The sequence below is a fragment of the Chenopodium album genome, chromosome 3 (genome assembly GCF_948465745.1).
Source record: "Chenopodium album chromosome 3, dcCheAlbu1.1, whole genome shotgun sequence".
Taxonomy (NCBI): Eukaryota; Viridiplantae; Streptophyta; class Magnoliopsida; order Caryophyllales; family Amaranthaceae; genus Chenopodium; species Chenopodium album.
This window is the reverse complement of record NC_137836.1, coordinates 77,052,947-77,124,520: the sequence shown is the minus strand read 5'-3', so window position 1 is coordinate 77,124,520 and position 71,574 is coordinate 77,052,947. Positions and strand designations below refer to the sequence as shown.

Genomic DNA, 71,574 nt, shown 5'->3' with positions numbered 1-71,574 from the left:
ACAAAAAAAAAAAAAAAAAAAAAAAAAAAAAACTCATAAATTCATTTGCCATGAATTTGTATTTCCCCATTACAAGAGTACAACCAAACAAGGCCTAAATAAATTGACAGTATGATTGACAAACGACAATACAAAGTTACCATGAAGATAAAACCCAATTAGCCTGATGGATCGGGCGCTTTAGGCGGAATTGGATGTCCTTTTCGTCGGCAAATGTCAGCCCATCTGTCAATAATAAAATCATCCGATTGGATAAGAAAGGGAATTAAATGTGATTATTCCATTTCAATGTGGTTATGTTAAACATATTATCATTCATTTTATACTTTTACAAATCGATAGTTAAAGATATTTATGTTATTAATAAATAAGTTTATCACTATTTTGTAATAATTGACAAACTTTGATTTATCTTGATGTACATCATTGAAACTCAAGTTCTATAATTTTTATTTATACATAATTAAAGATATTAATGATTAAAATCGTGATAAAAACTAGAGCATATCAATTATATTATGGAACGAAGAGAATATAAAAGTTGAATTTTTCGAAACTATTTATTAATTCAGACAATCTCGCACATAATTATTTCAGCTATTGACTTAGAGGGGCATTTGTTGTTTTGAACAAGAGGTTTAGGTTTAACCGTTTAAAGAAGGACGTTGGACATAGAACTGATACACAACCCATTATATATTCTTCAACGGAAATTTCACCAAATACTACTGAGTTTAAGTTTAATTCAACGTATACCACCAAAAACTTTGTAATACACCATGTACCACTGAGTTTAACATAAATGTCACAACATGCCCTTTTTCTTAACCCCGTTAGTCATGAAGAGTTAAATGTGACACGTGGCAGCCTCTAATTAGCTCTTATTTAAACTATTTAATTAAATAATTAATCAATTAAATAATTAAAAAACTTTAATAAAAATAATTGAAAAAAAAAAATTAAAACCACCACCAACTGTCAGCCATATCCCCTCCCCACAATCGCCACCTAGCAGCCCAGCCCCTCGCCGCCCGCTCCCAACCTTGAACCACCACCGGGTCGTCGCCAACTTTCACCCAGCTTTACGTCGGTGCACGGATCTCTCCCTTGATCCACCATACCCAACCCAAATTTTCCCTCCTTCCCCGCCGAAAATGCCTCCCCCCGTAGCCCTTCCACCTAAGCCGAAAACCACCATGTCGAAACCTAGTGCCGACGGCCCAGGCCCCCCTCCCTCGCGTCACCCCCGTTTAATTTAGCTGCAAACAACCAACCCAAAATCCCAAAACTCAAAATTGAAACCTTAGATTTTGATTTTGGGGTTATAGGGTTTTGGAATGGTGGTTCAGAAGGGGGAAAGGGGTGGAGTTCAGAGATTGAGCGGTGACTAAGGTTCGCCGGCGCGGGAAGGTTGGTTTGGGCGCCGATAAGTGGGTTTGGTCGCTGGAGAGAGGGTTTTTAGAGTTTTAGGGTGGGACTTGAGAGGATGGTGGTTTAGGGGAAAGGGATGGGCGAGTTCAGGTGGATCGTCGTGCAGTGAGTTATGGTGGTTGCCGATGGGGAGGTGGCGCCGGTGTAGACATGATAGCGCCGGTGGGGGCAAGGCTGTTGGCTGGGCTAAGGGGCAGCGGTGGCTAGGTTGGTGGTGGTTTATTTATTTATTTATTTTAAAAGTTTTTTAATTTTTTTATTTAAGTAATTAAATAAATAATATTAATAAGAGCCAATCAGTGATAGCCACGTGGCACAATTAACCTTAATGATTAATGACTAACACTGACGGATCTACGTTGTGACCCGGGGGGACACGTGCTACCCCCGTAAAAAAAATAAAAAATAAATAAAAAATAAAATCATAATTAAAATACAATATAAAGATTAAACAATCAACTTATGCTATGATATTTACCTTTGCTTCAGCGGTAACATGGTATTTGAATAGAGTTATCCTTAATGCCTGGGGGTCAGCGGTTCGAATCCCTTCGCATGCACTTTCTTTTTAGTTCATTTCTTTATTTCTTTTTTATTTATTTTTATTTTTTTTTGCTGTTTTGAGGAAATTTTGCTTCATTTCGTCTTTATTTTTTGGTTTTGTTATTATTTTTTTTCTGAAAAATTTCAATGGTTTATTATTTTTTTTTCCCCAAAATAATTTCCTCTTTCTTGACATTAATATTCAAACATATTAGATAAAATGGCCTCCATCAAAAATTGATTCTTCCTCAAATTACTTTCCACTTTTTTAACTTTATGTTCAAACATTAGATAAAAGTAACTCCCATAAAAAATTGGTTAACAATAGTAATAGTGTTTCGATAACTAGTATGATGCACATAATTTTATGATTTTATTCCTGCTAATGACTCATTGCAAAATCTATAGATGTTTAAAATTTGATGATAAATTTTTTTTATACAAAATCACAATATATTATTCAAAAATTTATCTTGATGTGTTATTACTAATTAATATTTAGTTTGAGTTTCAAGTTAGTAAGTGTATTTTGGGACTTTTTGTTGTTGTTTTTCTTCTAGCGGTTAGTGCTACCCCTAGTCTAAAATCCTGGATCCGCCACTAATGACTAATGGAGTTAACGACGTTAGTCATTAAGGGCATGTTGTGACATTTATGTTTAACTCAGTGTTACATGGTGTATTAGAAAGTTTTTGGTGGTATATGGTGAATTAAGCTTTAACTCATTGGTATATGGTGAAAAATCCGTTCTTTATATATCCAGGTTGTATAGGCCAATTAGTGATACACAATCCATAAGATCTTCTTTATCCAGGTTCTGTTGGCCCATTAGTGAAGTGCAACATCATATACAAAAATGGGTTTTGTCTGAAGCTTAATCAAGTAATTGACTACTTGACTGAAGCCCAAGACTAGACGAAGAGTTCATCAAATGTTTCATGTCAAATTGTCAATGACTCAAAGCGGGTGGCAAATATATCGCTTGGATTAAGTATATTCGATTTAGGTCATATTCTAATGAATGGTCATTTAAGTTTGGGCTGGTTCAAATCGGGTCGAGTCTAGTAGTCATTTTTTCAGCGTAATTATGTTGAAATTTTAATTATTAATCAATTTTGATCATGTATACTTTGTGATTATGAGGATCTCATGAGATGACAATTCCTTTATAAGTGATATTGTTGTTCCCACAATTTTTTTCCTCATAATCTCATTGATTAATAAATGCTACCCAACCCCATTTAACTATCAATGAAATTTAATACTGTAAGGTATGCCATTTATATTATGGGTAATGCTATATGTAGCCCTAAGGGCTATATATAAGCATTAAATATATTCTTGAAAATGATATAAAATTAGGAATTCACAGTGGCAAATTAGTGTAATTAGTGTTTATATTTTTTTTATTTCCTAAATTTCCACGATTTTCTAGTGTAAATTTAATGCTTATATGTAGCCCTAAGGTATATGTATAACATTTTCCATTTTTTATTTGTAGGAAAATAAAATTTAAGAATGCATGCAAACTTGAGTACTTGACTAAACAAAACAAGTAAATAATGTACATTTTATACAAGTATTTATATATTGAATTAATTTTTTTTTTTTTTTTTTTTTTGGTGAGAAGAATCTGTTATTTAAAATAGTTCAATATTATTTCTTATTTAATGTCATTAATTACGTAGCATGATAACTTATGTGGTGGATCGTCAACCAGAATTATGATAAAAAATAAAATATATTTTAGCATCTAATATTCTAAAACCTTGACTAATCCACACCCTGAACTAAAGGTAGCTTTCCAGGATCTAGCTTCAACATGAAAATCATAATTAAAAATTTAATGTAGAAAGCACTTTCCCATCCATTTTATAAACAATGACAGCCGCCCAACCACCGTCCAAATGTCCAATACCACCACGCACCACCGCCCGACCACCCCCACCCCATCCTTTTCGAAATATAATAAACCCTAGCATATACGAAGTATATATATTTATTTATATAAAAAGTAAAAAAGGAAATAAATCAATTTCATACATACTGAGTAGCACATAAAATTACCTTAGCTTCCACATACACGTGTTTGACAAAGTTAGCTAGGCCCCTATTTGACTTGCTACACAGGGCGACTAATATATAAGTTTCACCATTAATTAATACACCGTACTCACTCTGTCCCATGATGTAGTTCATGTTTGTGTTTTTTCACGATTTAAGATTTAGGAGGAGAAAGTGGATGAAATACATTAATACAAGTGAAAAGTAAAATTATAAACAAAAGTTAGAGAGAGAATGTGGAAGAAAGTACAAGACATGTGTAAAATCCAAGGATAATGTAGGAAATACAATAAATATAGTTATTAAAATGATGGTCTTTACATATTATCCAAAAATTGAAACAAAATCAACATTTTGAATTTCCAAAATAGGAAAACAAGAACTATATTATGGGACGGATGGAGTATATGAAAACACATATAAATTAAAAGTCCTAATAACAAAAATTATATTATGAAGTGTATATATAATATATATATATATATATATCTTAACTACACTTATTTTTTTTTTATATTAGTATAAACATATATTCAAAGTTAATAAATAAATAGTGTAAAATGTTAAAGTGTGTCTATTATTTTGAAATCAAGGTAGTTAATAAGTAGCGTCAGCCAAATGATGTGATCAGTAACTCTTTAACAAATACCTAAGATTGAGACCGTTAAGATGACTTGCATTCACCTGATTTTCACTTATTTGAGTACAACTTAATAAAATTTATTAAAACTTATTATACTTGTAACTTAATCTAAAATTGAATAGCCTTTATTAATATTATTTTTTCCTAAACTAAATTCATTTAAACTTATTAAACCTGAAATAAGTGAAAATAACATTAAAAGGAACATGTCATTAGTGAATGTTGGTAAAAGTAAAAACACCGTAACTGAAAAACTTGAATGTTGTTGAAAGTTGATAAAGTTAGTTTGAAAGGTGGTTGGTGGTTAAATGTCGACATATATTAGACTAGGAAAATATTCCTTAATATACGCAAACTCTCTTATCCTAAACACTAGATCTTCAAACATATTACGTATCAATTGGGTGCAAGACGTTGATTCTTCACAAATGAAAGTCAATCAAAATTAATTTGATGTAATTTTAACTTTGAATAGTCATGACTTCTTATTTATATAATCTATTTCCAAGTTGAAATATACAAGTACAAGTTATAGGATTAAGGACTACCTTGACGTACAACTAATGGCTCTTGTTAATCGTAGAAATGTCATAAAAACCTTCCTAATTATATCATAATTTGTAGGCTAATACTAACCCTGTCAAAGCAAATAATCAAATTAGTCAGACCAGTGCACCTAATAATATTCTAGAATCATGAGTTTGGTAGGATGAAATAAATGTAATGTGAGGGTCCATATATATTTGGCTAGGCTAATTTATGTACGTGCACAACGTGCTCTATCTTTTTCAGCATTCAGTAGTGCTCAACTGCTCATTTAGAAAGCTAATTTTCCTACTTCATTCCGAGTAATATTAACCTTACAACTCTTGCTGGAGTTGCATCTCCATAACTCCATAAGCCAATTTGGTAGCTAAGTACTCAGTTAATTTTAGGGAAAAAAAAAGTTCATGATAAGAGTCGAGGTTAAGTTATCAACTTGTTCTTAATACCCCTTGTTTTAAAATAAATACCCCAATTATGTATGTTTTTATTATAGATGTCTAGTCATTTTAAGGTTCTATTTTATTGGTTCATCTGAATAATTCTATTTTACATGAATTTATTTTATTTTTCTGGACTTATTTATCGTTGTTTGAATTTTTAATTTCTGAATTTATTTTTTTTTTTTTTAAAAATAAATAAATAATTTCCAAACTTATGTTATATGAACATATTTTATAAGTAATTATAATTACATAACTTATTTTATTGAAATAATCTAAACTTATCAATAGAAGAAAGCGAGGGTACTAAGGACCTGTTCTCTTCGGCTTAATCTCAGTTCAGTTCAATTCCTAATTTCCTTCTCTCATAAACAATTTGTCACAATTCATTTCAGCTCTATTCAGTTAGTTCGGTTCAGTTCGGCTCTAATCACTTCAATTCAGTTTAGTTTAGTTGTTTTCAGTAAATCAGAATAGGCCCTAAGACAAATGATTTCTAATATACGATGAAAAAATAGACCTTGAATTTCTTTAATTTTAATTTACATATTAATTTTCTGATTAGCTAGGTAATTATACGAATAATTAAGTTTTATTAGGTGGCTTGGATTAAAATGAATAGAATGCAACGCATGTTGAAATGTTAAGAATTCACAATCTTATAGTGCACATAGTTGCGATTTTATACCTCTATTTTACACTCATTCATCACTCACTACGTAAAAATGGCTTGTGATCTATAATAGGATGCTAGAATCCCAACGTTTTTTTAGAGGCTCAATTCTTGACTAATTGTAATTGACCTTTGGATAATTTGAAGACACAAACTAAAAGTTTTAATATACATTTTTATTCTTAACTTCTTGTTATAATCAATCTAGACAATCAAAAATACAGTCATAGTCACCTAGTCTTACATTGTATAATGATTCCTTCAATTCATGCAAAGTTTATCCAAGAAAATTAGTGTATAATTATTAATTAATTACGTAGTGCTCTCATGCTTTGTCATGTAAGTTAGCCAAAAGTTTAGCAAAGAGACTTTTTTAAGTAACTTTATCTTCTTAAATTAAAGAAAAGTATTAGAATTACTAAGTATTACATCAAATGTTAATTTTGCACCCACAAAAGAAACGAAAAGAATTAGACAGCAACCAAACAACTTGGGACTTTTCTTATTACTTAATGTATATATTGATCTTAGCCAAATTGTTGACGATGGTGCACTTTTCCACCTAACATAATTAACATTAAATTAAGCTTACTAATTGTAATTATCTATTGTTAATGATGCACTTTTCCACCATCACATTACACTAGGCTACTATAATATGTAGAGTGATGAGCAATGTTTAGGTATCTTATCCAAAACTATACTTCTTATTGGATATTTGATATTCCAAATTCACTATTCCAATATTAGATTCCATTAATCTTATGTTAGTGGATCTTCGTATACTCTAAGATATATATTTTAATTGATTTTGGAATTGACTGCATTATACAACGAGTGTTCAAACTTTATACATTTTTGTTTAAATACAGGCTGATTCATTTTTTTTTTTTTTTTTTTTTTAATGAGCTTATTTCAATTCAATTGTTCAAACGTGAAATTATTTGAGCTTATTAGACCTTATTAATTTTTTTTAGTCTTACTGAACTTAGATAATTATTATTAGCTTATAAGCTTTTAGCTTGGTATTATTATTAGCTTATAAAACTTATTTTCTTAAAATAAGTGAAAATAATAAGGTGAATTGATAATAATTTCAGTGATCGTTAACCAAACAAGATGTACTCAAAGTTGTTGTCAAATTTATAATACTCTATGATTCATATTACTACGCCACATGGCATTTGCCACTTGACTACATATATTACACAATTAATGGTTACTTGCTAACCTACAAGTTTATTTTAATTAAAGTAGCATCTTAGCATATATACAAATATAATATTCCATGTGATATATATACTATGATATGCAATATATGAATTGAACTAATAATGCTACAAATTCTGCAATTCTAGCAACATCATGATATTGGTGTTCCTTGTAAAAGATCATAGGGTCCCAATGCCAACTAATTATAAATATATTCAGCAAAAAAGTGGGCAAAATATACTCCATATTCTTTTGGCTAATAAGAAAAGGGGCCAATTTTGGTTAAGAATGTTTTTTTGTTCCTTCATAACTTGGCCTTACCACTAAAGCTAGGGTTGTATATTATTGTATTATCAATGGATTTGCAAAATGGATTGTGTCTAGGAAAGACCTCAACAGTACAATAATGGTTTGGGCTTCCACTATGCACATGCCTAAATGTCTTAAAACTTAACAAGCATCATCTAAAAATCTTATATTGTCTTGTTTATTTGTTACATATTAATTATAAATCTTACTATATACTTGTATTTAATATTTAATAATCCGTAATAAGAATTGAAATTGTAACTTGAGATCAACTAGTTGGAGTATTAGCTTGTCTAAAAATCTTATATTGTGATAGATACTCAAATTTTAACTTATTTTCTTTGCATTATTGCTTTTGTAATCGGCTTTTTCACCAAAACATACTGATATTTTAAAAGACGTAGAGATTGTGGATGTACTAAGACTTAAGTTACCCGAGTTCACCTGTAATACATACGATATAATCTGAGTAATTCAAATTGGATGAATTTAAAATAATAGTGACATAGTGTATGTAGAGAGATAATTTAAAACCTTTTGCTCAAATTTATGATCTGAATTATATTTATTTATTTCTATAATGAAATATATGAAAATTGTTCCTCACTTCTTATTGCTTGGTTGCACACTTGCACTATAGTATTACTCCATAGTATATATTATAGCTACAAAAGAAATTTGGTAGCACTAAATAAATTGCAACCGCAAAAAAATTAAAAATTAAAAGAAACAACATCCAAACGACTAGACACTTTCTTACCAATTACTTAATTAATTATAGAGAAGTTGCTATTACTATATTGCGGATTCTAATGCATCCGTAGCTCGATCTTAACTGAAAGGTCGAAGATGCTACACTTTTCAAACATGACATTAAACTATCGAAAGAAATAGGAAAAGTATTAGTAAATTATTGACAATGCTTTGCACTTTCCACCAAAACAAATAAAAAGCAAACTAAAATAGGAATTGATTAAACAAATAGTAAAAAAAAAAATAAAAAATTACTTCGTATATATAATACATATAAAAATAATACGGGTCGCGGCGGATCGTCATGGGTCGAATCTAATACTCCGTAGATGCTTGTGTCAAAAATATATAGATTCAGTCCTTATAAAGTATCAATGGACCACTTGCAACTATTCTACGTATTGATCTGAAGTCATATACTCGTACAACATATTTCTTTTTTTTTTTTTTAATTGCAATACTTCTTTTTTATGCTTGTCGATGCATGATTTTATTCGTTAATATCTTTAATTATCAATATGTAAAAAATATAATATTAAAATAGTATAAATCGAGACGAACCTAACAAGATTTTACATAACTATATTTTTTACTTAAGTATAAATCATCAAAACTAATCAAAGTGAAACACATAAATAGTGTAACAGTCAAACTGCTGCAACTTAAAAAAAAACCGGAGAAAGTTATCAATAACGACAACATAAGAATATAAGACTCAAATGCCAACAGTTCTATAGCAATATTGACCTCAATTCATTTTATAAGGAGTACTAGTTTGTAATTCTTCTTCTAGTACTAGTTTGTAATCTTCTTTTAACCTTTGTCGGAAAAAAAAAAAAAAGTCAAATTGATTTGTTTTTATTACAGTCTACGGAGTATACATATTATGTACACTAAAAAAAAGGATGGAAGAATTTTATAAACAAACTATATTAAAAAAAAAAAAAAAAAAAGCAAAACTTAATGATGAATATATATATAGTGAATAAAATCATGGAATGATAAAAATTAAAATAAAATAATAACAAGGGTTGTAGTTAGATGAGATGATAAGTGGAATTTGATACGGAGTAAGATTGGATGGAAAGACAAAGATCTAAGTTATGTCGAACAAAAAATAAAACTTGTTAATTTATATTATACTTCGTATGACTTTATTAGTTTGTCTTGAATTTTACGTAGCACTCAAAACTTTATGTAACTAATTATAAGCTAGCTATATGATCATCTAATCATCTATTATGTATGTCGGCATGTTTATAGATTTTTTTAGAAAAGAGGATCAAAGATTCAAAGATCTGATCTTAATATAAATCTAATCTTGTAAATCATCAAACAGTATCGTACTATTCCATACTTGTTTGCATTGGGAGCTTGGGACAGTATCCATAAACATGTTAAGATACATTATAAACAAATTCTAACATACGAAAAACACATAATACATTAAATAATATTATTATGAAGATACTATCAATAAAGATAATAACAACAAGATACTAAATAACATGTTATAAATATCTTTGGAAATCAAAATAATTGACTATATATATGAACTATAAATATCACAAAAGTGTTTTGGGCAGAAATATCTTAAAACATGAAGGTGTAACGTGGCAATCTTGTATCTACGGGTACTTGCTTGATACGTATGGTTTAGTGTAAGCTGTATACTGTATAAATAATGTGTTTTTATGGAAAAAGTTAGAATAGAAGAGAAAAAAGTGTTTAAACTTTAATTTAATTTTGTAGTCGGCAGTTAGTTGTTCACACAATTACACATGAATCAAGTTCATCAATACTATAAACAACTAAAAGGTTCAATATGACATATATTATTACTACAATTAAAATCTACGTAGAAATGTAGAATATAAGTAGTATTTATTTATGGTATGCCAAAGATTTCACACTTTGTTAGAAGGCTTTTTAAGTCAATTAAATAAATAAATTAACCTTAATTGGATTCTAATAATTTATACCAATGCTTAGAATGACCAAATTCTTTTCCGGGGCCTAGCCCCTCGTGTGCACCAAAAAAAAAAAAAAAAAAAGTGTAAAATGACTAATTATTAAACTTATGTTAAACTAATGAAGAGGGTGATGTATGTGGTTAAAGGGTTTATCTTTATATTGCCAAGTTAAGAAAAAAATTTGTGTGTATTTTGGTTAGTCTTGTACGTCTTTTTAAGTGTTACAATTCTTAAAAAAATATTATAATAGCTTTTCTTTTAATATTTTAACTATGAATTACATTAAATTGAAATATTAAATCATGATATGATAAGTACAATCAAAATAATGCTTTTCTATATTATTGTGATCGAATTTGTGATTGATAAATGCAATAACAATTGGACGTACGAAAATTTACTGCCGGTGAAATATGGCGGATGTTTGTGGAGGACCTGTGATGATTGAAAAGGACGATATGGAAGATGAGAAAAGAAATTTCCATGACGAATTATTATTATTATTATTATTATTATTATTATTATTATTATTATTATTTTGGTTCTAAGGAAATTAGAATGAATCAATTGATTTGATCCATTCATCCATATGATGTATATCATTATTAGTAAAGAAAATTTGTTACTCCTAGTAATTAATTTAAGGAAAGCTTGCAAACATTTTGAATATTACTATTACTACCTCCAATTGTTTTTTTTTTAGTTGCAACTTTAAAATATTTTATATCTTGCAAATAATACCCCAAAGTTGTAACTAAAAAAAAAATCAGAGGTAGTATTAATATTAATCCTACATGGAAAAAGGTGCAAACTTTAGTTAGTATCTTAATTACTAGAGTAAATATTAAAAATTTGTAGTCACATAATATATTTAATTAAAATTTACTAATAATTATTATTAGCAATACTTTTTGATATAAATAAAGTTAAAATATATGAGTTCAAAAAAAATTATTATACTACATCCATTTCAAATTACGTGCAAAAATTGAATTTTTTATATTACTCAAATGTTGCACATCATAATGTGAAATGAAGATAGTATAATATTTAAAATTTCCTCATTTTTTTAATCGCAAAAAAAAAAAAAAAAAAAAAAATTACATTATTCACACGCACACTCCTTTAATAATCTTTTGTGATTTATACGTTTAGAAAAAAAATATAATCATGTTCATGTGAGATCTTCTTATATTGGTCTCGATAAACACTTAATTAATACCAACTAAAAGTGAATGGATAAAACATATTTTAAGGTAAAGAGTATACGCTCTAACTTTTGTAATTTATAGTTATGATAAAACATAATCATGTGCCTAGAAATCTTGTTCAATTCAAATTTGTTAAAGAAGCGTGTCAACTAAAAACACCCGAAAGATGTACTGCACTTTCATAGTTTCATCTTCACAATACTCATATTATTTATCCACCAATCCTATCCTCTATAATTATTCTATTAGTTGAATGATAGATAATAATTTGAGAAACATTGAATGACATAAATTTAAGTTATATTTTTGCTTGACATTATAAGTAGTTGCCACGTGTAATTACTATTTGAGAGGTTTATCCAAAACAGAAAATGTATGTGGCTGTCCATGTGTAAAAGGATTAGCTTGAAATTGACACGTAGGATGGGCTTTTTGCTTTTGGGCGTTTCATTAGCCCAAGAGCCGGATTTTTCCCCCTTCTTCAGTCTTCAACGTTGCTAAAAAGAAAAATATCTGACCCTTCAAAAAAAAAGAAAAATAAAAAAAAATTTATGCTTTTTCCACGTCAATCTCCTAAGTAAAAAAATATCCTAGGTTTAGACATGTCATAAATCAATCATAAGAGTTCCATATTTGGTTGTCCACCCACGTTTATTAGTCATTGCTTTCTTGATTAGGTTTTGTAAGAATTTGCATAGTTAATAAAAACACGAAAATTTCATTTGGTTGAACATAATAAGGGTATGTTCACATTTGCTAAACTGAACTGATTGGAGCTGAGTTGAACTGAATTGAAATAAAATGAATATTTTATAAGAGAAGAAAATTAGGAGTTAAACTGAATTGAAATTAAGATGAAGTGAATAGATCATAAATTCTACTACTAATAATATGGATTTATGAGAAATCCACATAACTTCCGTAGTTCCATCATTTTTAGAAAGAAAAACATCTTAAAAGTTGGTGAATAAAACAATTACATGCAAAATACGTTTTGTATATGTTTACTTCTAGAAAAATCCATTTCCATTTATAAGTTAATCAAACAACTACTCTACAATGTTGAACATTGTCTAATCAAGCCAATTTAGGTCTAAAGGTAGGAGCTAGCTTGAACTTATAATATCTCGCTATATTATACTTCCTCCGTTCTTTATTACTTGACCCGATTTGACTTTTTTACTATTCACTATCCCTCCTTTGACCATCTTTTGTGAATAATATGTAAGGAAAAATATATTCATACATGATCTTTTTGGATTCGTCTCAATAAGTACTATCATAATATATAACTTTTATAATTTTTACTTATGGAGAATTTAAATTATTGATCGTTAAAGTTTTGTATTGACAAGTGTGATAAAATAAACCGGTCAAGTAAAAAAGAACGGAGGAAGTATATGATTGTTTTGAAAGGGATTAAAGATAAGACTTTTTTGCAGGCCAAATATCAATCTATCTACCGTATTCATGTACAACCTAAAATTGACAATTTAAAAAAGTCAATTGTAAGTTATCATAGGAATATAATAACATAAGCAAGAATCATTCTATTAATTTTTATATCAAAAATTGATCTCATGGCTTTAAAGTACTCCCTCGATCTGTTTTATTTTATTTTATATTTATTATTATTATTATTATTATTATTATTATTATTATTATTATTATTATTATTATTATTATTATTATTATTATTATTTTATTTTATTTTATTTTTAATTATTTTTTTATTTGCATCAGTTTGATCGACACATTTGCCAAGACGTAATTTTGACCATTAATATCTTTAATTATTAATTAATAAAAATTATAATAAAATTATATTATGAAACTAGACATTATGACGAATATAATGATATATTATATTATATAATAACAATTATTTATTTTGTAAAGGTGAAAAAATTACGTCAAGCATGGTATGTGAATAATACAAAAATCAAAGTGATGCATTAAAAAAAAAAAAAAAAAAAAAAAACGAAGGGACTACTAGTTTGTATCGTAAATAATAAGCCTAAAAACGAAGGTATACTTTTTAGTTTTAATGTGCTGCCATGACAATTGTGAAGACTTTGTCCAAGTCTTATGCTCAAGAGTCAAGAATATGAATCATTAAAAGGATCCTCATTAAAACTTTAAAAGAATTTTCTGAAGTTGATGTAAATAAAATGTAATGCAGTACGTAAGTTAGTTAAAAAAAAAATACTCAAATAAATTAAAAAAGAAAAAAGGCTGTAAAATTTTCTACTATGTATAATTTGATCTGTTCGATTCATGCACGCAGTTGTTTTAAAAGTTGGCACTAAGAATTATTGTTGGTTTATGTTTTCTAATAAATTTTTACTCATACATCTTTAATCTATCACACGCATTGATGCATCATTGCATCCTAAAAATGGGCCTAAACAACTAAAATAAGGAGGGGTTGATTTAATTCCGTTATACTAATAAAGAAAAAAAAAAAAAAAAGGTTTCATACTAAGGGCCTGTTCCGATTGACTGAACTCAGCTGAACTGAACTGAACTGAACTGAACTCAGCTGAACTGAACTGAACTGAAATGAAATAAATATTTTATAAGAGAAGGAAATTAGGAGTTGAACTGAACTGAACTGAACTCAACTGAACTGAATTGAGCTGAACTGAACTCAGCTGAACTGAACTGAATTTCAACGTAAGAGAACAGACCCTAAACTAATAAAGTAGTGGTTATGGGAGGAATTCTTCTACCTTACAAAATGATCTGGTTGGACTACAATGAGTATCAACGAATTAACGTATTGACCCACTTTAATTATTATAAGAGTAACTGAGTAATAGAACAAAGTAAATTTTATCACATCGGTTTTAATTAAGTTAAATACACTTTTGAGTTTTATCTTTCTAACTCATAAGCCTTATTTGACCCTAAATTAAATTCACAAGTATAACTTTGATTGTTATGTATGTATAGAAAAGAAATGTTACTCCTTATGGAGTGTAAAAGTTATCTTAGATTTATTTCAAATTTTCAATGTATATTTTCAGTAATTATTATCTTCCATACTTTATAAATCCCTTGTTTTTAAAATTGTTGCATCATCATAGAAAAATGACACAAATTAATGCAAATGATGATTAGGGTTTTTAGTTCTAAAATATGTGCGGGTGGAGTGGGACATAATTAATAATGACCAAATTTACAAATATATACTCCCCGTTCTTTTGTTAAAGTCCCATTTCGACATTTTTAACATTTATTGCTCATATAATGAAAAGAAATGAAACTCTAATAAAAAGACGGAGAGAATATTAGTCAAAATGTTAAATTTAATCGGTAATAAAGATAATATCAAGCTAATGAAGCTATTTCATATCCTGTCGACTCATTTTTTACCAATAAGACCCTATTACATCATATTGTTAAATGCTGTTAAAACAACTCATGCTGTTATTAATAATGACAACTCAAAAAACCGGTAATATATCATACGGAGTAATTAATTCCAATAAAAAAGGACTTTCCCTACAAAATAAAAAAACAAAAAAAAATAAAAATATAAGCAGATAAGTTGTTCAAAAAAACTTAATAAAAAAAATATTAGCAGATAAGCCCTCCCCTAGCTGTGCCACGTCTACCCATCTCAACTCTCTCATTTTCCAGCTAGTCATCGTAAACACCACGCGCTAAATCAGACGCGTGTAAACACAATCAAATTTCCTCCCATTTTCTCTCTCTTAACTCTCTATATAAGTCCACTTCACATCTCCTCTTTCGCTTCAACAACGTCCATAATACTCATTCTTTCAATCACAATTACCACCAAAACAAAAAATCAACCAAAAAACCAACACTAAAACATCATGTGTCCTACCAATTTCGCCGACGAATTCGCCGATAAATCTCTCGAAGCTTCTCTTTTCGCCGGGAAACTCGCCGGAAACCTCCCGCAACCTGACCTCAATGTTGTTACCTCCGCCGGCGTTCGCATTCCTGCTCATTCTCACATTCTGGTAATCATTTTCTCCGGTTTTGTAATTTTTTACTATGCCGTTGAAACAGGAAGAACTTTTAGAGACGAAAAGTTTTTTTTGAAATTGAGTATTGATTTGAATTGGAATATGATTTTTAAAAGGCAATGGCGTCGCCGGTAGTTGAGAATATGGTGGAAAAGCCGAAGATGAATCGGAAAACAGGGGAGAAAGCGATTCCGATTCTTGGAGTTCCTTGTGACGCCGTCTCCGCCTTTGTCCGATTCCTTTACACTTACCGGTAATTTTTCTTTCCTTATTTGTTTATTTTAAGATATTATTAACGCGTTATTAAGAGATTTTAGTATGATTGATGATAAAGGACTATAAACTTTGTTGGAATATTGGTTAATTTGCCATGTATAATTGACAAATATCTTGATTTACCGTTTTTTTTAGGTAGGAAATACCGAAATAATTACTCGCACCATTTTTTTTTATAAATAAATTACCGTACTACTTTTGTAATTTAAAATGTAATCTCTCTATCCCTTTTGTTAAATTTTTATTTCTAGTGTTTATTCTTCAAATAATAAATATTAATAGGAATCTAATTAAGGGATTTAGGATTGCAGAATTAGTTACAATTATCGGAAAAATTAATCGGTGATCGGAAGAGTAACTATATTAGTCCATATTTCGACATGAGACAACATTTTCGTACATATTGATAGTGTTGCATACTTGCATTTATACACGGTTTTAGATTTTTAATTGTTGTCCTCGTCAAGAAAAAAAAAAAAAAAAAAAAAAAAAATTTAATTGTTGTAATTTTAGGAACAAATGGTCAAAAAGATGCGATGATGTTGAATCCTGTTTTCCTTTTGGCTCGTGGCTTGACTTTTCTTGCTAGAAATTAGGAAACATTTGACTAATTCTTAAATTTTTTTTTTTTTTTTTTTTTGACAAAGAGTTATTACACAATGAATGACGAAATCTACTACGTATATGTTAAGCAATAAGCATAATACTATTCATGTAGTTGATTAGTATGCCTGATTTTATAGTTATACTCTGTTATTATTGTCAATTACTGTAAATTTTGCTGATTTACTACGTATATTTGTTTTAGTGAAATCTTCATACAGAGTATTGATTTTTTTGTTGAATGCAATTGATTATTAAGGATTTAATTCAGATTTTAGTGACCAAAATTAAATGATGTTTCAATCATGTTAGGATTTAATTTTGATGTATAATAAAGGTTGGAATCATTTTGTGAGAAAAAAAAAAAAATCAAAGTAAAAAGAACAAAAAAAATCTGATGGAGTAAAAAAAATAAATAAAATTGAATTCCTTAGTAGAATTTGCTGATTAACTTTAGTATTGAATTTATGACAATTAGACACGTTGGTGTGTTTTGTATTAAAAAAAAAAAAAAACTATTTTGCAATGAGAAAGTATACGAGCAACCTCCCAACCATGAGATGTGATTCATAAAGAATCAAAAGAAGCATTAATTTTTATGTAATTTGATGCTTTCACATTGCCAAAGCATTAATATAATAATAGAAAGCGAAAATGTATTTTTCCATAACAAGGAATAATGCTATATGCTAAAACATTTTAACAGTATTTGTTATTGCTATTTGCTATAGAGGTTAATTCAATAATTGTTTCTATAAGAACACTGAGTTTTGGTAAATCGTAATCATGCTGAATTGCTGATGGTATGGTTGTTAATTGTTTATGATCAGCTGCACGAACGAAGAGATGGAGAAATACGGAATCCATCTCCTAGCACTTTCTCATGTGTTCGCAGTGCCAACACTGAAGCAAAGATGTAGCAAAGGATTAGCTGAAAGGCTAGTCGTTGATAATGTTATCGATGTACTTCAATTGGCTAGACTGTGTGATGCACCGGATCTTTACCTCAAGGGTATGAAGTTTGCTGCAACTAAGTTTAAGGCTATTGAAAAGACTGAGGGCTACAAATTTCTTCAAAAGCATGATCCTTGGTTGGAGCTAGAGATCTTACAGTTCATTGAGGAAAATGTATTGGTAAGCAATTATTTACTTGCTTGATTTTTTGAGTGCTGTGAAATATCTCAACCTTATTGATTGTGTTTTTGGCATGCGATTTGGTGTTTTTTCAGCCCACCTGAATAGATGATAAAGTTACGTATGACCCGGTTTTCTTCACCTTATTATTACCAAAGTTTTTGAATTGAAATCATTGATTAAAACTACGGAGTACACCATATCATTATGAGATTTTTTTTACAAGTATTGTTAAATCCAAAATATCGGATTGCACTAATTGTGGTAAATTTTCTTAAAATGGTCGTTACAAATACATTGAACATCATAGCTTTCCAATTCATTGGATGATTATATTTTGTTTATTTATGAAAAATATCTGATGTTAATTCAAAGTGATAATCACAACTGATTAGAAAGCCTGAATTTTTTGTTAACCAATAATAACCGTGCTTTTGATTAACTTAGGCAAGATATTTCAAGTTTTTTGGAAGAGGTCAAATTTGTGCTGTTTCAATTCTAATCAGATGTTTGCTTTGCTTTTTTTGTGTGGAGGAAATAAAATGCGTCTTTTACAAGAATTAGAAATAAAGTTTTCATCTTTTGACACTTTTTAGAACAACTAGTCAAATTTTGTACGTTTCAAGTCCAACTTTTTTTTATTAACAGTAATTTACTCCGTAGAAATAGTATTTTTGATAGTGATTTTAATTTGTGTCTAAATTTATATTTCTAGCTTACATTTGTCCATATAATATGTAAACTTAAATGGTATAGTACCTCAACCAAACTTGACCTTGTGTTGTTTATTAAGAGTCTCAACTCAATTACTCTCTTGTGCATACTAACAATATACAAACTTAATACAAGTATAAAGTATTAATATACGCAATCATCTGCAATATTGAGAGTCTCGACTCATTTACACCTTATTAACAACATACGCGCAAGAAGCACGAGTGGTAAAACCAAATACAAGTAAAATAAAATCATGTGCCATGTCTTGTTTGATTATAAGGGGCGGCAATTGATGATGGTGCTTACAAAGCTGGATTTTTTAACATCAAATTGCAGAGAAAGAAGAGGACAAAGAAGCACAAGGAAGAACAAAACTTGTACATACAGCTAAGCGAAGCAATGGACTGTTTAGTGCACATATGCACAGAAGGGTGCACCGGTGTGGGTCCCTATGACATGGAACCCTCCAAGAAGAAGGAGCCTTGCAAAAGATTTTCCACGTGTCAGGGCCTCCAGCTGTTGATCAAACACTTTGCCACGTGTAAGAAGAGGGTCAATGGTGGGTGCTCAAGATGCAAGCGTATGTGGCAGCTTCTCAAACTTCATGCTTCTATGTGTGAACAACCAGGCAGTTGCAGAGTTCCTCTTTGCAGGTAATATTTTACCTAAATTTGTCTTCTTTTTTTTTTTTATTTTTTTTATTAGCTTAGATATTTTTATATGTGCCCTTAATCTTATGTTCTCATTTGAGTTTGTGAGATAGTGGCGTGCCTCAATGCTAGATTTTGGTAGCTAAAGGTCATTGATTGAATATACCTAAAACTTTATTATACAAAGTTAATTGTGTGTTGGAAGGTCTCACTCAAGACTAGCTGTATGTATGAGATGACGAGACTTAATATTAGTTCTCAAATATCATTGAATCCCAATAGCTTATCATCTAAATTGGTTGATATCGACAAGAATAACTAATATACCCGACTATATAGGTATCAAATTGAGACATTGGGTGTGACCAAGATTCGACCTTACATCTTGTAAACGTGTTTTCTACTTCTTTTTAGCTTCCTTTAGGCTCTAGAACAACCTTCCATATGAATGTGCTTTCGGCGAGTTGGTCTACCAATGTTAGAAATGTGGATCTGTGGGATCCTTCTTTAACAACAAAAAAATCCAGCCATTTTATCCTTTAATTAATTACTTACAAGATCAAATTTTGGCCTTTTTTGAGTACCTTTCAACTCCCTAAAGTTGTGATCATGTAGGACAATCATTTATAATTAAAGCAGATTTGGACTCACAAACCTCAATTTGTCCTGTTTCCGCAATAATAGGACCTTATCAAAATAAAAGTTCACCCATTATTTCCGCACTTTGATGCCATTTGTTAGCTATCACACCCACAAATGGGGCCAATTCAAAGCATTGTTTTTTTTTGCAAGACTTCTACAACTAGGGAAGGTTGATCATCACCTTAGTTGTTGGCTTGTAGTTCATGCGTAGCTTTTGCCTACAGCCTACCTTTAGTTTTTTTTATATGAACCTTTCAATAACCATTAACTTATCGCTTTAATGTTTACGGAGTATATGTTTCTATATACCTTGTATAGATTCAATGTCCTAATCTTCCATGACCCCATGAGCTTGTCTTTTTTTTTTTGTTCAAAGGACGTGCTCGCATTTAAGATTGAACTTTTATTATGATTTTCTTTTAATAGTATTCGAATTCAACTTGTATAGTTAATTTTTGTAACTTCAAAGGATAGAAACGACATTTATTTAGAAACAGGATTATGAGTAATTAACACTAGATATTTTTTAAAAAATTGCATGTGTTTGGTTGGAGATTAAATATATTACGAGTACAACAAAATCACTGATAGATAGGAAAAGTCGATATTGTAACATCAAATGTGTAAAGAGAACAATAATTATTAGTGTTTGCTTTATAATTGGAGTGGTCGTTTTTGTGTGATCAATTATTTCATGTGTGCCATGTTTTCTATGAAGTTATATTTCATTGTCATAAGGAAATAGATATGATGTCCTCAAAAAAAAAAAAAAAAAAAAAAAAAAGGAAATAGATATGATAATTTGTTGATTGGTCAATTTTATGTAATTGTAACGTAGGAGTACTTCGTATTGCTAATTATTGATGTTGATATTATTGAAAACGTGTACAGACAATTCAAGTTGAAGATGCAACAAGAGAAGAAAGGAGATGATGCAAAGTGGAGGCTATTGGTGAGGAAGGTAGTCTCAGCCAAGACCATATCTTCTCTGTCTCGGTCTAAAGACTCTAAACCACAACCAAAGAGAGAACTTCAGCACGCAATTTCTTGCCTCCAAGGTCTCCAAGCTTGACGGGTCTATCAATCCAATGTCTATAATGTTTCCCTCCCACCTTTTTTTTTTCCGAGTTAATGTATAAAGTTGAGTATGGTATGAAAATTACAACGTTAGGAAGCTCTCATCTCGAGGGGAAAGAACCACACACCCTTATTGGAACTTGGGTGGTGGTTGTATATTAGATTATATTAGTAGTTTAGTTTAGGAGATTTCAGTGATCTCTCCAAGCTGTAGGTATTAGAGGAGAGTTGTTGAAATGTGATGCTAATATTGTGAATAATTTTGTAGATAATGTGGAAGTTAGTTGTCTAAATAATGAGAAATTATATGAAATATTGTTTGTTGTTTAAAGAAGTTGCTCAATGTTATCTACATAGCCTGGTCCGGTGGCCCCAATTGCCAGACTGGCGGTTCGAAAGGCAAAACTCTTATGGATCAATGGTAGTTTAATACTTATCATAAATGCCTAATGTGACAATTAACTTTCTATGGTTTAGGTTTTGTCATGCATTATCTGCAATAATAGAGCATCTATAGAACCGTACTATATTGTTGATTTTTAAAGAGGCTATGTAGATACAGAGTTTGATCTAATACAGATGGTTTCTTATAAAGGCTATGTAGATAAGTTTGGTTTACAAATATTAAGTTATGTAAGGGTTACTCAATTTCAAATTACAATTAAAAGAAGTTTTGAAAGATCTAATAAGTTCAAGTCGGGTGAAACACGTGGACGTAGAAATGAAGTCTTGAGACGCTTTAGCAAATGCATCTTCAACAGAACGTGGGTATGGGGAAAACGGAGTAGGACCCAATTGTCAGTGTAAAGTGATGTAGCCTAAAAAAAAAAAGGAAAAGCTTGTATACGGGTATATGGTGTAATACAACATTGTAATACTAAATTTCTTTTTACTTTTTGTTATTTTTGACCCTTGAATTAGTTGTTTGACTCCAATGTCCTCATTTTCTTTTTTACTTTTGACAGTCAACCCAATTTTCATGGTTTACCATTTTTACTCCAATTTTTGTTTCTTGAGGAGGTAAGTTCAGAGAGGGCGGGCAAGACTTCATGATTGAAAATGGCAAGGAAGATGCTAGTGATGGAGGATCCGATCTTATCAGACCGTACGGAGGACTGTGATGAGCTCTTCGGTGGTGGTAGCGGCCGCATTTTTGGTGACGATGTCGACAACAACGCTACCATTGAAGACCAAGTGGAGCACGATAGAGGCGACGAAGATGAATTGGAGTTTGCTTTAGACGCATTGCTAAAGGAGGTAATTGTTAACACATTAATTCGTAGCTTAGGGTTTACTGAAAATTTATGAAAACCTAAATTATAACAACATAATTAAAATAAGAGGAATAAATTAAGGGACTTTCTTTTTAGGCTTTAATCAAAAAATAAGAGTAACAGGGGAGTGAGTGAGGAGCTATTTTGGATTATGTATGTATGGTTAATTATGTATGTAAATTTCAGTTTATATTATATGGATTAATGCAGTAGGGGTCTTACTTGGTTTGTATAATGTCTTTATTTTACCTAATTTCCTTTTACAACTAACAGGGTGTTCCTCCGCAAAATATGCAACATATGGTTCCATACATTCCTCACTGTGTTGGTGGGATTCAAATGTTGGATGGGGATGAATCAATTGGGTACTTTACAACCGTTGAAGGTAGAGGTCAGCAGTACTATGGTTCCCAAATTTCTCCTCGTCAAGGTTATTACGTTCCGTATCATCAATTTCCTCATGGTCAGATTCCTGTAGGAGGTTGGCAGACCCCTACATCGCAACTGTCAGCTGCATCATCACAACGTGGCTACATTCCCATACTTCCTCGTCCGCAACCTCCTGTGACTCCTCCGCCACATTCATCACAGAGGACCTAGTAGAAGGAAAAAGTGACTCCTTCATAGACTATGATGTTTTGGTATCTCGTACGTTGGACATTTGGACTATGCTTGTATGCAAAGTCCCCAAAAATTTTTGATCCCATTTGATGGAAAACTAATTTTTTGTAAAAATACTCCTGTGGCCACCAATGTTGTTGGCTAAATTGATGAAGCATTTGTTCTGGTGTAAGCTAATGTTAGGAAAAAACATTCTGACCTTGTGAAATCGAAAACTTACTTAGATATTGTGAAATTAGGCTAGCTAACTCTTACATCATTTAAGTGGGATTGTTTAACTCTGAAATGAACTTTTGGTTCTACTAAATGGTTCTATTGTTTAAGTTTCTGTACCACTGCAACAGTGACAGGTACAACTGAGTACGCAAGTGATCCATTTTGGGTTGTGTGTGTGTTAACATTCCCGCTTCGAATTGCTATGTACTAGAAATGACAAGTCGGGCCCATTATTTTACTTAGGACGGTTCATATTCCACAATGATTCAATTTGATCCTCTGTAACAAAGTTAGAAATCATTGACACGAACAGATTCCAAATTGTTTGAGTCAAAGGTACGTTTTATATAACCAGTGGCTGTTGTACTTTACCAGTGGTTGTTATTGTAGTTCTAGTTGTACGTCAGTTGTGTGTACACCCCTTTTTTGTAAATAATTGATACGAAGAAGTTGTTACTTTAATTTAAAGACCAAAGTTTATTTGATGGATAACATCTTTCAAACCTATATTTGCCCTAGAGTATCAAAGACTAATCCAAAATAAGTTAAACACACCGCTGATCTAGAATAAGATAAACACACCACGTACCCAAATGAAGATTAACAATACAAAGGGTTTTCGCTAATGATGTAATTGAACCCCAATCCAATCTGTACTTGTTTTTTGTCGTCAAATAATATTCGATATCGAAATACTTATTTGTAACATTGGTTTAAATAAAGATGTGATTAATATGAATTTTGGTTTAAACAAGTCGGTTTTGGCTTATTGGATTGAATTTTGGTTTTTGTGCCGGTACAAAATTTAATTTTGGATTGACTGTAGCATGCAAAAAAGTTGCGTTAATTGCTATAACTAACAAAACATCATTATATTCGAATTAATACATTCCATGCTACAAACATGAATAATGCAAAAAGGGTTTGGTAAAGGGCTTTGGTTAAATGCATAAATATATCTAGTGGTACCCCAGGGTATAAGAATGGTACCCTATGAAGGGATTGCCATACTGAAGTGGTACATTCCATCTAATGTTATTTTACTCATTGTCCATGATATCTTTCAACATATCAGTCGAAGTAATCAATATATCAGTTATATTATAAAAAAAAACTTATGTACAGTGGTACCCTAGTGTCGTTAGTGGTACCCTAGGATAGTTTAGTGGTACCCTTTTATAGGTTGGTGGAACAATCCACCCAGTATTTTACTTAGGACTGTTCTTACTGACAAAAAGTAAGATATCACTGCTGTTAGTTGACTGTAATTGTAAGCATTACATTGAGATTGTAAGCATGACATTGAGGTTATAAACATAACATTGAGGTTATAATTAATTTCCTTCAACACAAAAATAAAACAATATACTAAAGAGGTTATATACCATGCTTAAGACCAATGAATATTTGACAATTACACATTTACATGTTTCAAAATATTTTCCTTGTCTTATCACAAGAAGAATAAACTCACTACTACTATTCCAATTGATATTAAATATACTTAGGGGTTCCATTCGGTTTTCGCTTGTGATCAAATAAATGAGCTCAAATTCAATACAATTTACCAATATGTTGTTATCTAAACCTACCAACTCCAAATTAAAATGGTTAAGTTTACAATCTTTACAAACTCAACATTGATTCTCAATTGACAAAAAACAACACATTATTGTATTTCAAAACATAGTTCTTTGCCACCATTGGAGATGGTAGTGTAAATTGTTATTGCTATATTTTAACAATCATCAAAGCATCCTCATATTCCATGCTATATTCACGAGTAATGCAAAAAGCTTTCGTTCAATGGCTTTGGTTAAATGAATAGGCCCGGTGGTACCCTAGAGTATATGAATGGTACCCTTACTGAAGGGATTGCCATCTACTATCTTCAGTAGTGGTACATTTCATGTAGTGATATCCTTGTCATTGTAATTGGTACCTTGCAACACATCAGTAGAACTAAACTATGCTTTAATGGGAGTTGAACAAAACTTAATTACAGTGGTACCCTAGAATGTTTTAGTCGTACCCTATGATACTTTGGTGGATCCATCCGTTTCAATTCGTACAATTGTTAACTCTTAATGCGGTTGTATGTGTTGGAAATTGGTGTATCTTCCATTTTGTCTTTTCATCTTACTTTCTTTTTATTTTTTATGTATTGTCCCATCGTAGTACTCCTATGTCAGTCATAGGTTTTCCTATCTCAGTAGGTGCTGCAGCTGAAGGTTTTCCTATCTCAAATTGTTCCACGACTGATGCGTAAAACCCTTCAGTTCGCCCCGCAGCAATCCCGGAAAGAATTCTTCAACAAACCCCCAACGCAAATCACGAATGATGGAGATGGAGGAATAAGGAATACAGAGAAGAAGGGTTCGAAATTCAAATTCAAAATTGGTTAGGAGGAGAAAATAAGGGTCCGAATTTCAGCGGGGAGAGAGAGTGAGAAGACAGATCGAAGGAGGGGTAAATGGAAGAGAGAGAAAAAATACCCTCAAGCAAATACAAAATAAGGAGTACTATACCAAATACATTTACAAAATACGATATACTGTAAAAACGGGCTGACAAAAAGTATAACGGAAGGTGATGTGGATTTCCACTCAATCATGAGAATTTACTAGCTTACCCCTGAAGATGCATTTGCTAATGCATCTCAACACTCCATTTAGACAAGCTCGTGAAACACACCCATAGGTGGTAGTGGTTCGTTGCCTATAATGGTTAGTGTAAGAAAAGGTGACGTTGATGGCAGAGCACCAGTGCTTAAGGTTGGGTGTTGGAACTGAAATAGTGAAGGCAACTTGGGAGGGGGAATAATTGATCGATGGTATTCAAGGTAAAGATAGGACAAAAGGTTCTCTTTTATTATTGGGTCGTCTACTTTATTGGATTGAGAAATGTGAATTACTCTATAAATCCAAACAATTCATTTATGACCAAGTGTGGGAAGATGTCCAACTTTTCGTGTAAGTTTATGAGCCATTTAAGAGACTTGTACTTAAAGAGGAGATACAAAATTCTTGCTCTTACTAATATCCAAAATGTGCAAAGGTCCAATATAATTATAGTCTTAGAGATTGTTACTTGTAAAGTTGTAATCAATAATTAGGTGTGAACCTTGGCCCATTTTCACAACTTTTAAATACTTGATAAAATGAATCAATAGCTGTATTAAAAAAACATGTGTGTCATTTTAATTTCCTTTAAGGCTTTAAGTAAATTACATTAGTATAAACTTTTCTAAATATTCTTCAAAAAAAAAAAAAACTTTTCTAAATATAATGCTTCCTTAATGTAGAAATATTATTTTTATCAAATAAATTGACAAACTTTTACAAAATATAACCAAAAATGTAATAACCAAAATGACCATTGATATATTTATCCAAAAATTCTTCTAAATATTCATAAAATATCTCTTAAAAAAAATATATTCACAAATTACAACATCCATATAATATTAAATTTAGGGGTATTTGGTTGGGGGGATTCATCAAAGGATAAGAAAATCAAACATTTTTTTGATAGAGTATAAAACATATTCCTGGGCCTCAACCATCAGTTTAAGCTTTTGGTTGAGATGGTCTTTTAACATGGTATCGGAGCGAGTATAAAACATATTCCTGGGCCTCAACCATCAGTTTAAACTTTTGGTTGAGATGATCCTTTAACATTTTTTTCCCTTAGATGTGTTTGTTAGCCCCCCCCCCCCCCCCTTCCTTTTTTTTCTTTTCCTTTTGTCCTCTTCATTCCTCCAAACTTCCAAATTATTCCAAGTTTATTCCCAACCCCTACTAGGTAAATCAGTAAATGTGTAGGATATCATTTATTTGAGGAGTTGTTTCTTAGTTTCTCTTCTTTTTATTGGGCACTTGAGCTCATGTATAGCAGTATAGAGGAGGGTAATTATGAAGTGTGGGTTAATTACTGTCCTATGAATATTGCTTCATATTTACTATCAGACACTTTGTCTCTCGATTAATATATTTTGGGTTGTCGCTTTTTCCTCTAAAAAAAAAAAAACGTATTCCCTTTCCTTTATATGTACCAAACAGTCCATTAAAAAATTATATCTATTTTGAGATTGATATTATTTTATTTTATTAATAAGATACGAATTCCCTCATATAGAAAAATAATACGAAGTAAGATAAAATTAAATTTACTCCATATTAATTTCATTTTATTCACATAGGCCAAGGTACAATTGATAAGATATATTGGTCATTATTCCTTCATTTATTTACATAGGCCAAGGTACAATATATTGATCATTCATTCATGATACTTATTGATACTATTAATTGGATTACCATTATATTTATTTGGGTAATGATATATGTAATTCTTAGAGTTATATAAAAAGCATTAAATCTTTATAAAATGAAATTAAGTACGGAGTAGAAAATTCATGACAACATCACGCGTAAAACGATTTATTTAATTTATGTTAATTCATCCTCAATATTTCTTTTTTAGCTTTAACTAGATTAAATCCCGTGCAATGCACGGTTATCAAATAATTATAATGACAATAAATTTTACCAAAAAAGTATCAAATAAACTCAAACTCAGTATTAAAAAGTATGAATATATATTGTTTTTAAAAAAATGAAATATATGTAAAAGAAAAAAATTAAATATGTAATAGTTATAATGGGAATACTTCTCTCAAAAAAAAAAAGTTACAATAGGAAATATGATATTTAAAGAAGTTTATTTTAGATTTTGTACAAATTAAGAGTCAAAATTTAGATACAAACATAAAAATAAAGTTTTTCTTAGCAAGTTATTTTGGAGGGAAAACTCGTTATATTATATTGCCAAGTGTCTCTTTAGGTTTCGCCTTTAGTATAATGTAATGGCTATGTTTATCATTTTCCTATTTACTACTCATAGTATTTTTCTTCATATTCCCATTCTCACATAATAAATATAAATTATTTTTAGTAATTATTGTTGAAATAAATGTAGTAACAGGTCCAAAATTAGTAAAAATAAAAATCAAAATTAGTGGTTCCTGGCTTCCTAGTCAACTACATTAGAAAATTCAAATCTTTGACTTTATAAAATTCCATATTCTATATTCATGAGATAAACTATCTATATCTTCACTAACCCTTGAATCATTCACACAATCCACATTCCACAACAATGGCAGACCCAAATACAAACAACCCAGCTTTAGAACCCGATTCAGACAACCCGGATCAAGCGGGTTTGGAGCTAGCCCAATTCGGAGCCGGGTGTTTCTGGGGTGTTGAGTTAGCCTTTCAGAGAATTGAAGGTGTGGTTAAAACTGAAGTTGGGTATTCTCAAGGTCATCTTCCTGACCCCAATTACAAGCTTGTTTGCTCCGGAACTACTAACCATGTTGAAGTTGTTCGGGTTCATTTTGACCCGAATGTGTGCCCTTATACTAATCTTCTTGACCTTTTTTGGTCTCGACATGATCCTACCACTCTTAATCGTCAGGTATAATCTTTTTGTAATTATAATAAGGAATTCTATTGTAATTGTTTTTTTTTTTTTTTTTTTTTTTTTTTTTTTAAATTTTAAATTTTGATTGTGGTAAGTTTTCAATTTTTAATGTATGACATATGTAATTTGATTGGAAATTTTAGTTTGTTTGTTTGTATAAAGGTAATTACTTTTGTTGGGATGGTACTGTGGTATCTACTGTCTAAGACTTGAAATCGAATCCCGTCTATCTGAGTCTTTATATTTATCCAAAATGAGGGGTTTGGTGTTTTTGGATGGAGTATTGAAGTACAAAATGGGACAACATTTTTGGTTGTAATACGTAGTATATGTTTTATGTAAGACTTTCACATTCAAAGGAGGAACAACATTTAGAGATAAATCATTTGCTAATAGAGTTTATGTTGACTTATGAGGATGGCTAAATGTGTTAGTGTATGCTTGTATACTGAATAGTAAACTCAATTACTTATTACTGAAATGTCCCACCTTTATTAGAAAAATGGGACTGAATAAAGGTGAAACATTTTGAGAGTGTAAAGTGCGAAGAAAATAGGTGAATTGATGGCTGGTTTATTGGTCTTTGTTGGATATAATGGTATGATGTATCGGATTTGATAGAGTATAAAACATATTCCCGAGCCTCAACCAAAAGAGAGTATAACACATATTCCTGGGCCTCAACCAAAAACTCATTAAGCTTTATACCCTATCAGGATTGTATCCTATTGCTCGCAGTCCTGCACGGTGCACACTGAGCATAGTATGGAAGACATTTTGGCTTAAAGGATGAGGGGTACGGTAAGCTGTCTCAAAGGGTATGCTCGATGAAACTCTTGCAGTTCCTAGGAAAGTTTGTTCGTTGTGTTGGGGGTTGAGAGAATTTAGAAGAGGAGTAAATGTGGCAATACATGACCTACCTTGGTAAGTGATTTGGTGGGGAAGTTTATACATTTTGGTTTTAGTCTTGTGTTAATAGTCTAGTTATGGGTTACTGTTGGCTCATTTTTAAGGTCTGATTGTAGCTCATAAATATTGATTAAGCATGTGGTTGGGGTGTTTTAGTTGATGCACTCATGAGCTGATCGCTCAGGATTCTAAGTGATAACTCTTAAATTTCCGGGATTCTTGGCTTTATTCTAGTCACAGGCAATTGCAGTATATAAACCTATGTCCCTGCTCCACATAATCCCAAGTCTCAACTCTCAAGAATTGAAGTATTATACATTTTGGACCTAGGCGGCTAGGCCCTTAGCTTAATTTAACCTTTAGAGCCAAGGCTGCATATGTGCACATGGATGTACATGATCCCTGCCTAGTCGTATTCTTATCAGGTTATATTTGTTTGATCTCAAGACGTATGCATCAGTGCACCCTCTTTGGCTATCAATGTAATTTGTATGAGCCAAAGTAGTATATTGGTATCTGGTTATTAGTAGGTGCAAACTGCAAACGTTGATATATGCAAGAGCTATGAACAATGTCAATGTTTTGTTAAAGCTATAATCAGTGCTTGTTTCAAAATTATTTTTATAGCTCTCTATTTTGGGGGAAACATGATCCAAGGTGGAAAATTAATATTTTGTGAAGAGCACACGTAGGTATACATGGAGTATTGTCAATATCCAGTGTTGTGCATTGAAGGATTATGTAATTTCACGAGGTTTCCTTTGTTTTATGACCCTGAAAGTGAAGTCGCTGAAGTAGGAATTAGCTGAATAACTATGATAGACAAATTTGAGGACAGAAATTTTATGAAGTTATGTCACTTATCACAGTCAGACCTAGCAACTTTGAGTCTTTAAGGAAATTTCCTAGCTATTTTATGGATTAATTTGGAAGTGTTCTAATGTCATATTCAGGCTGTTAGTGGGTTAGACCAGATGCTATAATGATAAATTGGACTTATAAAGTTCGTTTCATGTTGAGCTTGATTCTTGAGGTGTTCATTAATTCGTCTTAGACTGTTGCATGTCCTAAATTGCAATTGAGAAGAAAAAACTGTAGAAAATCACTTGATATTTAACTCTTTTTAGCCTGCAAGATGTCTCACTCTTTTGTTTTATTTCTTTGAAGTTTCTTTTTTTTCAAAATCAGTTTGATTCCTTCTTGTCTTCTCTCTTCCTGTCTTGGCTTCAACATCATTGTTTATAAGGACTGGATATGCAAATTTTAAGTATAATCTGTTCCTGATGACATCCCTTATTTTGTGCTGTTAGGCTGGTGATGTAGGGACTCAGTATCGGTCAGGGATATACTACTACAATGAGACTCAAGCACGTCTAGCTCAGGAATCAAAGGAAGCCAAGCAATTGGAGCTTAAAGGCAGGACTGTTGTAACTGAGATTCTTCCCGCTAAGAGATTCTACCGGGCAGAGGAATATCACCAGCAGTATCTGGCAAAGGGTGGCCGTTTTGGTGATAAACAGTCTGCTGCAAAGGGTTGCACTGACCCCATCAAATGCTACGGCTAATAGCAGATTTGGCTTCTGAACAATCATACTATATATTTCTATTTTGAAATTTATATGTTAGACTTATATATCTATGACCGAGCTCAATAAATTTTCTCCAGCTGATTAATACCCTGGATCAAAAACTTATATTTGGGGAATTCTTGTTAAGCAAAGAGAGCTTATAGCATGATGATTATATTTTTACGGTATAAATCATGAATTAGCTTCACACAGTTGTATTATTTATGCTTCGAAATCTTTCATTTGTTTTTTCCATGGAAGTACTTCCCAGAAAACATAGTAATCAGAAATGATTTTAAATATTAAGACAATCAGAATTTTATATAACTGCCACTATTATTATGCTGCCTTTAGAATAGGCTATTAAAGTGTAGCTAACAATTGAAATGTAAAATTCAAGTTACATATGCCATAAAAGTTTTGAGTGATTCAATCACTAACATCTCTAAAACTGATTTAAAGTTCATCCTTCCCGGAGTATCCATCCTCAGAAGATGCAGGATTATTCGACGAATTCTTGATAGCATATGAGGCCTGCATCGCAATCCCACACAACCCTTCTTTTGCTGGGATACCGCGCTTCATCCTGATGTAACCCTTCTCGCCCCATTCTTCTCCCCATGAATTCTTCACAATCCAGTACTTGGTACCATCAAGGGTAGCTCCATAGCCCACAGCCGCGACACCATGATCCAATTCTGTTCCACATTCTCCACTGAACACCCCCTGTTTTTCAAATCATCATAGAAAAACATTAAGCATCAATGTTTTACATTTCAAAATATAAATGTTCAAATTAGGAATTTTTATTTTACCTCTGAATAGAACTGCATATCTTGACTCCCAGCATCAATGGCCACAGAAATAGGCTGGTTAGCAACCGCCTTGAGCAAAGCGCCCTCGTTGTTCTCAGGTACATCTTCATGTCCATCAATTGATACTTTTGGAGCATTCATCTGCAACATTAGTTTTTCTTGTTAAATTCTGCTGTTTATAATGGATTATTTCAGTACACAAGATTATGAAGATTGTTTTTTTTTTTTGGTGTGTAGAGAAATCAATCCCATGATCACCTGGAACCGGGAGGGAAGCTTTAACCACCTGAGCTACCCCTCACTCTCGAGATTATGAAGATTGTAAGTTATGGAGTAATACCTTTATTTTATCACATTTACCATCTGCAGCTGAGTAAGGGTAGTTTTTTTCATCAGTAAGTCCACCAGTTTTCTTGATAAAATCGAAAGCAGAGTCCATGAGACCGCCGTTACATCCTTGGTTCTCAGAGGTGTCACAGTCAACAAGCTCTTGTTCAGACAGGGAAACCAGCTTCCCTGTTTTGATCTGGTTTATACCCTCCACGGATACGACAGTGGAAAATGCCCAGCAACTTCCTGTAAAGAGTAAAGCATATAAACAACTAAGAATCATACAAGAAAAGCTAATTTGGATTAAACTGTCACTTTCTTGATTGACTCATTTCAGCTAGTTTGAAGCTTAAATATTAGTCCAATAAGCAATTTTAGCAAATGATTTAATGCAGAACTTAATGAACAAGTAATTGTGTACTTACCACATTGGCCTTGATTCTTGATAGGTGTAACAGCACCCTTCTTCCTCCAATCAACGGATGCAGGGACATTATCGGCGTCTTCATACATGAAGCTTCCGGTAGTCTTCTTGCCTTGGAGCATCCGGTGGTGGGCGATTTTCGAGCCAGCATAGTGAGTACGAAACTCATGGGTTGTCATATCAGCAAACTTGTTCAACTTAAGCTTGTAAGGCTTGTCCATCTTATTAACTTCATGGACATGCTTCACATTAGCCTTGAACACATTGAACCTTTTGTGTTTGTCTTCTAGGCTCCTTGACACGGTATGCTGGCTACGCCACCTCTCGTATAGGTTCCATAAACTATCTTCGGATTCTAGGTCCTTCTCATGGAAATCGAACCCCTCGGAGAGGCCAATGACCATTGCAAAGGCTAAGGATGCAAGCAAAATGCACTTGATCTTATTATAACCCATAATTTTTTTTTTTTTTCTTTGTATGGTTTGGTTTTGTGTTTTTCTTGTGATGTAAAAGAAAAGTGTATGAGTTGATGATTAAATTAGGAGAAGAGAGGAGGTATTTATAGATGAGTGTTGAAGAAACAAGACAAGAGGTGTGCAATTATTATAACATATGAAGGTGCCTTATGGGTAAGAACTACTTAACAAGAGAGGATTGTGTGCATGATATGTTGTTATTTCTTATGTTGGACAAGGTGAAAATTTCTTAGAAGTTTTAGGAAATTACATATTTTTATTATGGAGTGGGCTTTGAGCTTACTTCTACCCACACACTAATAAATGATGGGGAATTTGAGGCAAGCATGTTAATAGAGCTGGTAAAAGTAAATTCGATACAATTACGTGACAAGAGCTAGACACGATATTTGTGGATTAGTGTAGTGATTTTTTTATTCATTAATGAGCCAAGTAAGTGCTTAGTGTTTAATATGAATATAACAAAAGTCCTATGTGCTTAGATTTTCTATCCGTTAATAAGCTTCTCACTTAACTAAAATTTATACTCCGTACTTCACAAACTTTTAAATCAAAATCTAAGAGGTAATTAAAAGCTAGCTTAGAGGGTTATTCAATCTTAAATTAAAATACTAGCATGGCAAGCAAACTAGCTAATTTACAAAAAGGTAGTTTTTTAAAATTATTTACATAGGGTGATCAAACAAGATAACTGAGTCGAATAAATTTATGGCTAAGACCATCTTACCATTATAAGAACACCTTGTGGTGGGGTTGGATCAAGGGGAGAAAGAAGTTGGGATAGAGTCATATATTCACATGTTTAATTTGCCTCACAAAAAGTGGTTCTATAATGCTAATGGTGATATAAGTTGATTAGTCAAGCATTTTAATTCAAATACTTCTCTCTTTGATCCTCTGTTTCTATTTATTTATCCCCATTTGAAATCTTCATTTTGTGGAGAGAAATTTTAATTCTGAATAATCTATGATGATTATGCAAAGAAAGTAAGAAACATATCCACTTGGGATGCATTTAGATTCATCACGATAAATTATTTCATATTATTAACTTTTTTTAACTTATATAATACGCAGTTAAAAATATTGATGCTTAAAATCGTGCAATGCATGTAAATTGTGCAAAAGGCAAATGGAGCAAACAAAAAGAAATGAAGGGAGTAAATCAGTTGGCCTTAAGTAGATGTCTAAGAATTCTCAACCTGTTCATCTTTGATACAAACTCGAAACTGACACAACATGATCCATTTGCCGCTTCTACATACTCCCTAGTATTACAACGCGCTTACATAAGGGATACACCTTTATAGTTAGGGTATGACGAGCATTAGCCATACTAGTTTTAAGTTCAACTAGTATGTTCAACAATTTAGTTTGTTATTTTTCAGTGTTATCATACAACTTCGGTGTTGAAGAAATGGGTTAAATTGTAGTATTATGGGGGAAGAAGATAGGTGTGTACGTAGCTTATTTGGGATGCGTGACAATTATGTGTGATGACGATTATGTTTTTAATTTGCTATGGTTTGTTTTGCAAATATCTTGTGGCTTGTTACAAATTTGCAACTGCAATTGTCCTTTTCCTTAATGAAAACATCTTGTGATATTGATTTTTAGATATATGCATATATCAATCAACAACATACATTTTTTTCACCATTACAAATATAAAGGTGCAAATTATTAGAAATTAGAAATAACTAAAAGATGATATGAATTGAAGGTGTTATTAAGTAATCTTTAAATTAGGTGATTTTTCTGAAATACGATAATTTAATGAAGTAATATGAGTTTGTTGATTCATCAAAAGGCTAAAGTGTTTCAATACTTTAGCATTTTACTAGAGCAATGAAACATGCACTTTATCCTTAATTTCTTACATCAATCATTACTTCATCCGTTCACTTTTAGCTGTAAAAGTTTGACTAAATCTGTAGAAGTTTTTTTAATCAAACTGTTACAACTAAAAATAATCAATAAAAGTATTTAAGTCATCTTATTTAATTTTTGATACAATTTCTATACATAATTTTGAGACATATCATGTTTCTAAACATTATTTCATCAAGCTAATAGCCGAACAATGCTATTCATTTCATTTAACACTTTATAGATTTCAACTCCTTGTCGATCATTTAAGTTACTTGTATGGAATAGATTACCAAATAGACTAAAACTAGTGAAATCGAATTTGGATGTACCATATAGAACTTTCCCATTCTAGCATGAAGATCAATCATTTTAATGTATGCATTATTGAGGGAAAAAGTTTAAGAGATCGATCTATAAAGCAATAAACACGTACCAATAATTTACATAACTAAAACTAAGCTTAGATTGCCCCCAAACTTTAGTTTACTTGTAACTTTCAAACTATATGGATATGTTCTTTACCAATATTATTGGCTAGATCTAATAAATTTTATGGCGCAAGGAAAAGGGGAATAAAAAAGTTTACTTTCTAATTATCATCACCAATTCTAATAAAAAGGAATTACTACTTTGTAAGATTATTATCAGCATGTACTTTGATTATTAATGTGCTACCAATTACCATGCCTACCAAGAATGAAGTAACAACTAATTATGTCTGTCTTATTTAGTTGACACATTTCTTTCCTATTATTTAGATCATTAATTATCTATACAAGAAAAAATACTCCGTATTATTAATTCGAAGCTATAAAATATAACAAATTTGATGATTAACGATAATATGATTGTATTTTAATCTAGGTAAGTTGTAAACCTCAAACAATATTCAAGTATAACATGTAAGTAGTGTTAAAAGTCAAACATGTCTACTAAAAAAAAAAAACTTAAAAAATTGATTATGAATTTGTGATTGCTATCATCATTTATCACCGCGGAAGTTTTGATCAACAATTGATTATATACTAATCCAACATAATATCATGACTAGTTTTCAATCAAACCCACTGCACCCTTGTGAATTGTGATACTCATCTACCAGATTTTCTTTCTTTTTTTCTTTTTCTTTTTATTTATTTTATTATTTTTTTAAGAAACATTTTATCCCCCCCCCCCTACCCAAAAAAAAAAATGAAATAAAAAAAGAAAAAAAATGAATAAAACAAAGTTATGATAGTTTTGCTTGTAGAAACAAGAAAAGCGTTGTGTGTTGGGTGGTAATGGCTTCTTCAACTGAAACTCTAATGTGAACACAACAAAACATGAAATGACTGAGACTTAAATCTTACAGTAAGCTTAATTATATACATTTTAATCATATTTAATGAATATTTTATTGGAATTTGAGGCCAGTGTTTTTAGCTTCAAAGGCTGAATCTAAACAGAATCATTATTGGTCAAGAATAATATGTTCTCTAAAGGTTTCTTGCCTTTCATGCTATGTACATGTATAGTAAAAAAAACAAATTAGTCTTATTCCCTATCACATGAGGACCCCTTTGTCTAATTGATCTTAGATGTACGTGGTACTTGGATTGTGTACTTGGACAAGCTTCTAAATTAAGGGACGATTCAAATTGGCTCGAGTTTATTATTAAGTTAAGTTATGTCATGTCATATTTGTGCTTATTGATTTATGTCATATTTGATCAGTCTATTGTTAATTAGTTTATTATGATATTATAAGCTACACAAAATATTAAGTTTCGAATCAAGATGGATTAACAATTCGAGCCCGATCAAGTTCTATAATAAGTCAAGGCAGATCTAAGATTATTAAGGTAACACTTGTAATTGTCAATTCAATACATGCTCAACTCGTCCCTTTTAGCTGAAATTTTGAAAAATGGTGGGCCATGCATGTGTTACTCGAAACTATTACTAAATCTCCTATGATGTACGAATACGACTATGTGATATAAACCGTGGGCTTCAACCATTAGCTTAAATTTTTGTTGGGTTGATTCTTTAACACGGTATCAAGTGTCAACATTACACCAAGGTTACGTGTTTGAATATCATCTACCCCTCTTTCCTAGTGGAATATTAAGCGTTGAGTATGGTGAGATGATACCCATGCTACATCCACACTTCAAACCTCAATGAGCTCTCGTGTGAGGGACATGCATGATGGAGTATAATAAACCGATTTTGGGCTTCGTCTTTCTCTTAAACTTTTAGTTGAGTTTTCCCTTAACCCTATGGATTTCTTGCCTATATTCCAAAGCCGAGGCCAAAATTCATAATTCTTGGGAATATGCTGCGTTTAAGCTAAGTGTTCCCATATTTGACTAAACAAGTATGATGAAGCTATCGCTAATCATTTGAGCATTCTTCTAGAGGTCTTAAATTTATGTTACGATAGAGTATGGATTTGTGAAGATTGTAAGGTTTTGCCAACCAAGTCGGCATACATGCTAACTTTTGTAAAAAAATAATTTGGAACTTTTATAGCGTGATATATACCATCAGAATGTAAAGTTTTTTTTGACTAAAAAGGTTTAATCTTTGGCTTGAAGGTTAAAGAAGGGCACATGACCGTTATTATCAAGGTTGCATGGACGTGTAAAACACTACTTATATTAAACTTCATCTCCTATTGATATTATAAATACAAGTTATAATTTTAATACTAATAGAGCCGCATAATCGACTTTTAATTTTTGAGTATATTGTAGGATATGAGTATGATTGTACAAGTAGTTAATAGTTAATTAGTTATTAACCCCGTGCAATGTCTTTAAATAATTACTCTGATTTTTTAGTTGTACCATAGTGACTTGACATGTTTGTCAAAATGTATTTTTGACTATTAGTTACTTGATTTTTTTTTTGTTTAATTTGGTCACCAATACTTGAATTATTTAATATATAAGCTATTATAAAATTATTATTTAAGATGCCAATATGACAAAAAAAAATCTAACAAGTTTTTACATGAGCATAATAAAAGCATAACGTCAATATGGTTCAATTTACGAAAATAAAGTATTACTCCACAACTTAAGATGTTAAGTTGTTACTTTATAAATCAAAACTTTAGAGAAGAGATATTGTTGACATTTTAGGTTGATAAATGATAATAATATAGGTTGGGTATCATATGAACTTCAAGAATGACAGGAACTCCAACACGATTTTGTGTAAATAATTACGGAGTAGTGTTTTTTTAAGTTTTCATTTTAAATTTTTTTTTTTTTTCATGGAGAAGTCATGGACATCTTGAGTACTCTTCAAGATAAGCAAAAGATTAAAATTTAAATTAAAAAAATGAATGTAAGAATAATATTCATATGGAATCAAAAGGCATTTTACATCACTAGTATACTGGCCCTTGAGAAACAAAAAAAAATTATCATAAACCAGTGAGAAAATATATTTACATTTTAAATTTCAAGAATATTGATGATATAATTTCCACTTTCAGTAACCCCCCTTTTTCTTCATTCACTGAGAACAAGAAACAAATAAACCGAAACATTGTACAGCTGAATAAACAGAACAGGGAAGATATGAAAGCTGTACCTTGCAGCCAGCAGGCAAAAAACATAACATTCCATAGGAAGAAGAAATGAACTGTACATTGCAAGAGAAGAAATCATAGCATTTCATAATTTATACCCTCTACCCCTGTCTAACTATTAAGCACGCCAATCAAAATCACCATAAAAAACCAGCAGTAGACGTGAAAATGTGATAAACCGAAGTAAAATGTATCACACCCAAGTGCAAATAACTCCATTCTTGTCAGAAGTCGCCAAAGGCTTTCCTAGACCACTCCAAGCACAGCACAAAACAGAAGATCCATGTTCCTTAAGAGTGCTGACTATATCTCCCTTCTGTATTGACCAGATATGTACAGATCCATCGGCAGATCCAGCAGCAACATAATTGTCATCGGCACTAATACAGGATCTGCTCCAATTAGATGCCACTCTGTTTCCACTTGCCCTTAATGTATTGTAAACCTCAAGTGTTCTCATATCAAACAGATTATGCACATTATCTCTCCCACTGGTCAAAATTGTGTTACCATTTCGAGACAAAGAGATTGATGTCACAGCTAGAGAATGAGCAGCAACTTCACTTAAAAGCTTCCCTGTCTGTATGTCCCAAAGCCGGAGATTGCCATCGACATGACCAGAGCATATTGTTCTTCCATCCATACTGAAACAAACAGCGTTGCAATTGCTTGGAAAAATGATTGTATTAGTGCAATAACCTTTCTGCAAATCCCAAGCTTTTATTGTTCGATCGTATGCTGCACTGACAACGTGCCGATTGGATACTTTGCTCACATCTACTGCGCAGACTTTATCAGTATGCCCTGTAAGTGTATGTCGGATTCGGCCCGAGCTGACATCCCAAACATACAAGTTATTTGAGCTACTGGCAGCTATTACAGTTTTATTATCATTTGTGACAGTGAGATCAAGAACAGAACCTAAGCAACCATAAAGAGTGTGACTTAATGATCCTGTGCTTGTATCCCACATCTTAATAGAACGATCCTGTCCTCCAGTGATCAGTTTGTTGGAATTGTACTCAAACAATATGGAAGCACAGCCACCATCATGAGCATGTATTCTATTCTTGCAAGTTGTAGGAATGGTTGATTCCACAAAAAACTCGGCACCTTCCTCACTTCGACGAACTACACCATCAACTTGTTGGCGAGCAATTTGTTGTATGCTGCTGGCCTTAAGTTGTTGAAGCATGTCTTCATAAAGAGAATTTGCCTAAATCAAAATGAATATAACATAAGATCTTAGTAAATAAATGTTAAATTTTCTGTATAAGGATGGCAACAGAACATAGCAGCTAAAAGAAGTTGCTATCGGCAGCAAAAGAATACATTCAAGAAGCTCTCCTGAGCCCTGATTTAGATACTTCAAACAACTAATAGGAACTCATTGATGCCGTTATCTGGTTAGTTTAGAGCTTGACAGTAGAATATTTTGGTTAGGACTTGGGAGTTCTCTGCCCTTCAATATATAAAGCATATTGACTAGCAAATCTGATCTATGAAGCTTCTACTATAAGCAATGAAACCACAGGAAAAGATTGATGAAAGCATCTAGTGATAGTCAAACACGAGATATATAGAAGTTAATGGAGACAGTTCATAACCTTTTCCATTGGGAATAATAGGAACTCATTATGGTTACTTGGTTAGTTTAGAGTTTGACAGTAGATAAATTTGGTTAGGAGTTCTCCGTCAGTCAGTATATAAAGTACATTAAATAGATCTATGAAACTTCTACTAAAGGCACTGAAACTGCAGGAAAAGATTAATGAAAGCATCTAGTGATAGTCACACAATAGATGTTTAGAAGTTAACGGAGACAGTTATAACTTTTTTTTCCATAAGGCAATTACTCATCTAAAGGTGATGAAACATTAATTTACTAATTTTATTGAGACAAAATTTTCATTCTTTATGTAATGAACTTCATAAATCAAGAAAGTAAAACCTGATCTCTCTAAGTGAATTGCTGAAGATAGCTAGATATTAACAGAAAATACTTTATCCCTAGAACTTCAACAGTAATAATATACTTTATAATCTCAAAGGCCCCCACGCCACAGCATCTAACTGCAACATATATTAACCAAAAACACAGGGAATAAGAGGGACTCTTATAAGCATCAGGAGAACAAAATTAGAACAAGCCATCAAAAATTAAAAGAAGTTATCTTGACTGAAGGTTGCCAACATTTTTCAGTCCTTAAATCAGTTGCCAGTATTTGCAAAGAGCAGCGGAGGAGTTGATGAAAGCTACAAGTGATACACTCAGACTAGTCACTTAGTAATGTCAATGGCAACTTTGTGGAATAAGCTTTTTTCGATTCTGATGCCCGAAAATGAACAAATTTGAGGAAATAATAACAATTGAAGTTTTGGTTCTAGAATTTCATGACAAACAAATTGAAAATGGTACATTTCATCACATGTCATCCTTTCTTCACCTTAATCAACAGGTATGGTCCATTGTCTTTGCATATTAAGTACAGGAAGCGCTGAAATTTTCACATTAATATTTCCTAATTTATTGGCATAGCATAAAAAAGGAAGGGCCCATATTGACTCAATTCATAATTATAATCATCAAAGACATATCAATCTCTCTAGCTTTTGTATATGCTTATGGTCCAGCACTCCAGCACAACACATCAGCAAGCATTAGATTGATTATAAGACTTGAAAATGCGCTTTGCACACTCAGAACAGATCTCCAGAAACCTTTCAAGATACTATATTCTTACATCATAGCTGTTCAAGAGATCCCATTACACCCATATCACGCAGTAAAATGCATTGTGCTAAGTTTCTCGTGGTTATAAACTTTATTTTGCTTGTTTACATCAACTTAAACAGGCCTGACAAAACTCACTCTCAATCTTTAATGAAGTGCTATGTGTCCATTTTCTAAAAAAGCACAAATGCACGATATAATACTCAAAAGGAGAAATTGTGGGAGTAATTACACTGGCCAAAAACTACCCATCAGACAAAAAGCTCGGCATTCAACAACAAACATTTCTATTAACTGCAGAAGTAGCTCATTTCTAAAGCAATAAGCTGATGAATATACATGTGATACCCAGATAGATAAGTAGGCTAGTGTGTTTCAAAAAAAAAAAAAAATCTAAGTCAAACAATTACATGGCTATATATGATCTTGAACTATTCATGGTCAATAAAATTTGATAAGTTTGGTCCAATAACAAACCTTTGCATAATTCAGTATCCTTACAGATATTTTAAAAATGTGCAGAATGAATCAGACTTTCTAGTTTGTACAAATCACGCAGCTACCAAATAAACCCCGCCCAGCACTAAATCAAATTCAATATATCATTTCCTCTCAATAAAAACTATAGAGAGGAATAAAATACCTCATTAAGACGCTCAGCGTCTTGCATTTTCTGGAGCATCCAACGATCAACCAACATCTTATTCTCAGCTTCAGCATTTTTTGCTTTCATACTCATCTCATCAAGTTGTTTTTTCAGCTCTTGGTTCTCACTTGTCAGCAATTCTTCACCCTTAATCTTCTCATCTAATAGTTTCTTCAACTCAGAGTTCTCATCGCTAAAGCATTATGTAAACTTCGATTCAATATCCATATGAAGTGAAGTACAGATAATTCAGAAACAGAAAGCCAGAAAAATCATAGTGGAAAGCACAAGAGGTTAACCTGAGCTGAGTAACCTCCTTTTCCAAGTTAGCTACAGCAGTTTCTTTCTCTTGAATCAAAGCTTTGGCAGACCGTCCCTCAGCAACTTCAACCACAAGCTGCTCAGATAGTCGAGATTGAGCTTTGTAACATTGCTGAAGTTCAAGCTCCAAATTTTCAGCTTTCTCTTTCCATTCTGAGCCCTTAAAGAGTAGATACAATCAGTCAGTTACTTAAAGAAATGGAAAAATAGGAGACAGGTATGCAACACCTGTAGGTTCATTCAAATAGAGCTGAAATCATATAGTGTATAGACCAAGCAGGGACCCATTATAGTAGGTCTAACTCACTAATGTTCGAAGACGTTTTCGCACCAAAGATAATTTTGCTAAGACATGCGATAATCTAACCTAATTCTTGTTGATGTATGCCCGATTATTCAGCAAACCCATTAAGCAGTAAGCACATAAAACTTGCCACTTAAGCTAGATCAAAAGAGAAACTCCCCCCAAAAAACAGGCCAATAATGATACTTGTAAAACTTAAGTAACATGGGTACACCTAAAATTAGACAGAGGAATTAACTTTTGTCATCACTAACCTAATCAAGTTACTCATCAAATCATCAAACAACATAAGCACTTACTATTTAAGTCCCATATCCGGGCCCAAGATGCTTAACAGGCTTGTTTGGCAAATGGCTTTTAGCTAGATTTTATGTTGGTTTAACATATAATAAGATCAAAAAACCAAAAACTTTGTTTGCAAAATAATTTTTCCATCAATTTAATAAACCATAAATGCAAAACTTGGCTAGAACATATCTAATTCTCTTTCATAAATTTTCTAATTTAAAAAATTGTAAGTAAAAATACCAGTAATTTTGTATACTCATGGCTAATCAGAACAACCAATCTTACCCAATATCACAACAAACAGCAAATGCTACCAATTGACTAATAGTGTCAAACAAGCCAATTGAACCAACCAACATCCAATATTAATTCTCGTCAATACACACATTAACACAATTATCGAATAAAAATGAACAAAATTTCAAAACCCTAAAATAACGAGAGAAAAAAAAAATTCTGCAAGAAGTTAAGTGTTTGACCTGATGAATTAGAGGTCTAGCAATAGCGGTAATCGCCGCAGCATGAGCACCTTCTTCCGCCAAATGCCGCTTCCGAAGCGCCTTCAAAGCATGCTTAATTGCATCAATGGCAACTTCTTCTTCATTCAACCTGCTTCAGTAATTTCAAATTGATCAATTCATTCATAAATTCATCAAAAAATTAGAAATTATACTCAAACAGTATAAAAAGTCAATTAAATTTCAAAGATGAATCAAATTTTATTACATTTTGAGCATCGGCGATTATTTCTTCTCCTTCATTCGCTAATTCAACAGATTTTCGTCAATTTCTTGCAGCAGATTTTTCGATAAGTGAATTTTCAGATCGATTATCGTTTATATATAAATATAATAGTGTTGTACTGGAGAATTTTGAAGAATTTGAAGATAGAGTATAAAGTTTGCTTGAATTTGTAACAAATTCAACAAGAAATTTTAGAAAGGTTTAGAAGTTGAGTAAAAGAGGACGATGATAGAAACAGGAGTTCTTTTATTTTAGTTTGAGTGAGAAAATGAAACAACAACCGAATGAACCGATGTGGGTTTGATTTTTGGGCCCATGGAGCCTCGTGAGTTTTAGGTGAATCCGCATCGAGACATCGGAGTCAATTCGAGTATTCGGGTCGAGTTTGGTGAGTTTAAATTGAGTGGAGTCTATTTTAAATTTGAGTTATGTTAATTTAGTTTATCCGTATAAAAATCTAAATTTGAAAAAAAAAAAAAAAAATCGAGTTGGTTAGGTAGACTTGGGCCGCAAGCTTTCTGTCCCCCTTTAAGTGGTTTTTGCTTCTTCTTGCTCCTGTTCTTAACTCTTTCTCGGGTAGTTCTCAATGTTTGGCACTTTCCATACTTCGTGGGTGCAACATCAACAACTTCGCTCATGATCAAGTTACAGCCAAAGATCTATGACTATATTATGTTAATTGTTCGTATTTCGTTCATTCCATCGGTATGCTCCCAGGTACCTGTAATTGTGATCCATTTGCCAAAACTGAGGGGTCTTTTTTGTGGAAACCTTCACGAAAAATCGTCGTTTTTTTTTTTAATGGTTTTCCCCGTTTCACAACTGCTCTTTCCATACCTTCGGATATCTGGTGCAAAATCGTAGTCTGATTCCTTATTTCTTCAATGATAGAGTTGGCTATCTTTGTGGCAACGATTTTACAAGTTCACAAAGAAGGCTGGACGAGTGGAATAAGGGGGAACGACTCGATCGACAAAAAAGAAGAGTAGCCTCCCTAGAACCTGGCAGTAATTACCAATGAATTCCCGAACAATCCTCAACCAAGATCTACAATTCATTCTCGTAAAGATTATAACACACAGAAGACTCCTTACCTTAGGAGTGGGATGAATGATACATCCAGCGAACGCCGGTGAAGAATGCAAGCAAAGCTGGAGCTCGGGCATTGTTATATTCTAATCCATCAAGAAAAAGAAGGCAGACTATTAAAAAGGCCGACCGCATAAAGTACAGGGAGTGAACAGTCGGGTGAAGTTTTGACATCCATAGTTATTCCTCCTTATGTTGTGGAATAATGCATGTATTTATTTAATTGGATACATGAAAGTTGAAGCAAAATGCTAATTAAGGATCATATATTGACTCAAGTCCGATCCAAATCCTACCCAATATCAAACATAACTAGGCACAATTTGACTAGATTTAACCAAACTAACAAATTTTTTCTAATATGTAATTTTGTAGAATTTAAACTAATTGACAATATATTTAAGATTATGGATGTCAATTAGGTTAGTTGACTAAGGATCTGTTCTCTTCAGCTTAATTTCAATTCAGTTTAGTTCCTAATTTCCTTCTCTCATAAACAATTCAGTTCAGCTCAGTTCAACTAAGTTCAGTAAATGAGAACATGCCTTAAATTCTTAAGGGGTGATATACAAAACCTAAGACAATCACCCGGTGCCCTTCAGGTTTTTTTTTTTTTTTGATAACAAGTGCCCTTAAGATTAGTGTATATGAGAATGTTTTGGAAATACTTTTGCTATTGAAATCTCTGAACAAAAGGTCATTGTGGCATTTGGTCATTCAACTTCAAAATACAACTAAAATAAGGTCTAATAAAAACTAAACAAATTCATTGGTTTTCCTAAGTGTGGAAATTAAGTGAAATGAATGCACCCTAATATGTTAGAGAGTAATATTTTAGTAATCAATAATACTCTACATTAAAAGTTGTCAACAGAGAGGTAGACCTTACTAGCAAATAGCTCTAGGTCACAAACCGCTTAATGAATCTTTATTACTCACTTTAAAATTATTGAATCAAATCAATCAATAATGGTGTTTGGTGGATTTTATTTATATATTTTGGTAGATAAGGAGAAGTACCTATTAGAGATTAATTTAATTTGACATAAGTTATCGATCAAGACTCGTTGAATATAGAGGGAAAAGGGTTTTTAAAAAATCCCTAGCCTCAAGGAACCCCTAATATTATTCGATTTTAAAACTTCTAGATTGCGAGATGTAAATCTTTTCACTAAACCAACCTTTGTTTGATCAAGACTATAAAGAAAATATCAATAATTTAGATTTTTTAGTTTGATTTTTCCTTTTAGATAAGTAGTAGTTTATGTTTTTTATTCAACAAAACAAAACACAATATCATTATCCTATTTTTATATAGTACTTGGTATAATGACTATCATCCATAATTTTCATAATTAACCACCACTTGTATACAATCATTTAAGATAGTCCAAAATCTGACGACACCCATCTCTTACTTTTGAGGATCAAATTCCTTTTCAATTGGTACTCTCTCCAAAAAAATTCAATTGGTTCCTACCAAAAAAAATTCAATTGGCCCAACCCTTTAATTTAATTGTGTATTGCTAAAAAAGATTCCTATCCTTAGTTTAGAATCTGCAATTTTCACATTACCAACACCTTATCCTCTGCTCAAAAATAAAATAATTTAAATTTAATAAAAAATACAAAATTCAATTATTAATTTCTTGACTTTATTTATTTTTTAATACCCAAAAATATCTTCTAAACTGTATAAATTGACAAGAAAGGTTCTCTATTTTTCTGGGCATCATTTCCTTCTTCATCCCCTTTAAAAAAATTGTAGCTTTTTACTGTTCATTGAAGTTTTTCAGGGGATCGAAGATGGCCGCCTGTTTTCTGGGTTTCTCTCTGCTTCTTCTACTTGCTCCTTCGGTAATTCATCTATCTATTTCTTTTGGTTGATCTTTTTTATTTTAATGAATTTGTCATCCATTAAAGTTTCCATTTTTGGTTAATTGTACTTTTTTTTTTTATATGAATAACTGTTATGTTTGCCTCATATTGATTTAGTTGACCCACTTATCTTAAAGTTATGATCACTTGTTATAATTTTGATTGGTCAAATTATAATAACTACCCATTTCAGGGATCTGTTTTTTTAATAATTTAGAATCAGTTTTTGTATTAGAGTTATAGATATGACTATACGAGTTAGCTTAGTTAGTAGAGTCTTGAAGCATGTATGTAAGACTCGAGATCAAATTCCGTCTAACTATCTTTTGTGGCTCTCTATATACGAAATTATATTAGAATTACAATTGATTTGCTATGATTGGATCTGTGGAACTTTGAATTTGGGGGGAAAGAATTAAAAAAAAAAAAAAAAAAAAAAAACCCTTTTTTCTTTGGAAAATATAAATTTCTTAAATAAAGAAAATTGGAAGTTTGGTTTAATTTCTATTGTATTGGTGGGGTGGGGCAGGAGAAGTAGGAGGCTTTGGTGTATTCTACAAGTATATATTAGTGGCCATTTCTGGGTCAGTTAGCAAATTTGTCTTTTGGGAAATTCTTGTTTTTAATAAAATATTATGACTCACATAGTTTGTCCTGTGTTGTTGGGTTGATCTTTGAGCTTGATTTAAGTTGTTGCAATTGTTAATTATCACTTGAAACGTGTAAGAAATTCTTGGAGTATTTATTTTTCATAAAAATGTTTGATAATTGATTGTAGCACTCCCAAAGTTAATACCGCGCTAAACTTCTTTGAAGAAAGAAGAAGGGAGCTCGGTTATTGATCAATATAATTATATAACCAAACCACCCTCTTCTCAATTCTCCCAAAATTTTCTCCTACACGTTGTTTACAATGGTAAAACATATGTTTTTCCTATATTCTTTGACACTGTTTAAAATCATGAGTTTTAAGTGTATACGTACGTCTCCTTCCTTGGGAAATAGAGTTGTACTTTTAAGTTTTAATATTTTGTCAACCTATGAACTGCTGGCTTTATTTTACTTTCCAAGAAGTTCAACTTAGTGTAGTTTTATTTTGCTTCATACAAGTGATACAACCTCTTTACCACTTGAAAGTATAATTCATTAGCAATGGACATTGGTAACTTATAATTTACTGATCGAGTAGGAAAATGCTAATCGAGTAAATGTAGGTATGAATAAGAATCTAAGTGTAGTGATACGTAACTTTAAAGAAATCCGCTCAAGGTGTAAATTTGTCATAGATTCTCAACCCACTGTTATTTTGAGAGTTATATATAATGCTTATTCATAATTTGCGAAACTAGTGAAGTGGAGTCATGTGGATTGCAAAGACAAACATATGACCTTGACCTCTTGCTGAAAGCTGAAATCAAAAATCATTACCTAATAACATGTAAGTGTGTGTGTTGCCCTGCAAGAAGCGTGAAATCATAAATTAGTTCCTGTATGTCCCCAGCCACAGGACTACTTATGCTCACAAGCTTTGTACTCTTTAGTGGTTGTTATCTAGTTCCTGAGAGTATAAAAGGTTCATCCTTAAGTAGTATTGAAGTAGAATTTGAAGCTGTATGTTATACAAAATCTGCTGGCTATGTTTCTCAATATATCATTATCTTGTTGTCTGTTCCTTCCTTGACTTGACAAATTCTCTGACAATTTTTTTTCATATTTATATTGCAGCTTATTGTGGCCGAATCAGTTTCTGAGCTGAAGTTGAACTCTAACCTTCTCCAGGTATGTTTAAGCTCCTTTGAGTGATGTATAACTTATGAGTCATCTCTATATTGATCAACACACCTTCATATCTTATTTCAGGACTCTATAGTCAATTCAGTAAATACAAATCCAAAAGCTGGATGGAAGGCTGGAATGAACCCGCGATTCTCTGATTTTACAGTGAGTTTTTGTTCAAATGTTCTCTGATAATTGTTTGATGAGAGTCAAATTTTAATCTTCAACAACCTGAGCGCTCCTGTAACTCTTTAGATTTGCGCAAAATTTTCACTGCTGTTTTTTTTATTTTTTTAATTTTTGTCATTGTTAAGCTTGGCCAATTCAAGCGCATCTTAGGTGCTAGACCAACCCCCGAGAGTGAGAAGAGGAATATTCCTCTAGTGCATCATGACAGGTCCTCGAACTTGCCAAAGGAGTTTGATGCCAGAAAAACATGGTCTCAGTGTAGCACTATTGGAAGAATTCTTGGTAAGTCTGTGATATATTCTTCTTTCTAATTTTCTATAACAATATCTATGCAATGATCATCTAATTCTTATTTACTTTTGTCTCCCTTTTCCTCTTATCTCACTTGGGGGGTCATTGCTAAATTCCGTATTAAAGACCAGGTACTTGGCATCTTATTACATTTTGTTAAAACAGCTGTCAGTTAAGATAAATCACAACATTTCAAGCTCACTTAGATGATCTTCTGCTATCTGTCAAATAGGGTCACTGTGGTTCTTGTTGGGCATTTGCTGCTGTTGAAGCTCTTTCAGATCGTTTCTGCATTAATTATGGCATGGTAACCACACTCTCTATCTTTTGAATCCGTTATATTTCCTTTCCTTCTGAAATTAATCATAACATTATGTTCCCCCAAATATCGCCTTGTAGAACATCTCATTATCAGTTAATGATCTCTTGGCATGCTGTGGGTTCTTGTGTGGAGCCGGATGTGATGGTGGAACACCCATCTATGCCTGGCGCTATTTTGTTCACCATGGTGTTGTCACTGAAGAGGTAAAGAAATTATTCTTCAGCCCAATGATATGTTTTCTCAACTTTTCAACCTCTTTCTACTACTAATGTCTGTATGTTGACATGTGATTGATTTCTCTGTAACAGTGTGATCCATACTTTGATACCACTGGTTGCTCTCACCCAGGTTGTGAGCCCGGTTACCCTACTCCCAAGTGTGTAAGGAAATGTATGGGTGGTAACCAATTATGGAGACAATCAAAGCACTATGGTTCAAATGCCTACAGAGTTAAAAAAGACACATATCAGATCATGGCTGAACTCTACAAGAATGGACCTGTTGAGGTGGCTTTTGATGTTTACGAGGTAATCGAATAGCAATCTGAATCACCTAGCAGGCATTGTTCAGTTTTAATAGTTTGAAATTCAGTGACGGAGCTCATATTTAATCAAGCTGATTTCATTATAAACTAATAGATGAATGAATTCATACCAGTATAAATAAGCTATTGGTAACTCGTGAGGCCACAAGGTTATCTTTTCCTTTGGGTTGTCAAAAATGAACAATGATTTGGGATGACAACCTGCTAGATAATTTTTAAAGTGCTGACCACCCTAAAATTTGCTTTGTAATTTTCTGAAGTGCTGTAAAAGTGGGTTCATTGGAACCCTGTGATTCTAACATAGGTCTGTCACTGATCGATTTTTCAACCAGACTAAGGGACTTAAGTTGGAAAAACCAGAATCGAGATGTAGAGTAATTACCTCCGCCTTTTAGCTTTTACTCAATCCTGTTGTTATTTTATTTCAGGATTTTGCTCATTACAAATCAGGAGTTTACAAGCATGTGACCGGACAATACCTTGGAGGACATGCTGTGAAGCTGATTGGATGGGGAACTACTGCTGACGGAGAGGATTATTGGGTACTTTTTTTTACCTTTTCATATTCTGACCCTTTCGATGTATGAATTATATCTCAGTTTTGATGCCTGGTTGCTAATCCAATGTCATGTTTCACAGCTACTCGCAAATCAGTGGAACAGAAGCTGGGGAGATGTATGTTTGTTCTCTCTTGTAATCATAATTCAACCATCAATTAATAACAAGTATATTTTTGACTCATATTTTTCTTATTATGACAGGACGGATACTTCATGATCAGCAGAGGAACCAACGAATGTGGCATTGAAGAAGACGTGGTGGCTGGCTTGCCTTCACCCAAGAACTTGTTCAAGGTGGTAGGCGAATCAGATGATGGTGTTTCTGCCTCCTTTTAAGCGATATGATTATTGCTCATTGATTGGCTTCTATAACATATTTCCAAATCAGCATCGACGTAGGAAATGGACAGTATTTGATATCTAATGTTCATTGGCAGCAAATCATATTTGTAATTTGTGATTCAGAACATTAATGAAGATCTCAGTTCTATAAGAACATGATTCTTCAGAATAATTCTCAGCTAGTCTATTACATGTAAATGTCCTATTAAAGAAGAATACTGCTTGCTATTAACCAAATTATCAAAGGGACATATCACTTCTTTTAAGCTCTTTAATTCTTTTCTTCCCTGTCTTGATTATTCTCGAATTAGCAAAGTTCTCCGGTGCCAAGCAGGCCATTCTTGCAGATCGAAATATGAGATCTTTGATCTCCTTTTCACTCCCTGCTTTACGGCTTACCTATTGAACACCGGTCTAGATTGATTACACGAAAGGATGTTGTAACAGCATAGGCTGTCATGTTCGCTTGCTGGTTGCTTCTTAGACCTTGCAGAGCGCGTATTTGAGATGATAATTAAATGATTAGAAGTGTGTGTATTGATAATTATTTAAAAAAAAATAAAAATAAAAAAAAGGATCACTTAAGTTAGACTACAATTTCGCATGTTCTCTATTAAGTATAGTTTAACTTGTACACATTTGAAGGCAAGAATTAGACACCACAGCAAAATGAAAAATATAATAAAGGTTTAAAGATGAAAAAAAAAATTCTTTAATAAAACTCCTAAAATACAAGAATCAAACTTATATTGAATAATTTTATTTATTTATTTTTTGTGTTTTTGAAAAAAAAAAAAAAAAAAAAAAAAACTCAATCTATCTCCAAAATTGGTATTTTACTTATTCATGCAACAATTTTATTCATTAATTTAAAAATACATTAATGTATTATTGCTTGTTATTTTAATCCCAATGCATTATGAATCACAATTTTTGGCCTAATTTTTCTTTTGACGATCAATTCAAAAGCCAAACACAAAAGTTCCCATTGCAAATTTGTCCATAATTTGGTTGAGCTAGTAATATAACTTAGTACTGTAGTAGATTAGTAGTTAGTCTCATGAAAATGATGGGCTTTAAATTGCTATAAACTAAGCTTAAAATTCTTGCTAAAATCTCCCATCACAATAATTATGAGTTTATGACATGGAGGACAAATGACGGTTACTCTCTCTATTACAGATTAGTTTTTACACTTTCCAGCAACTAATCATCTAAATGTGCCATGATATGTGTAAAAGCTAATCTAGGACAAATGCAATATTTAGATGGATAAAAGGTAAATATGATACAAGGTGAGACTAGTATAATATGGAATGACTCAACATGAAACATGACATGCTGCTATTTATACCAAGCAAACATGACATGATAAGATAAAACACATTAAATTAAGTTAAATTTGGTTTAGGAACACAATCATGACATGTTTGCATGTGTGTTAAGGTCGTGCTTGGGTTGTGCTTTTGAAATTTTTTTGACACGAATTGGGATGTAACAAGTGGGTTTAATTTTGGGCAAGATATGTAAGTAAAGCATAAGACAAATCTAACACGAACCACAAGTCCACAACCATTACAAAATTCCATAGAAAGTAACCATGTGAAATTCTATCTTTACCGATTGCTTAGGTAATCTATATACTATATACTAAAGTAATCACCAAATGGGACACTTGGCATAATTTTGTGAAAAATTTTCCCTCTAAAATACTATTCATTTATTTTCCTTGAAAAATTCTATTAAAAATTTAAATTCTTTTAAAAAATTTTATTTATGCAACACATATTAATTTGAGAATTTACAAGATAGACATTAATAAATTCAAATTTGAAAAAATAAAATAAAATTATTACATAAGTCATTTTATTTCAATTAACTCTATTTAATGACAGTCGACTATAATTATTAAAAAAATCTTACTTTATAAATCCGTGCATGGCACGGGGCCAAAAACTAGTTATGTCAGTAATAAATACTAAAAAAAGACCTTGTATTAAATGACGGAAAGAGTATTATATTTAGACAATTAGACAAATAACTATGCAGCTCTATAAAAATTAAGAAAATGTCAAGTTAAATGAAGAAAACCTTAATTTATATTGTACTCATATAGTCAGATGGTTACATTGATATATAGGATAAAAACATCATTTTGATCCAAGATCCGATAGTAAATACACTTTATTTCTCGTAAGAAATGATTGCACGTATCATTATTTCACATTTAATGAGGAAAGCAATTGTGGTTTTCATATCTATTCATTAAGGTACGTGGAATTTTCCAGGCAACACAAAAATTGTGTACTTGTTTCAGCCTCAATCTCAGTCATTCTTGCATTGCTAAAGGAACACCTGTGACCTGTGTCTGTTTTCACTCTTATAAAGTCGGTCTGATACACTACACCCGTTGGTGCATACAATACACCTGTTGCATACGAGTATTTGAAGTTCGCAGAACAAGCAAATGTGCCCAACACGTATTACTTGCAGGATAGCAAGAAAGCTTATAAGCATTTGAACGTTTCTGAATGCAGAAAAGAAAAGTAGGAATAACAGCCAACCTGATAGTTCTGCACACGTTCTATTGATTTTTTTAATGCACCAGACAGTTCTACATGAAAGCATGATTCAGTCAACTTCTATTATCAGGTTTTAAGGGAAGAAATAAAACAAAGTAACTTAATTATTTAATTATGAAGGCTTGAGATTAAAATGAGAAATCAATCAAAAGGCTTACTATGTACCAAAAAAGCATAGTAAAATTCAAGAACATGATAGTCAAATTACTGCTACACCCTCGACTTCGAAATGAACATATTTTTTTTCCTTAGAATGATGGAAAGTACTACATGTTAGAACTTATCCATTTGAAACATCTATGAAGCTTGAACATTTACTCCTAAATCAAATCTGAAGTTCCAAAGAGAAACTTCTCATAGATTGAAAATCAAAGATCTAAAATACCAACTCCCAAAGCCATAAGTTATACCATCCAATGAAATGAATCGCCGTTTTCTTTACCCCAGTTTGCTTGTTCTATTCACTTATCTGTATTTCTTATGTCCCCCCCTCCCTTTCACAAGAACTTGATTGTTTCCACTTACTTTACAGTGATCTGACAACCTTCAGACGGCTCTAATTCTATCCACCCAATCCACACTACGTCGACCCTTCTCAAACTGTAAATCAATGCTTTTTCGAGACCTGTCATGATACTCTACACTTCTTCGGGACCTCTCCAGCTGCTCAAAAGGAATGTTCAATTTTTCGAGCTTATTGACGCTGCTGGCCTTGTACTCATGTATTTTCATCATTTCTGGCCGGTCAATGCTTTTCCTTGGTTTTTCTGGCCGGTCAGTGCTTTTCCTTGGTTTCTCTCTCCGGTCAGTGCTTTTCCTTGGAGCATCGTAACAGTCAGTGCTCTTTCGAGAATTTTCAGGCCTGTCAACACTTTTGCGTGAGATGTTGTGCCTTTGGGAAGGAGGTTTCTCCATCATGGATACAAATTTCTTGAGATGTCTAATATACTCGGGGTAAAGTTCCAAGTCACAATGACTTCCCCCTTTTAGCCATAAGGGTTCATATTTTTCTGGGGACATTTCCCACAATGTTTTACCATGTGAAAAATCAACAACATCATCAGCCGTTCCCTATAGACCATAACATGCAGAGTCAACAGATTACCCAAAGAAAATAGTAGTTTGATGCATCTAAACAATGGAAAGAAAATCAAATGAAGCTTCAATTCTTTCATGGATAAGCAATCAGAACTCAAGAAATGATAACTTTCCAACCATAATAAATAATGTCATTGCACTATAGCTCCACAAACTCAGGTTAATTCAAAAGATGCAGTTAAAAGTGGTTAAACAAGTCTCTTTTAATTTGATGATTTTTTCACTCAATGATCTTTTAATAAGATGAAAGCCAAGATTACGTAACAAAAATATTAAGAAATAAAATGGCTTCAGCAACATCGAGGAGGCCAAGGAGCAAAAAGAAAGGCAGAGAGGCGAGAACTGATGCTTACATGAATTACCAGAACAGGACACTTCACCAATGGGATTTTATCGATATTCTGCACAGAAGAATAAAAAAAATTACTTACATGCTTCAGTTCCTTGAACTTGTCGAAACAGGAAATGATGAAGCAAACTTGTCAAAGTAGGAAATGATGAAGCAATGATAATACCTTGTAGATGTCAAACCAATAAGTGCGCTTAACAGGATACATGACTCTCAAGCCTGAAAGGATAGGACTATGCAGTACAACAGCTCTTAGTCGAGGTAAACGAGAGGCAAGATCCAAAGTGGGACCACTACCAACAGATTGACCATAAAGAATGATATCTTCCTGCTTAGCACCATAGTTCTCTTCAAGACACTTATAAGCAGCTTCAATGTCTGCATACGTGTTGTTCTCAGTGGGCTGTAAATACACAAGTGTAAGTGGCTAACTCTTGTGATACTTGGCCTTTTTTTGTAATACAAAAAGGAATTGACCAATTCAAAAGATTTTTCTATTTCCCAGTAAATAAACAGATGTAAATTTTACTTGAGTTACCTTTCCAGTTGATTGCCCATACCCAGAGTAATCATACCTGCAACAACAAAATTACTTAAGGTTAATTTACTAAGTATGAAGTTCTGCTTGTACAGTCTATGGCATTCTATAAAGAGAGTCAGCCTTCAGCAATTGGGAAAATCATGAATTAAATAGATTCACATCTAGGCTGTAAGGTCTGAGACTTCAACGATACAGGAGGTTTGAATCTGGAACACATTTTACTATGTTTTCTAGGCCCCTTTTCGTAGCCAGATTTTTACAGCATTTCTGATTTTCACAAGGCATGCATTAAAGAAGGGAGAGTTCTCCAACCTGTCCCCTATCATGATATTAGAATTTTGAACAAAGCTTCTCAAAAGAAGGAATTTCTCTATCCAATATTCCCCCATCACCCTTCATGATTCATCATCCGACTAGTTAAGAGGGTTCAGATCTTTGTTCTCGCTCTGCTCTCACAGTCAAGATACAAATACAAAATTTATGCACACTAAAAACCAACAAAATGTTGAATATAGTATGATATCAACCTCCTATCATGCTTATGGGTAAGTAGAGGAGCATTTTAGGAATTAATGGAGCTTGAGCTCAGCAAAGGTTGTAATTATCAATCAAAACCAGTTCTGCTCTGACTGAAGTGCAACCTCAACAATATATGCTAATTTTGCTCAGGAAATCATTCGAAGACGACCTGATAACCAAGGAATGACTATATTATGCTATAAAATCCTTTGACTAGCTTGGTAGCCTTGGTTGAGTAATTAGCAAAAGAATAAACCATGTTAACCGAGCATACAGAGTTTTCTACATGGAAACAAAAGAACCCTTCAACTACATTATTTTCTACATCTGTCCACAGCAGCGGACAAAAGCAAATACGAAATTCGGATTTGGTTAAGTAGATAAATTATTATCAATTATTGTTTAACGTTTCACCAGGTAAAAAGAAGATACTAGACTGCTTAGAAGTTAGAAGTGGTGCCATACATCCCCCCTTTCTCATAAGTAAGCTATCCAATTCCTTCAATTTGGTATGAGGATAAAAGGAACGCGCCAAATCTACCATATAATAAGAGACCAAAATGATTGAATGACAAGCAGGAGAGAGACAAGTCTTCCCTAAATAGAAAATATAGAAAGAACAAATGGAACACAGATAGACAACGACTTCACACACCAAGCAATCAAAAGCAAGGCCGCCATCAGCTCATCATCATCCCGAAATTACTCGATATTAATCGATATAACTCCATTGCAGTAATACCATATTGACCTCGAAAAACAATCCAGTTCAACCACCTTCCATTAATCACTTTACTACTAATCCAAAATCAAGGCATTAAACGATCAAATCCTCATCATCTAGCTGATTGCAACTACTCAATAGCCTTAACTCCATCATCGAACGAACAAGCACAAAACTAGTCAAAGGGTAAAAGATCAAACTAAGATATAGCAGTTCCAACAATTAGGGAAAAATCTCAGGTCAATAATCTTTCTATAAACGCTAATTGAATTCATATAATCAAATTTCAGTAGCAAACTAGCAACCCATTAATTTTTAATAACCAGAAAATTAGAGAAGATGAACCAATATTATTTTTCTTTTTATATTATATTTTTTTTCAGCAATTTCCAAAACCCCCAAATTGTCAAATCGCTAATCAGAATAAAAACAAACAATAATAATAGCAAAAAAGTCGCAAAAACATCATCACCAGAAACAAATTAACAAATTCCATATATGATAACCCTGATTATTCACACAAAATTGACAAAAAACCCAGAAAAATCAAACTAAAACCCAGAATCCCAACATTAACAAAACAATAAAATAACCAAAAAAAATTAAAATCAACCAAAAAATGAGGAGAGAGAAAATACATAATTGAGAATACAAAACATACCCCATAATATTGACCTTCAAATGAATGCTCAACTCAATGAAAAGCTCATACATCTGACCAATATCAGCAGCATTTCCATGAGAGTAAAGCACAGTAGAAGTAGCCATTGGATACCTCACATAAACAGCAACGATCTCAGTTCCTCTTCTTGTTTGGATCTTCAAAACGTCGACGTTTTCCCTGTGTGGGTAAGGTTCTAGAAGCTGTAAACCTGTTAATTCATCTTTAAGGACTCTGTAAGAAGGTGGGTTTGGTGGGAAAAACGCGAATTTAGCCGCCATTGATGACGTCACCCCTCCCATCTCTCAAGCTTTCTCTCTCTAAACTTCCCCTGTTTTTTTCTCTCTCTGTTTTTTTTTCGTTTCTGAGAAAAATTAACAAAAAAGGGGGCTAAATTCAGAACTGGGTTATGACATTCCTTTACTTTTTGTGGGGTTTACCTTTTTTTTTTTTTTGAAATTTGTGGGTTTCTTTATTTTAACAGAATCTGATCACAAAGGTGTTTCCCGGTGGATTTCAGCGTTTTCCGGCGGCTTTTAGCGTTTTCCGGCAATGGTTGCGGCGGAGGAAAAAAGAGGAGAGAGAAAGTAGAGAGAGAATGAAGAGGGGAGAAGTACCAAGTTGGCAATGGAGTGTGGTCACATGTAAGAAAGTGGGGGGAGATTTAATTTTTATCTATGGCAATTTAATTAATTATTTTTATTTAATAATTTTACTTTTTATTAAATTAATTTAATATTATTACTTTTTGATGGATTATAAATTATGGTTAGAAGGTGTTGACAAAAATTGGACAGAAGTTTTACAGGTTGTTATGTAGTAAATCATCATGTACACATGTCATAAATCATAATGTTAGTTATGGAAAAATTTTGTTTGAGGTTTTGTGACACTTTAAGGTAAATCTAGAGATATTATGATGCTTTGAGGGTAAATCTAGAAATTAGTTGAGATTTTGGACTAGGTAAAGATAAGCTTAAAAAATTATAAAGGATATTGCTAACGAACGCCCCCGGAACATTGGATAAACATTTAAAATATTACCTAAAATGGTATTAATTTGGGAAAACATTACAAAATCACGCATCGATCGGTGTAATTAATGTTCATTTTAATTAAATCTTTTTATTTTTAGCTAGTTTATCCAATGTCCCCAGGGCATTCGTAAGCTTTTGCCTTTAATTAATTGACCCCAAATATTTCAGTTTTTATTTTTACTCTGTATTTTTTTTTTTTTATGAATTTTATCACCTACATAAAATCTTGTGCAATGACTTAGGGGTGAATTAGATCGAGACAAAAAGAGTTCTAAATTTACACTCATATTGGTATATTCAAATGTTATAGACCCCTTATTTGCCTTTGAAAATGTTTTTTTAAAATTTAATTTTTCAAAGGTTAACTTATTAGACTTGTAATCCATTTTTTTTTAATAATATATTTACACATGATTGGACCTGATTAGCTCGAAGTATCATAGTTCATGATATTACACCTAATTGGGCCTCATCATACTTCATTAGCCTTAAATACTTATTTTTAAAAGGTGAACAAAATCGCACTCTATCTAATAACTTAAAACTAGTTTTTTTTTTTAAATTATTAAAATTTTAAAAAAATAATGTAATACCATTCAAGTTGGGATTTTTTCTTGATAATTTGATCATTAAATGTTACTTAATACGTATTCTAAATTACCTAATGAGGGTAAAAGTTTATAATATACTGTAAGTGTCAACATATTCCAAAAGCTAATCTAATTCAAATTAAAAGTGGAATTCAAATTGGATAATTTTGAGTATATAATTCAAAAAGATCGATGTTTCACGCATTGAAGTCATACATAATTCTAGCCAGATTCAAGTACTCCACAGTACGGAGTAATTTCTTATATTCACCCTTAACAACAATAAATTTTAACAATGCTACAAACCTATTCTCTTGATTAATATTTTTGGATTTGGCAATAAATTAGCAACCACATGAACAATTCATTAAGAGGACAACTCTTAACAATGTTAACATAGTCTAAAAAGTAAGGAACTCACATGGTTAGATAACATATTATAATTAATTACAAATAGACTTCCAAAAAAAAACTCTAAAAAATTCAATAATAATAATAATAATAATAATAATAACAATCTTTGATAAAATCAAACGGGTCTTAATGGTCTTCGATTAATTGAATATACATTATTAGTTGTATATAACAATGTTTTATGCATAAGAATGTGAGGAGTATGTTGGTGACATTCAAGACATTTTCCTCGAGATAGGGTTTTTGTGGGTTTTCATTTTTCTTAATTCTGTCCTTTTTATTCCTCTTAGAATTTGGCTTTAGCTCCCTTTTCCACCTACGTAACCAACACATATGAGCTTGCTCTTGTCATTTTATTATAACAACAAAAACGAACGCATTTTAATCCATGAATACCGTCTTTTCCTCTTAAGAAGGATGCTCAATTGTCTTGGAACTTATGTGTAGAATAAGGAAGCCGATTACAACAACGTAGGTCCCTTTTGCGAAATTTACTTCTAAGGTGTAGTTGAAGGAGTCATAAAAGACAATGAAGCCATGTATACGAAATTTGATATTTTTTAATGAAAGAAATAAACCTAGGCTTTTGCGATATTCTAACAATGAACTTTTTGAAACGAAAAAGCATATGTAACTAACTAGTCTGTAACTCTTTCACTAATATTTCGTAAGTTGATAACATTACTCTTATAGTCTTATGTAATGAATATGAGTTGGGTAAAGATGTTGAACTTGTAAGCTATGCTAGCTAATCATATACACGTTCGACATGGTATATATATATATATATAGGGGGAGGCTCTCGTGAGAATTTTTCTTATGTGAGAACACTCTTTATGTTCTAAATTTTTACTCGTATGTTCTAAATTTTAAATCTAATATTCTAAACTTTTCCTTAGGTGTTCTAAATTAAATCAAATGTTCTAATTTAGTACTCACATGTTCTAAAGCATAAATTAGTTAAGTTTAATATCATAAATTTTAAATAACTTGTTCCAAAATTTTAACTTATATGTTCTAAATTTTAAAATGTGTGTTCTAAGATTTTTAATTATATGTTCCAGATTTTAAAGCGCATGTTCTATTTTTTTACTCATATGTTCTAAATTTTTTACTCACACTTTCTATATTCTATATCAGTTTGTTCTAAATTTTTATTCACATGTTCATAATCTTAAATTAGATGTTCTAAATTTTACTCATATGTTTAAAATTTCATAAAGCATATTTTATAAATTTTTAATCACTTGTTCTAATTCTTAAATCAAATGTTCTAAACATATTACTCACATAGATGTTCTAAATTATTACTCAGATGTTCTAAATTTTAATTTCAGACACATGTTCTAAATTTTTATTCGTATGTTCTAAACTTTTACTCACATGTTCTAAATTTAAAATCAATTCTCATATAAGTATGAATTCTCACATATGAACCTATTCTCACCGGATCCCTCCCCTATATATATATGTTCGATTCGATTATTTTGTGATTTTTTCTTTTAAAAAAGTTAGCGCATTATGAATCAATGAGGTGTCCTATGACTCTTATATATCCAAATTCCATTATCAAGGACGTGGCATGAAAATCAAAGGTGATAACATGAAGAGTTCAAATAACGTAGGTTGTACGTAATGATACTAATGTTAATACCCAAAGTGTTTTTCATTAATTTTTTGACATATGCTTAAAGAATAGCTAAGATTACTGGACAAAGGGGTGAGAGCGTGATTAATTGAGTTTGGAGTTATTTTTGCCCTATTAAACTCTTTCTCTACCGGTTTTAATATGTGAATATTGTACGACTTGAAACACTTGGCGATTTATTTTTAATTTCATCATTCGACCTGTTTATCAGGTCTGCATGTCATCTATATTTGTCTTTTGTAAGAGTGTAACTAAATGACTAATACATAAAGTGTTAGATGGAGAACTATTAAGTAATTTAGCTTGCTACACCGTAGAATTGTAAATCGGATAAAAATATAGACATTTTTCTCTGAAATAATGCATGTCCTATTTGGTGAAATCCAATCCAACCCCCAAAGTTTTGAAATTTTTTATATACGCCCGGGTTCGTGTACCCAACTAACCCAAAGTCAGTTTTTACTCTTCATTTGATAATATTAATAAAAAAAAATAATCAACAAAATAAAAACAAGATGCATATGAATTTACCGTGTATCGTAGTAGTGTATATCACAATCTCTCCCAAAGTTTGGATAAGCCTCCCATACAACCCTTGAATGAATGTAATATCTTATCATACATACCAAAAATGCTTTGGATAAATGATGACTCTATGAACAAGTGATTACATCAAAATCAGTATCTCGTGTGTTTAAAATAATTATAAAACCTCCAATTATTTAATTTGAAAGTTTTTATTTATTTACTTTTTAAATAATAAGTTTGCCGCAAATAGTATGAGGTTGCTGTCACATATAGTTGGTTGATCGATCATCTTTATATTTTCTAATCAATGGAATAGTGATGTAAACCTACAGTTTCAGGTACCCCAGTAATCTAATCAATGGATTAGTGATGTAAACATCTAAAGACCAGTTATCCAGCCAATATACCCGAATATAGGGGTTTCGGGTTGGTGAATAGGCATGTTATCCACGTAAGTGTTTACATATTATAGGGGTTTCGGGCGTTGTTTATGAAAATTCGATCATAAATCATTCATAAAATCCTTTGCAAGTGACCAGACTTGATTAATTATATTTGTCTTAAACTTTACTTCAGATAAGCATAATAATTGAATATATTTATGGTCAAATATGCGTATTGAAAATTGTTCAAATGGCCTACCTAGTTGAACTTTCAAAAACTATTAGTGTATTTACAATTGCAAGACTTGAAATTTTTTAAAATAATGCTTTTAAATAAAATACATAATATAAAAACTAAAGTTTGTATGTAAGCTCGTATACTATTGACTCACATAAATTAAAAATTATAACCCTAATTGTTTATTTCCTTAATATAATAAGATGCATTGCTATACATGGACAAACGTCACCCATAGCACCTAAATACCTAATAGAGTATGTGTGTAATAATGGTGACCTCAAAATCATATCACCAAATGAGTTTCCCATTTTGTCCACCAAATATACTCAATTTGTTTTTATTGGTACATACATTGAGTAGATTTGAATATTTGATTATATTTTATAAGTTTGTACACATTTTGTACTTTAGATAGCATTTTAAAGGTTGTATTGAATTTTCATAGACTCGTGATTTTTGTTAGGATTATCAAAAATATGTTATTACGTCAACCAAATACCAAATGACTTTGAATTTCGGGCATGTTCTCTTCAAGTTATGTTCAGTTCATTTCAGTTCAGCTCCAATAAGTTCAGTTTAATTCTTAATTTCCTTCTCTCATAAAATATTCAGTTCAGTTCAGCTCCAATAAGCTCAGTTCAATCAATCAGAACAGGCTTGAATGACCCTAAGTGATAATCATAATAGTAAGAACATTTTAGCCATATGTCATAGTTATAGTCAAACATTTAACAAAAAACATAATTGTCACATCATCATTGAAGGACCCTAAGTGAACAGCAAGTCATGATGCAAAATATGAAAATCAAAATAATTGTCCCATACTGTACGGGATATACCGGCAGTATCATAATATGCCGGTAAAAGAGTGCCTTGCAGTTTAAAGAAATGGTTAATCATTGAATAATTCATGTCCTTACCGGTATTAGTCTCTACCACGTGGAGAGCTGCTTCTCGGAACGTGGCATGTCCCACTGACACGTGGAGAGCTGCTTAGTGCCGCGTAAGCACCTGCTAGTACCAAGGTCGGTGTGCCACCTATCTGTATAGGTGGCACCTGCTTGGTTGCGTTCCTATAAATACCCAAACAAATTCTCATTTCAAAGGTAGAATCTCTCTCTCTCTCTAAAAACACTTTCTCTCTCTTCTTTCACTTTCTTCACTTTCTTCTCACAAAGGTACTAACTTTAGCATCGGAGTGGTTATTCCCGGATAACCCCCGAGCTAGCTAATCTGTATTGGCTGTGTAGGCGAGCAATTGGACGGTAAACCATTACCAGCCCTCAGACATTGCCGGAAGCATAATCCAGCAGGAACAATTGGCGCTAGAAGGAGGGGATAGTAATAACTTCTATCGTCCAACAGGACCTCTCACAGTCATGGAAGGAAGTAAGGGAACTTCAGTACCGGTGCCAGAAGTTGATAACCGGCAATATTATAATAATGTCCTTAATGCTAACACGAATAAAACCATAGTACCAGAAATCATGGTCGAAGATGAAACTCATCTCCTTCACGGTAACACAATGAATATGCCCATAACACCTGACCGTAGCAGAGCAGTGACCCCAGATCCCTTGGAGGGGTTTACCCCGGAGGAGCTGGAGATAACGGCCAAGGTCATGCGGGCTATGTCTAAGAAAAGAAAGGAAGCCGAGTTAACGGCAGGGGGAATACGGGATGAGGTACCGACAAAGCCGCTGATAGTCAACTTGGAGAGTCAGTTCAACCAGGCGGGACAGCAACAACCGTCAAGAAGCCGTGACCGAGAGACCACACCGACCGAGCGCCAACTCACACAAGGCGCCCAGGTGGGGGATTCAGGTTCTTATCGGCATGAGATCTCTAGTGGCCCGGAAAGGCGGGCAGTCAGGGCAATCATCAGGCCCAGAATATCTCCGTTCACACAAGAGGTACTCGACCAGCAAATGGAGAAAATAAAGATGCCGTCCTGTACGTATGACGGTAAGGGGGATCCAAAGCGGTATGTGGCCGCGTTTGAGAGTCATATGTTGCTGTATACAGACACCGATGCTGTGTGGTGTAAAGTTTTCCCTACGACTCTTACCGGCGCAGCCTCGGATTGGTTCTCCAACTTAGAGCCGGGATCAATTGACTGCTTTGAGACCCTGGTGGAGTTGTTCACAGGTCAGTACATAAGTAATAGTGCGAGACAAAGGACATCTGGAGAGCTCATGGCTATTCAACAACGAAAGGATGAGTCGCTCAGAGATTTCATTAGACGCTTCAATAACGAGGCTAACACTATACCAAAATTGCAGCAAGAAATCGTCGTGATGGCACTGATGAATGGACTAGGTGACAACGACTTCAAAAAATATATGTCGCGGAAGTCTTTCCCAAACTTAGGGGTAGCATTTGCCAAAGCTCACGAATACATAAAAAGTGAGGAGCTGCTGAAAACGAGCCGTCGGATATCGTCGGCAGAACCCTCCAGAAGGCAAAGTGATAATAGCTCGAATTCCCAGATGGGTGGGGTAAGCAGGGCGCTGCCGCAAGGCCAGCAGAGACCCGGAAGGCCGACAAGGGGATTGGGTCGTTACAGCAGTTATACACAGTTAAACACCCCGAGAGCGGCAATATATTCAATAAACCAGAATAGAGAAGATTGGAGTCGACCGACACCGATGATAACGAAGGGTCGGGACGTGAAGAAATATTGCATGTTTCATAGAGATGTTGGTCATTACACCGAAGAATGTGTTCAGTTAAAAGAGAACATTGAAGATCTCATAAGGAAGGGACGATTATCCCAGTATCGTACTCAGGCAGGTCCCAGCCGACAGCAAAATTCACAGCCTAGGCAAATCGAGTATCGAAAGCAAGGGGAACAATCAATGCAAGATGATACTTACAGGCAGAATCATGCGGAAACATCTAGACAGGGAGGTAATCCGACAGGACGCAAAATAACAATCGACGTTATCACGGGAGGGCCGGTATATGGAGGTTCCGTAAGCGGGGCCAAGAAGAGTTTATCGGAATACCGGCACCTAGTGAACGCTTTGAGCGTAGAGGAACGACCTCGGCCTTCTTCAATGCTTTCTATATCTTTTTCGGAGGAGGATGCTAAGGGAATAGTTTACCCTCATGATGATCCGTTGGTGCTGATACTGACGGTAAATGGAGCAGACATCAAGCGGGCACTCGTTGACGGCGGAAGTTCCGCAAATATTCTGTTTGCTAGGGCTTTTGATGCCATGAGGATTGGCCGAAAATACTTGACGCCAGTGTCCTATCCCGTGATAGGCTTCAACGGATCGACGGTACGACCTGAAGGTAGCATTGTTCTTCAGGTTCGAATGGGAGAGGGTCCGGCCGTAAGAGATGTCATGGCAGAGTTTTTGGTGATTGATGTGCCATCTGCTTACAACGCCATTGTCGGTAGGCCTTTAATTCATGACATGCAAGCTGTGGTGTCAACGTACCACTTAACCATGGTATATGTATCCAACGCGGGGACAACAGAGCGCGTACGGGGTAGTCAGACTATGGCAAGGGAGTGTTATGTATCGGCACTGAAGCAACCAGGCCGACAGACAGTTGGTGAACGGACACCAACCAAGCGAGAACGAATTCCTTCCACGCATGACTTGGCTATGGAAAATTTTGATACTAGGCCGGTAACTGCTCCACGTCCTTCCCCGGGAGGCGAAACTGTCGAGATCGAGTTGCAGCCCGGAGTGCCCGGTAGGGTAGTGCGTGTGGGATCCGATATGGATGTCGACACGCGCTGCCATTTGGTGGAATTGTTGCGAGAAAGTGCTGATGTATTCGCTTTCTCGGCGGACGAGATGCCCGGGATACATCCCGATGTCATAGTGCACAAGCTCAATGTCGACAGGAGAGCAAGACCTGTTCGACAGAAAAAAAGGAACTTCTCAACAGAGAAAATGGAGGCTATTCAATCAGAGGTGAACAAGTTGCTAGCGGCCGGTTTTATCGAACCCTGCACATATCCCGAATGGTTAGCGAATGTGGTCATGGTAAAGAAGCCGTCAGGGAAGTGGAGAATGTGCGTGGACTTTACGGACTTGAACAGAGCCTGTCCGAAAGATTGATATCCTTTGCCGAGGATAGATAGATTGGTAGATTCAACTTCCAGTCACGCGCTACTGAGCTTCATGGACGCTTTCTCTGGGTATCACCAGGTCAGCTTATATGAGCCGGATCGCACCAAGGCGGCATTCATTACCGATTCCGGAGTTTTTTGTTACAGGGCTATGCCGTTTGGATTGAGAAATGCAGGGGCCACATATCAAAAACTGGTCGACAAGGTATTTGCGAACCAGAAAGGAAGGAATGTAGAAGTGTATGTGGACGATTCAATTGTGAAAAGCCGTTTGGCTACGGATCACGTCGCTGATTTGAGAGAAACTTTTGAAACCCTTCGACGCTACCGGATGAAGTTAAACCCGGAGAAATGTGTGTTCGGCGTCCGATCTGGAAAGTTTCTCGGTTTCATGGTGAGCGAAATGGGTATAGACGCTAACCCTGATAAGATTGAGGCGATTCTTAGCTTACCAGAACCAAAGTGTATAAAATATGTACAAAAGCTCACCAGTCGAATGGCTGCGTTAACAAGATTCATCAGCAAGTCAGCTGATAAAGCCCTACCATTCTTTGTAATTTTGCGACAAAACAAGCTGTTTGAATGGGGGAAGGACCAATCTAAGGCGTTCCAGGCTGTGAAAAATCATTTGAGGTCCTTACCCACCATCGCAAGGCCGGAACAAGGAGAAACGTTAAAGCTTTATATCTCGGCCTCAGCAAAGACGGTAGCAGCGGTGCTCCTAGTAGAGCGGCAAAAGATCCAACTGCCAATTTACTTCGTGAGCCACGTTTTAAATGCTGTCGAGAGAAGGTATCCGGTAGTAGAGAAGATCGCGTATGCTGTAGTTGTGGCTGCACGAAAATTGCGTCCTTACTTTGATGCGCATGCAATTGATATTTTAACGAATCAGCCGTTAGAGAAATCTTTGCAAAAGATGGAAACGTCTGGCCGCTTGCTTAAATGGGCGATTGAATTATCTGAATATGTTATTACATATAAGCCAAGGGTATCAATCAAAGCCCAGGCTTTGTCTGACTTCATTGTCGAAACATCATATTATGAAGAGGAGGATGATGCCGGCACATGGAAGGTATCAGTTGACGGCTCATCTGCTTCAACCGGCTCAGGAGCTGGGGTAATTATGATCTCTCCCCAGGGAGATGTGTTTGAGTATGCCGTTAAGTTCAAGTTCAAAGCCTCGAACAATGAGGCAGAATATGAAGCTGCGTTAGCAGGGATACAGCTGTGCATATCTGCGGAAGCAAAGCGCATTGAGATGACAACTGACTCTCAATTAGTGGCAAATCAGTTTAACGGCACTTACGAAACCCGAGAGCCAAGTATGACGACATATTTGGCAAAACTCAAGAGTGTTACTTCTGGTCTAGAATATTTCGAAATCAAGTTGGTTCCTCGCGCAATGAACACACAGGCAGACGCCTTGGCTAAACTCGCAAGTTCAAGCTTCAATGACTTGGAGAGGACAGTTATGGTAGAGGTTTTGAAAGAACGAAGTATTGACGAACAACCTCCTAAGGACGTATATTGCACGACTGCGGGACGAGAATGGTATGATGATATATTGCACGACTGCGGGACGAGAATGGTATGATGATATCTTGGCTTACAAGGTATCGCTGTGCCCTCCTGGTTAATTCTTGTCGGCCTCCTTTGTTGATTCAGCCGCGTTATCGGGCTCTTTCTCAGCTTCTTTGTTGGAGGGACCGGCAGACCCATCTTTACCAGCATGAGTGGCAATAGGGCTACTGATAAGGGCGTCATCAAACTCCGCTTCCGGCAACTCGCGTGGGTCTAAATTGGTTATCACAGCATGCGGGGGGAGCTCGTCAAAGTACTCACTCTCATAGCTGGTAGGAGAGTGGTTCATTTCTTCGTTAAAGGCCTTCTAGACGGCCTGCCATTTCGTTGAATCCCACCCCTCCGCTTTGCACACACAGCGATGCGCAGAGACCCAGCCGGCAGTGTACCGGTCAACCAGCAAGTTGACATAGAGGTCGGTCTGCAGGAACCGATTAACGGCTCGGCGCCTGATTCCCGGCTTGTCGCGCTCCATCTCCTCAACTTGGCTGGCCAGCTTTGCCTTAGCATCCCTCTCGTCCTTCAAGCTCTGCTCAAGGCTGGCTACCTTCTTTTGTAGCAGCTCCTGATCCGTCAGCTTCCTGTTTAGCTCGGACACTTGCTTTTGCAAGGTCTTCACGTCGGATTTAACCTTGTCACGCTCTTTGATGACGAGCTTACAAGCGTCGTCATCCTTCTTCAGCTTGGTCTCAGCATTATCGGCGACGCGCTGATAATGTTGGTACATGTGTACCACCTCGACAGCAGAGTTGACGGTCTAGTAGACGATAACAGACATTGCCGTTAGTAAGCATATATAATAATAAATATAAACAGCAATATAGAGAACACAAATATGTTACGCAGATATGATACATATCTAGCAGGTAAGAATGCTATATTACCCGGAGCATGTTGTTCATTAGCTGACCGCAGGGAGCAGCAGCCCGGTTGACAGGCCTGTCGGCTGGCGTCGCCAGGTCCTTGAGTACCCTCCACCCCATGCTTCCGCCGGTCGCAGGGTCGTCACAGAGAACAGACTCTCCGCGATTGACGTTGATCCGGGGGTGCCATGGGTCACCGGCAGCACCAGAGGGCACATCGAGCCCGTCAATGACTTCTGTCGGGATTCTGACGTGAGGATTCTCGATAAAATCAGTGACGCCAGCCGGGACGAAAGCATTCTGCCTTAGGCCGCCAGTGCGCCCCGAGATGATTGTCGTCTCCTTGCTTGGAGGCTTTTCGATGCTGGCCATCTGGCCGGTTCTGACCTCGGTGCTGACCCCAAGACTTTTTGGATCTCTTAGGGTGACCGTCAGCTTCTTTGCCGGTTGGGGTTCGGTCTCGTCCTCCAGGTTGACGACTCCATCCGGCCAAGATTCCTGTACCTCCGGACGGAGAGGGACCGTATCGCCATCATGTCTTTTCTGTTGCTTCTGTGGCTCTCGGTCGGAGGGCTCGGAAGTCCTCTTAGACGCATTCCCGCCACCCCTTTTCACAGCTAGGGTGCGGGGCTTAGTAGTGCGCTCGGTAGGGGCTATATCCTGTCGTATTTTTCTTTTTTTTGTGGAGGCTCTGGTAGCGAAAGAGGGCAGGGTGTCGTATGACTTCTTTGGCCGATCCGAGCACTGTTGCTTCACTCTCCCGTCAGAATGCAACCCTAATCGGCTAAAGTCAAGCTTGTCAAGACCTGGTGAAAGGCAAACCGATAATAAACGTCAATAAACCGATATGGTAAAGGTAAGCTTGGGCGTAAAAAAAAAACAAGTGTAAGTAAATACACACAGGCAGGTACGAGAATAAGCAGACAACACACTTGTAAATTATTTAGAAATCACGAATACGGTGAAGGTAAATATAAGCAAATTTATATAATACTTAAATTCATCCATACCAAAAGCATCGGTATGGCAGAGACCGACATGAGAAAGAGGGGCGTTTCCCAGTATATAATTACAATGGGGCAACCACACCCCCGGAACGGCTTTATTCTTCTTACCAGCCCTAACATATGTACAATTAAACCATTTAAAAGCCTTTTTCTCCATCGGTCCTAACTTTCTCGACCGTATGGTCTCAAACATGCTGTGTGGGTGATGAAACGTCCTACGGACGGTAAAATCGTCAGGCACACTCATAAAGTAAAACTCATTCTTCCAGTTCTTGCAACTGGTCAATTTCGGCCACACCGTACATTTACCGGGAGCGGTAAAAAGGGACCACCATCCGGGTGACTGACTATCTCTTTTTATCCAATGTAACCTCCGAAATAAGTTCAGGGTAAGGGGAAAGTCCATAAAAATCATAACCCAGACAAGAGAGACAATATTTCGGATGGTCGGAGGCGTTAACTGTGCAATTGCAACGTTCCAAGCCCTGAATATTTTTTCGATGTAATGATGGAGTGGAAACCGTAAACCAAACTCTAAATGCTTTGCATACACAACAATGTGGCCGGCAGGACAGTCCAAAGCCGTTTGACCGTTATTCGGTAGTCTCAGTTCGTAACCGTCCGGGAGACGGTAAAAGCGTTTGCCATGTTGGCAATAATCCTTTTCGGTGGCGGTCTGCAACCATACCGGATCCACAACTGCCTCAGTTATTTCATAGCCGCTGGGAATTTCTTGAGGTTCTAGATACTTCGGATCATCTTGATCCGAGTCATATTCCTCGTCGAGACGTTCCTCTTCTGCAATCTGAGCAGCAAGGTTGAAATCTGTAACAATTTCTTCGTCGGTCTCGTCATTTTATTCCTCTTCACCTTCTCCCTGCTCACCCTCTTCTGATCCACCTGCATCGTCTTCATTACCGATGCTTTCACCCCAGCTTTCCTGCCGTTCTAGGCTATCTTCGACTGACCGGATATCCTCTTCTCGGATATCCGAAACCTCAGGCTCAGGGTCAACCATTTCTTCATCAACAGAGGGTCTACTGCTTTCACCAACCTCACGTTGGTAACTTGTATGTTTTGTTCTCGGCATCCTGTCAATATTAGTGTCGTATTGATTAAATAAATCCAAATTTGACCGTAAATGATATTGAACGCTAATAGGCTCAACATCGACAATCTCTATGTCCTCTGCAATATCGGGGTTGGTAGGACGCAAAGCCTTCTCGGCGTCAGCCAGAAACTTATGACGGTAATAAGCTTCTCTTTCTTCTACAGAAGTTAAGGGTGTACAGAGTTCAGCCTCATTGGCTTTACTCGTATTTGCATGCATTCCAGAACCAGACATTCACAAATAATGAAATAAACGCAAAATCTACCTAACCACAAACCAGTGAGAAATCGAAAAGAAAGTTAGGGTTTTTTACCTCTTCTTGAACTCAACTCTTGAAGCGTAACTCGGAAATTAAGTGTCCTCCGTTTACAAACACCCGTCACAATACAACTAAACAAACCCTTGACAAATTGAGCCTTGAATCGCAGAAATATAAGCGCAGTACGAGCGAAGTGAAGTAGAAATTTTTCGAAATTTTTTCGCAAAGGAAATGAAGGGTCAAAGTGCGAAATAAGCTATTTATATTGTCCAAATGAAGCGGTTGATGTGACATTTACTGCATGCAATCCAACGGCTGTAATAAAACACCTTTTCAAAATTAACCTGCTTCGATGACTGACACGTGCCCCATTACTTTATTACATTTTCCCGCCAAATCCTGGGGGATAAATTTTTAAATAAACAACAAATCGTTTTACTCCCATTTTCGGTTTCATATTTGATTCACCATAACCATGTTGGCATTTTTTACATGTTTTATTGAGCAAAGCTACTACCGTAAATTTGCTCACTTGGGGGGCAAATCGTAGATTTTTTACATGTTTTATTGAGCAAAGCTACTACCGTAAATTTGCTCACTTGGGGGGCAAATCGTAGATTTTTTCCATGTTTTATTGAGCAAAGCTACTACCGTAAATTTGCTCACTTGGGGGGCAAATCGTAGATTTTTTCCATGTTTTATTGAGCAAAGCTACTACCGTCAATTTGCTCACTTGGGGGGCAAATCGTAGATTTTCTTTTCGTTTTCTAAGCATTATTGTATGCTGCATTGTACATACCACCACCGTGTTCCATCACAAGTGAGCACGTCAGTTTTACTAACG

The 71,574-nt window shown here is 33.9% G+C and overlaps 6 protein-coding genes across 7 annotated transcripts; 3 read left to right on the top strand and 3 right to left on the bottom strand.

Moving 5' to 3' along the window:
- The first annotated feature begins 15,572 nt into the window (after positions 1-15,572).
- Positions 15,573-21,232, top strand: LOC145624283 (BTB/POZ and TAZ domain-containing protein 1-like). The gene is made up of 5 exons (XM_081677279.1): positions 15,573-15,793; positions 15,916-16,052; positions 17,509-17,812; positions 18,866-19,182; positions 20,713-21,232. Exons 1-5 carry the CDS (start codon positions 15,644-15,646, stop codon positions 20,891-20,893), a joined length of 1,089 nt encoding a protein of 362 aa, XP_081533405.1. The 5' UTR covers positions 15,573-15,643; the 3' UTR covers positions 20,894-21,232.
- Positions 21,233-28,124: 6,892 nt separating this feature from the next.
- Positions 28,125-31,181, top strand: LOC145624282 (peptide methionine sulfoxide reductase-like). Its single transcript, XM_081677278.1, has 2 exons — positions 28,125-28,490; positions 30,716-31,181. The coding sequence occupies exons 1-2, from the start codon at positions 28,170-28,172 to the stop codon at positions 30,968-30,970; spliced, it is 576 nt and encodes a 191-aa protein (XP_081533404.1). The 5' UTR covers positions 28,125-28,169; the 3' UTR covers positions 30,971-31,181.
- A 109-nt stretch (positions 31,182-31,290) lies between these two features.
- Positions 31,291-33,023, bottom strand: LOC145624281 (vignain-like). The gene is made up of 4 exons (XM_081677277.1): positions 32,544-33,023; positions 32,129-32,364; positions 31,789-31,929; positions 31,291-31,699 (listed from the first exon to the last, which is right to left on the bottom strand). Exons 1-4 carry the CDS (start codon positions 32,995-32,997, stop codon positions 31,430-31,432), a joined length of 1,101 nt encoding a protein of 366 aa, XP_081533403.1. The 5' UTR covers positions 32,998-33,023; the 3' UTR covers positions 31,291-31,429.
- A 5,426-nt stretch (positions 33,024-38,449) lies between these two features.
- On the bottom strand, positions 38,450-43,827 carry LOC145617521 (autophagy-related protein 16-like). Of its 2 annotated transcripts, none has more exons than XM_081672232.1 (5): positions 43,493-43,827; positions 43,246-43,378; positions 42,153-42,334; positions 41,851-42,046; positions 38,450-39,689 (listed from the first exon to the last, which is right to left on the bottom strand). In XM_081672232.1, the coding sequence occupies exons 1-5, from the start codon at positions 43,501-43,503 to the stop codon at positions 38,667-38,669; spliced, it is 1,545 nt and encodes a 514-aa protein (XP_081528358.1). In that variant the 5' UTR covers positions 43,504-43,827; the 3' UTR covers positions 38,450-38,666. The 2 variants fall into 2 exon arrangements, with proteins under 2 accessions (XP_081528358.1, XP_081528366.1); XM_081672240.1 differs by having other exon boundaries at positions 43,246-43,375; positions 43,493-43,826.
- A 2,472-nt stretch (positions 43,828-46,299) lies between these two features.
- Positions 46,300-50,776, top strand: LOC145624280 (cathepsin B-like protease 2). The gene is made up of 11 exons (XM_081677276.1): positions 46,300-46,456; positions 48,203-48,256; positions 48,338-48,418; positions 48,568-48,724; positions 48,860-48,864; positions 48,966-49,040; positions 49,133-49,258; positions 49,364-49,582; positions 50,028-50,141; positions 50,239-50,274; positions 50,361-50,776. The coding sequence occupies exons 1-11, from the start codon at positions 46,406-46,408 to the stop codon at positions 50,493-50,495; spliced, it is 1,053 nt and encodes a 350-aa protein (XP_081533402.1). The 5' UTR covers positions 46,300-46,405; the 3' UTR covers positions 50,496-50,776.
- Positions 50,777-53,245: 2,469 nt separating this feature from the next.
- Positions 53,246-57,625, bottom strand: LOC145624279 (uncharacterized). Its single transcript, XM_081677275.1, has 5 exons — positions 56,976-57,625; positions 55,069-55,105; positions 54,697-54,933; positions 54,535-54,582; positions 53,246-54,154 (listed from the first exon to the last, which is right to left on the bottom strand). Exons 1-5 carry the CDS (start codon positions 57,275-57,277, stop codon positions 53,630-53,632), a joined length of 1,149 nt encoding a protein of 382 aa, XP_081533401.1. The 5' UTR covers positions 57,278-57,625; the 3' UTR covers positions 53,246-53,629.
- Positions 57,626-71,574: the final 13,949 nt, after the last annotated feature.

What these genes read in the sequence shown, in the direction of transcription:
- LOC145624282 (XM_081677278.1), top strand. Translation starts at nt 28,170, where the DNA reads ATGGCAGACCCAAATACAAACAACCCAGCTTTAGAACCCGATTCAGAC. An exon ending in CTACCACTCTTAATCGTCAG is followed by an intron (nt 28,491 to 30,715) that starts GTATAATCTTTT and finishes TTGTGCTGTTAG; the next exon opens with GCTGGTGATGTAGGGACTCA.
- LOC145624283 (XM_081677279.1), top strand. Translation starts at nt 15,644, where the DNA reads ATGTGTCCTACCAATTTCGCCGACGAATTCGCCGATAAATCTCTCGAA. An exon ending in CGATTCCTTTACACTTACCG is followed by an intron (nt 16,053 to 17,508) that starts GTAATTTTTCTT and finishes GTTTATGATCAG; the next exon opens with CTGCACGAACGAAGAGATGG. An exon ending in TCATTGAGGAAAATGTATTG is followed by an intron (nt 17,813 to 18,865) that starts GTAAGCAATTAT and finishes ATCAAATTGCAG; the next exon opens with AGAAAGAAGAGGACAAAGAA.
- LOC145624279 (XM_081677275.1), bottom strand. Translation starts at nt 57,277, where the DNA reads ATGGGAGGGGTGACGTCATCAATGGCGGCTAAATTCGCGTTTTTCCCA. An exon ending in TTGAAGGTCAATATTATGGG is followed by an intron (nt 55,106 to 56,975) that starts GTATGTTTTGTA and finishes TTGTTGTTGCAG; the next exon opens with GTATGATTACTCTGGGTATG. An exon ending in GTCCTGTTCTGGTAATTCAT is followed by an intron (nt 54,155 to 54,534) that starts GTAAGCATCAGT and finishes TATGGTCTATAG; the next exon opens with GGAACGGCTGATGATGTTGT.
- LOC145624280 (XM_081677276.1), top strand. Translation starts at nt 46,406, where the DNA reads ATGGCCGCCTGTTTTCTGGGTTTCTCTCTGCTTCTTCTACTTGCTCCT. An exon ending in CTGACGGAGAGGATTATTGG is followed by an intron (nt 50,142 to 50,238) that starts GTACTTTTTTTT and finishes CATGTTTCACAG; the next exon opens with CTACTCGCAAATCAGTGGAA. An exon ending in GGAACAGAAGCTGGGGAGAT is followed by an intron (nt 50,275 to 50,360) that starts GTATGTTTGTTC and finishes TTATTATGACAG; the next exon opens with GACGGATACTTCATGATCAG.
- LOC145617521 (XM_081672232.1), bottom strand. An exon ending in AAGGAGGTTACTCAGCTCAG is followed by an intron (nt 42,047 to 42,152) that starts GTTAACCTCTTG and finishes ATAATGCTTTAG; the next exon opens with CGATGAGAACTCTGAGTTGA. An exon ending in ACGCTGAGCGTCTTAATGAG is followed by an intron (nt 39,690 to 41,850) that starts GTATTTTATTCC and finishes ATTTTGATTTAG; the next exon opens with GCAAATTCTCTTTATGAAGA.
- LOC145624281 (XM_081677277.1), bottom strand. Translation starts at nt 32,997, where the DNA reads ATGGGTTATAATAAGATCAAGTGCATTTTGCTTGCATCCTTAGCCTTT. An exon ending in CAAGAATCAAGGCCAATGTG is followed by an intron (nt 32,365 to 32,543) that starts GTAAGTACACAA and finishes TACTCTTTACAG; the next exon opens with GAAGTTGCTGGGCATTTTCC. An exon ending in GTAAATGTGATAAAATAAAG is followed by an intron (nt 31,930 to 32,128) that starts GTATTACTCCAT and finishes CTAATGTTGCAG; the next exon opens with ATGAATGCTCCAAAAGTATC.